Source organism: Triticum aestivum, chromosome 5A, assembly GCF_018294505.1.
Source record: "Triticum aestivum cultivar Chinese Spring chromosome 5A, IWGSC CS RefSeq v2.1, whole genome shotgun sequence".
Taxonomy (NCBI): Eukaryota; Viridiplantae; Streptophyta; class Magnoliopsida; order Poales; family Poaceae; genus Triticum; species Triticum aestivum.
Genome location: NC_057806.1, coordinates 694671244 through 694743332, shown reverse-complemented (window position 1 = coordinate 694743332; position 72089 = coordinate 694671244). Strand labels below are relative to the sequence as shown.

Sequence of the window (72089 nt, the reverse complement as noted above, 5' to 3'; positions counted from 1 at the left end):
CATACTAAATTCCCCCACCCCCACTTTATTTCTTGTTTGAACCAAGTACTCCCTCTGTCCGGAATTACTTGTCATCAAAATGGATGTGTCTAGAACTAAAATACATCTAGATATATCAAATTCAATGGCAAGTATTTTCGGACGGAGGGAGTACAAGATTCGACTCCATGAAGTAGCTTTACCCCTATCTATAGAAGAAGAAGAAATGTGGAGTTGGACCATCCGATCAAGAGGGGCTGAGAGGTAGAAAATGATGCACATGCAGCGACGTAGTGAGCTGGCGAAGTAGAGCTAAGGCGGTTTCAAACGAAGATATACCTGAAGGTCGTCGGGATGTGGATAGGTGGGCGGCGGGAGGCCAGATCCGCCCACAGGCAATGACGAAGGGATCGGAGGACCTCCCGCGCCGGCGCTCGGCCAGAGATAATGGTGCGGCCGGCAGTGGGTCTCCTCCCTCGCTATCGTCGATGGCCTAAACGCTACCCCTCCTCCCCTTCCCCGGCGGAGGGGGATACGTCCGGATCTGTAACCAGCGGTGAGGATAGAAAGCTAGTGTTTTTTGAAGGGAGAAAGACAGTGTTACTACCCCTATCTTGTTTAGATCTGGAGAGGATGAGAGTGTGTGAATAGAGCAACCCTAGCAAGCAAGCGCGGAGGCTCCAGCCTATATATACGTAATGGGGTAGTTTTCCTTTTTCACTCCATCAAAACAATCGTTTAAAATTGTGTACTACTACATGCCAGGTCACGGTTTTTTTAGTTGTTGATTGTTTATTGAGATAGATACCCTCTTGTTCCAAGTGGTGTTACGGTGTGCCAGGTCGCACTTTGTATCGTTCAAGACTGGTACTACAAGTCCCTCCATTAAATAAACAACCACCCCCTCGTAAAAATTGTGAACAAGCCCATGGCTAAAATTAGCGGAAACATGGGTTGCCCCAACATGCATTATTATTTATATTTTCTACTCCCTCCGTTCCTAAATATAAGTCTTTTTTATTAGCCACACCTAAGACGAGACTTTTTTATTAGCAGTGAACCCCACATGTCATAGACACAAAAATTATGGCAAGATTCCCTTAGGCAAGCCAAACCGTGTCTAACAATTTGAGCAACTCAGGTTAGGCAAGTGTGGCAAGTGTGGGAAAAATAATGTGGCAACATAAGACAAACATAGTCACAATCCAAATAGCCCCGTAATTTTTTGTGACATGCATGAAAATTTGGTTAGTTAAATTTATAGTCAAAATTTGGCAAGGTGAATCAAATCAACACATGCAAGTATCAAAAGGAAAGTCACGACATGCATGCATGCGTTGTACTCCCTCCATTTCCAAATATAAGTCTTTTTAGAGATTGCACAAGTGACTACATACGAAGCAGAATATGTCTACTCCTACATACGAAGTAGCCCATTTGAAATGTGTAAAAAGACTTATATTGAGTGCAGTGCTTTGATTGGTCGCGTCAACTCATACAAGACCGAGAAATTTGATTACTACAACGCCCTCTCCCTCGCGGACTGAGCTCCGATGCCTTAACTGCACCTGCCTTTGGCTGCATGACAGGAGGGCCAACCACCTGTTGGGCCCACCTGTCATAGACGCAAAGGCAGGAGCAGTAAGTAGAAGCTTTCGCTACACGCTATCCCTCCCGCATGAGGTGGACGGACATGCAGCAGTGGATTCGATACTGTAGAAGTAGGAGTAACATCATTGTTCGTCTTCTCGAAGAGGCAAAGAGCCAAGCGCAACCCGAACGTGGCAGTTGCGAACGCTCGCGTGTTGCGGTTCCTTGGAGTACTAGTCAGGCTCTTGCATGAGACAAAATTGCTATTGTTTAACAATTAAACTCCATTATCCATTGGTTGATACTCATTCTGCATTGGTCCATGCGCTTAGCACTGTTTCCTCCTGGGGTCACCAATGTTTATTTGCTAATTAATAGCATTGCATGCAATGAACTAGCCATTGCAAGTCATTAAAAGCATGCACACCTCTCATCTCTTATTGGTTGATATGTCAAGAAACAAGAAACAAGGTAGAAGTTAATGCACCCTGCCTAAGTGTTTTGGGACTATTTGGTTTTCGTAAGATGACTTACACACCTAGACGGAGGGAGTAGTATAGCCCTGTAAACGGAAAGGAGTATTTGCCTTTCTAGAGATTTGAACAAGTGACTAGACTTCCCTCCCTTCCGGTTTATAGGGCTCAAATCTCAAATCTCATGAACCAAGGCATTTTGTGATTGGAGGAATGTATCTCGTACTTTACAAAACTACCCTAATTAAACTCATGCATGAATTACGTAGTTCTCTCGTTTTCCTCTCCGCCTTGGTCGCGGTGCACAATATTGAGCACTCCTATATGACTAGCCGCTCTATCTACATGCGCGTCATTTCAAAGCATCCTGGCACGCATGCCATCCACCAAATCATAGCGAGGTGCTACAATCGAGACTCACCTATCACCCTGGTGTGGCCGTCATGACCTGTCGTATCACAAAACCCACACCTTTACCGCAGTGGTAAGGTGGCCTCCAAGTTGGACTGGACGAAGCAACCATCATTTCACTGGAATGCTCGTTCAAGACCTTTCTTCCCTTTCTTGAAGAAAACCTCACTCCAGGCTACTCACTTCTGCCATTTTTCTTCTGTATCGACGAAGGAAAGGTGGGCGAATCAGTTATGCTGCTATATTTTCATTCCAAGAATCTTCTTTTTGCGAAGCACTGACCGATTCTCACATCCTATTCTTTTCCCGTTTTCATTGCGATTGTGGTTTCCTTTCGATTGCTTTTTGTTTGTCAGTTCATTGATGGATCCTGGAGCACTAGGCAAAGAGTTGCCGGTGGACAACCCACTGGAGACAGCGATCTCCAGGAAGCGAGCACCGACCAACGAGTTGACCATGTTGGTGGGCCAACCCATGGAGACGAAGAACTCCAAGAAACAAGCACTGGCCAAAGAGTTGAGGACGTTGGCGGACAAACTCCTCAAAGAAAGTTGGAAGAACAGGAAGGGCCCCACCGTGCCTACCCCAGGAACTCTAATTGCCACCTATGTGAGGCTCAAGACCGAGTTTGAGGAGATAGTCACCGTTGAGAAGCAGAATTCCCCTGGCAAGGTGATGGCCCCCATCGAGGACGAGGAGATGGCCCTCGGAGGGATGAGATCCCCTGGTGAACTGCACAAGGTAAAAAATAATGGCTTATTATTGTGGTTTTTGATTATTTGCAATGTGCTTGCTAATATGTTAGGGTTGTGCAGGTGCCGGTGGACGTCCTTGATGATTCCGATGTCATGGCCCGTCCTGTTGGCATCGCCCCAGAGATCGATTCCGATGCCGCTGTCCATCCTGTGGACATCGCCCCAAAGATCGATTCTGATGTCGTGGTCAGTCTTGTGGACATCGCCCCAGAAATCGATTCCCATGCCGCTGTCCGTGCTGTGGTCATTACCCGAGAGATTGATGATAAGAAATAGTTGGTCGCGCTAATACTTCAGGGTAGTTTAATTGCCCTGTGTTTAATTACCAGAACGATGCATGTTATCAAACCATCTTAGTGCTAGTGCACTGTCTTGTGTGGGCGGATCTTGCTACTTTTGTTTGATAGTGAATCATGCGATGAATCATGCAAACCCTCTCCGAGTTATGGAAAGAGATGTATCCTCACCAGCTTTTGATGTAATATATGGCATGCTTAGATGTAAGTTTGAACTATTTATCATATCAGCACGGCTTGTTTGATGATTCTTGGTGTTAGTAGGCTAGCTATTGTGCGAGCTATAGTACTTGCAGAACACTCACCGAAGAGAAACGTTGGGGCTGATGAGCTCGTGGTACGCTTATACTTATCCCTCGTCGATCGACCAATAGCCCTAGCTCCTAAAATTGTAGGCTTAGCGATCGATCAGACAATAGTCGACATACATTCAGGCCTCATTTGGTTCATAGGGTAGGAAAATCATAGCAAAAGTACAGAGAACGTGCAACACAAAATCATTGCAGTGCAGAGACGTACTCCCTCCGTTCCAAAATAGATGACCTAGGCGGGCTAGTTTGGCCTAGTGGGTTTCAGTGATATGACGTGGTACAGTGCCGTCCAGTATTCGCGTGTGGTAGCAGTATTGCGGGTACAGTAAGTTTTCTTGAAGAAGCGGAATTCAACGAAGTCATGATGGTTCCTTCGTCCGAACAACTTACAGTGGGAAAGGTTGGGCATGTGATACGACCGGGGTAGACCAGGATAATTTTGTGCATGGCAAGTGGACCAGGATGGTCGACGTCCCACATGTCGGTGAATGAAAGTATTCTTTCCGATATAGAGGATGAGCAACGCGTATTCACTGTTTATTTTTTTATGAAAGCTATTGTCTCCACTGTTATGACGGAGGAGTGTGAAACACGGCAGCCCAGTGAACTTGGCATGTGCACCACTCCCTCCTTCCTCATGTAATGCCCAGTTACAGCTTTTTCTCACTTTCTCTCTATCTATTTCCTCTCAAATGTTTTTTACCTTTCTTTTTTAAGACACAATTGTTTTTATGCCTTTTTTAGAATTGTTTTTTTATACCTAGGAGCACGTGTAGAGACGGGCTCTTGCAGAGTCCACTCCTTGACTTTGTCAATGCCTCTCTCTCCTCCACATAAGGAATACTACTTGCTATGCATGCATGCGGTGGGTTGCTTGCGTCTTGAGGGGCCAAGGCGGTTAGAGCGGGCTCCGAAAGTGGTCCGGACTCCAGCATGGCCCACCTCACATTATCACCATATATTTCTTGGAGTCCGTGCGCGGCGGGCGGGCGATCTCTTCTCCCTCCCCTGTTTCTCTCTTCTCAGCCGACGCCTGCCGAGCGATTAGAATTCGTCTATTGACGGTTTATTCAATTACGGTCCCACATGTTAGTGAAATTGCAAGACAACGTGTGTCCCCTCTGGTGAGCGGCGTGCGAGCCGGACGGTCGGGGTTGCGACGCGTACGAGTCGTAAGTGTGTCGCCTTTTCCTTTAGAACTTGCGAAGCGTAACATTTTCGCGCGATCAATCGATAGAAATCCAGAACAAAATGACGAGGGTGGTGCTTTCCCGCTTGTTAGGCGGGCTAGTTCGAGTGATATGACATGCTACAGTGACGTCCACTTGCTCCATTTTTATGTAAGCAAGAGTTTACACTCTTACGTGGGAGGAGTGCGAAACACCGCGGATCTGATTTAGATCGAGGGATAACTGTTCCCTGCCAAATAATGGAGGAATTTTAGCGATTATAGCGTGATAGTTAGGCATCTCCAGTGCTGGCCCACAAATTTACACCGGCATCTGTCCGAGGACACTGATGGATGCCATCCAATGCTGCCCGCATACCTTTCGACAACTATATGAACTAACCGGACGAAATTCGTGCAAACAAAGCAAATTTCAAATTAACTGGATGAAATTCATTACATTCGAAAACTTTTCCTACAAACTGGACGAAATTCATTACATATTTCGCACAAACCGTACTAAAACCTACTGTAAACCTAATCTATACGATCAACGACGCCCGACCACCATGTCCGGCCATGAACTCGAGAAAGCCGACCATTGCCTTTGCCTCCTCCTCATCAGCCTCGATAACCTCCTCCTCCGGAGCACAAGGTTCTGAAGAGTTCCGCCTCCATGCCACCGTCAAGCGGCTAATCGGCCGCGGATGTTTACCCCACCAAGCTTGTCCTCGACTGAGTGGAGTAGCGGTGGCCTTCCCGGGACCAGAGCGGCGGCGACCTACCGTGTACTACTCTTCCTCACTGCCGGCTTTGGCCGCGCACGCGCGCCGGCTTCGTGGTCGTGGCAGCGGAGGGCGGCTGGGGAGGTGCCGGCGATCTCCTTCGTTTGCTCCTGCGACAGTACGTCGAAGAGAGCTCTGGAGCGCGCCCAGAGTGGAAGAACATAGATTCCCGACGACCGAGAAGGATCAAGGAACCTCGTGGTGGAGCGTCTGCACTCATAATATTTAATATTATTCAACGATATAAAATTAACCAATCATCTCCATAGTGGACTGGAAGAGTACGAAACACGGCAGCCCAGTGTAGTTACATCATACTAGCACATGGCTAACCCATGCTACTTGGCTTCCGTGCGACACATATCTCTAGTAATCCAGCAGCCTGTATCGCTTCTCCCTCCTCGTCTCTATCAAAGTGTGGCGGGCTGGCGTTTCTGCCATCTATTGAGGTCGATTAACTATCACATGTTAGCGACATGCCAAGAGCATTCTAAAAAAAATTCCTTTCACGTTCCATTTTCAAAAAGAAAAAAGTCCTTTCACTTACGAATTTGCATGTATGCTTTGAGTAACTTGCATGTCCTATACTGCTCATGTTTGATACTCTAACTTAGCTAGAGGTTAGACTAACTCATGACTAACCCTGAACTAACTGTAGCCAAAGAGGTGTTTGGGTGACAGGGTTAGATTGACAATAAATGCACTTCATGGAGAGAGACACTAGTAGAAAACGGAGCTTTAAAACCGGTTCGTAAGGGCCTTTAGTGCTGGTTCCATAACCGGCACTAATTGGTGGGCACTAAAGCCCCCCCCCCCCTTTAGTACCGGTTCGGCACGAACCGACGCTAAAGTGCCACCACGTGGCGTGAGCTCACGCCCTGGTATGGGGGACCTTTAGTACCGGTTGGTGTTACCAACCGATACTAACGGTTTTTTTTTTGAATTTTTTTTTGAAATTTTTGGAAATTTTTTTTCGATTTTTAATTTTTCTAATTTATTTGGTGATTTAGTATCTAATCACCTCTCTTAACTGCTTAAGTGTGGATCACTCATTCCAAATCATCTAACTTCCTGACCGGTCACCCATCCCTCTCACTACTCCAGCCCGAACACGCTTAACTTTCGGGTTCTATTCTCCTTCGTTTTCAAGTCTGCACTTGTTGTTTTCCTGACAATAGTAAGATGCCAATCCTATTAACCCTCAGGAGTTTAGCTTGAGCATGAAGTCACACATTTCACTGTTTGAGTTTGAAACTATTATTCTAAAAAAACAGTAATTATTTAGTAACACTAATATTTCTTGAATAAGTTTGACCATAGTTTGACCACAATTTGACCATAGTTTGACCAGATTTGACCAAAATTCAAAAAATTGAAATAATTATTTAGTAACACTAATATTCTTGAATAATTATGTAGTAACATTAATACTTTTTGAATAAGTAGTTTGACCAGATTTAACAATTTATTTTTAAAAAAACTGAAATTTGACCATATCTTTTTTTCCTTTTGGAATTTGAGGATTCTAAAAATTTCAAAAAAGCCATAGGCGGTCTCCATCGGATGCGGATTTTCGTGCTGAATTTTTTGATATATTATACGTTTTTTTTCCGACATCGTATGCAAAAGTTATAGCCGTTTTACATTTTCCCTACACTTTTTGCAAAACATGTCCAAATTTAAGTTTTCAAATTTTCCTAACTAGTAGATGTAGTAATATAACTACCTCTCGAAGGATTTTATTTTTTGAAGTTTTTATCATTTTCTTTTGATTTTTTCAGAACTGAAATGGCGACATATGGGGGGGTAGAGTTTGAAAATCGCCCTATAGTGTCGGCTTGTGTCACAAACCGGTACTATAGGTCAGACCCCTTTAGTACCGGTTCGTGGCACAAACCGGTACTAAATGGTCCCTTTAGTACCGGTTTGTGCCACGAACCGGTACTAAAGGTGATCGTGGGGCCCCAGCCTGAACCGGTTCGTGGCACGAACCGGTACTAAAGGTTCAACACGAACCGGCATTAATGCATAGTCGTTCGAACCGGCACTAATGGTACCATTAGTGCCGGCTCAAATTCAAACCAGCACTAATGTGCTTCACGTTTGACCCTTTTTCTACTAGTGAGAAAAGTGATTTTTCAGTGGTCCCAATAAGAACTATCTCCAGTTAGCACCTCTTCGGTGGGATAGTTTTTTTTGGTGGGTTCGGTGCAACTTGCTCCAATTTAAACCCTCATGCTTGGATACTTTAGGGCAATTTGAGCCCCAACTAGCTCAAACTAACTCTAACCCATGGATCCAAATAGGGCCTATGGCCAGTCTCGACGCGGAGCAGTCGCGTGCACCGGGAAGCGGCGCTCTCTCGGCCGTCGCGCCACTTCAAAGCCGGCGCCAGTGAGAGGTCGCCTCCGCTCTGGCCGGGCATTAATGCGCCACTGACGCTCCAGGGCGACGCTGACCGTCTCACGCGGGAAGCGCGCGCTGGCAAGGGAGTATAGGTTTTGAACCGTTTCAGGTGTAGTACTGGTAGTTTGCAAAACTACTCAATTATTGCACTCAGTTTCCTAAGAAATTGTGGTAAAAACGTTACTCCACAGCTCGCTTCCCTTCTCCTTCCTCTTCCACCGCCCGCGCACGTCCGCGGGAAGCGACCGGTCAACCCTTATATAGGAGTGCTAGCACAAAAAGATGCATGCATGACCACTAAAATTTCCATATTAAAGCGTCGCTCCGGCAGGAGTATGGCGTATGTTGTTACCTTTGGCCAGCCCATGGCTACCGGGCGACGACGACCAGAGAAGAGGCGGCGGGAGGGGAATGAATGCAGCTACTATTTGGGTTCGCCTTCCGGCTTAAATAAATGCGCAGCATTACGTGTACCCGCGGGTGCACAAATTGTAACATACATGTCTGCTTAAGTGGGCGTCACGTAACTGGTGTGTGTGTGAGAGAGATTCTGAGAGATAGAGTGCGTGTGTGCGACTCTACTCTTCGGACATGTACTCAACCTTTTGCATCGGGATATAAGTATAATGGTATTTACCAAGCTTCAAAATATCGGATATCGGGTTCATATCGGTTTGGCTTTGACATATCGGGTGATATATCGGACGATATGTAGATATATCGAAGAAAACATGTCTAGTTTTTTTCATTCTTCTTGTTCAAAACATGTATTTTTTAGTAAAACAAAATGTATAATGTCAATGCTTCAACATAACACATTTAGGTTCCTAGTTTATTAACTCATTGATTAAGAAACTATAAAGGAAAGATTCACAAAATTCTTAACCTATGATTAAAAAAATACGATATGGATGCATTTGTACGAAACATTGCGCATGACTTTGATAATATATGCTGAAGTTGTAAGTGCATAATATTATTTCACTATTATTTAATAAAGAATTATTGTTATCTACGTATCGTGCTATATCGGTGGACATATCGGGCTAGATATCGGCCATATCGGTTGACATTTCGGTCCATATCGGGTGATATGTTTGAAAATGATATTTACAAAATGATATGTTATGTATATATCGGTAGAGCCCCAAAAGTGATATATCGGCCTTTATATCGGTCATATCGGCCTTGATTTAAAAGCTTGGTATTTACTTTAGCTAGTGATTTACGTGGCCATGTTCGTGGTTGTGTCAAAAAAATGTCATTTCCTGCTCGTGATTTGCGTTATATAATTACAAGCAAGATCCTCCTGCATTGCACGGAACATCAATAAGCATTTTTTTTACAAAACACCTGCTGTGGTTGACCCATGCAGGAGTAATCCCATGTGTAAAAACTAATGATATCTCGAGAATTTTATCGGAAAACTGGTATCTCGAGAATGTCATCGAAAAAATGAAAGATGAGAGATAAGGCGAGGAGGAGTGGAGCGTGGTGGTGACTGGTGGTCGGAATGGGCGGAGGCATGGGGATGGACGACGCCGGCAGGCGGCAGCGGCCAGAATGCATGCTAGATTGTTCCAGAGACTTATTCCTTTTTTAATTGATGAGCAATGTGGTTGTGGGAGATAATGATGTGGAGAGAGGTGCGGGTATCTTTTGTAAAATTATCATAGTTTGCTTTCTATCCTCAGATATAGATCATATGGTCTGTATTACAAGATGGCTGGCACACCATCACCGCCAACTCGTTTTTTTATAAGGGTACAGATGATAAGTTTGCTGACTACTAAAGTAAAGTGGAATTTGTCCATGTTATGCCAGTAAATAAAGGTGATTGTTTATCATATTGGTAAGGTTGGATGAAGGGTGGTAGGAAGAAATGCTCCGTCTAGAGCATGTGTCACTAGTAGAAAAAGGGTCAAACGTGAAGCACATTAGTGCCGGTTTGAATTTGAGCCGGCATTAATGTGTGCATTAGTGCCGGTTCCAACGGCTAGCTGGCCGCTCTCATTAGTACCGGTTCATGGCGAACCTTTAGCACCGGTTCGTGCCACGAACCGGTACTAAAGTGAGTGGTGGCAGGATGTTGTCAGTCTGGGGCCCCTCCAGCACCTTTAGTACCGGGTCGTATCACGAACCGGTACTATAGGTCATCCTACATAGACCCTTCATCCACCCGAGCTCGCTCTGTTCTTCCCCTTTCTCCTCTCCTCTCTGTTCTTTTCCCTCTTCCTCTCAAGCTCATCACACATTTTGCCCAAAATTTGTCAAGATTTGAAGGCCCACATCCATTCAAATGATCACAAAGGTTAGCAACTTTGTCCTTTCATCTCTCATTGCTAGATTAGCTCGTGCAATGCTTTATATAGTGATTGATTTTTGAGTTTAGTAATTTGGGAGGAATTATATACATGTGCTAGTATTTGATTTATATGCAATTTGAGGTCAAAAATAACACTTAGTTTGCATATGTAGGTGTGGTTTACTTAGTACCTTCTAAATCTCCATCGTAACCACCGTCGATCGCTCACAACGTCCCGTCGCCGGCACCACCTTGTGGTCAGCCTCTTGTTCATGAAGTTTTATATAAAAAATTGATGTTTGTGTGATTTGGATATATAGTTACTCATATAGTTATCTTACCCATATGTTGTTTGTTATACATAGTGCCATGGTTTTGATATCCGTCCCCGTCGTCCCTCGTCCGGGTTATGATTCGGATGTGGTATATTCTCTTTTAAAACTATTCATTGCATTTCGTGTTTATGACAAATTATGCCCATCAAGTTGACATAGATATTTGTATGTAGGAGGTAGTTGAACCGGAAATTCCAACCGACCCTATTGTCGAGAGGTTAAATTTAGTTGAAAGAGAAAACGAGGATTTAAAGGAAAAATTGAAAAGAATTGAGGGGGAGAAGATGGAATTGGAGTTGCATGTTGCCGATGTCGTCGATGATCACAAGATTAAGATGGAGAAAATGCGCTTGAAGATTAGAAAGATTAGAAAATATGCCATTCATAGTGAGGCTTGGTATCATTATGCTGTTGGATCAATTGTTACCTTAGTTGCGATCTTGATCGCATTTGTTGTTGCATTTAAATTCTTAGCTAGAGAGTTATTTTTTTGTTGCATTTAAGTGTTGTATGATCTTTATGTATGAACTTTATGTATTGTATTAATTTGGTGTTTTCGGTGCTGTGTATTGAAGATAAGCTGGCAATGGATGTACGATGACTGATGCTCTCCCGAGTTCATTAATGGTGTGCGTACTTTTCTGCTTGCGGCTGAGGCAAACAAGCGGGCGGATGGTTTTATGCCTTGTCCATGTGCTGGCTGTAAGAATGGTCACAATTACTCTACGTCAAGAACCATTCACGTCCACCTGTTTGAGTCCGGTTTCATGCCCCACTATAATGTTGGGACCAAGCATGGAGAAAGAGGGGTTATGATGGAAGACAATGAAGAAGAAGAGGACGACGACAGCTATCCTGGCCATGGTTTCCCTGAATATGATGATACAACAATGAGGGAAGAAGCTGAGCCGGTAATGCGGGAAGAAGCTGAGCCGGCAATGCGGGAAGAAGCTGAAGAAGAGGCATCGGATGAGCCTGTTGATGATCTAGGTCGGGCCATTGCAGATGCAAAGAGAAACTGCACAAGTGATTTGGAGAAGAAGAAGTTGCGGCGCATGTTAGAGGATCACAAAAAATTGTTGTACCCGAATTGCATAGGTGACAAGAAAAAGCTGGGCACCACACTGGAATTGCTACAATGGAAGGCAGAGAATGGTGTATCTGAAAAGGGATTTGGAAAGTTGCTGGTAATGATAAAGAATATGCTTCCAAAGGACAACGAATTGCCCAAGAGTACGTATGAAGCAAAGAAGGTTGTCTGCCCTCTAGGGTTAGAGGTGCAGAAGATACATGCATGCCCTAATGATTGCATCCTCTACCACGGTGAGTAGGAGGATTTGAACGCTTGCCCAGTATGCGGTGCATTGCGCTATAAGATCAGCCGCGATGACCCTGGTGATGTCGAGGGAGAGCGCCCCAGGAAGAAGATTCCTGCCAAGGTGATGTGGTATGCTCCTATAATACCACGGTTGAAACGTTTATTCGAAAACAAAGAGCATGCCAAGGCGATGCAATGGCACAGAGAAGACCGTAAGAAAGGAAAGTTGAGAGTACCCGCTGACGGGTCGCAGTGGAGAAAAATCGAAAGAAAGTACGGGAAGGAGTTTGCAGATGACGCAAGGAACGTATGGTTTGGTCTAAGCGCAGATGGCATTAATCCTTTTGGGGAGCAGAGCAGCAACCATAGCACCTGGCCTGTGACTCTATGTTTGTATAACCTTCCTCCTTGGTTGTGCATGAAGTGGAAGTTCATTATGATGCCAGTGCTCATCCATGGCCCTAAGCAACCCGGCAACGACATTGATGTGTACCTAAGGCCATTAGTTGAAGAACTCTTACAACTGTGGAATGGAACAGGTGTATGTGCATGGGATGAGCACATGGAGGAAGAATTTGACCTAAAGGCATTGCTGTTCGTGACCATCAATGATTGGCCTGCTCTGAGTAACCATTCAGGACAGACAAACAAGGTATACCGCGCATGCACGCACTGTTTGGACGATACCGATAGTATATATTTGGCTAATTGTAAGAAGAATGTGTACCTGGGACATTGTCGATTTCTTCCGAGCAGGCATCCCGTAAGAAAGAAAGGCAAGCATTTCAAAGGTGACGCGGATCACCGGGCGAAGCCTCGCCACCGTACTGGTGCTGATGTACATGATATGGTCAAGGATTTGAAGGTGGTCTCTGGAAAGGGTCCTGGTGGACAATCTGTTCCGAATGACACCGACAGACGCGCACCCATGTGGAAGAAGAAATCTATATTTTGGGACCTGCCCTATTGGAAAGACCTAGAGGCCCGCTCCGCAATCGACGTGATGCACGTGACGAAGAATCTTTGTGTGACCCTGCTTGGCTTCTTGGGCGTGTATGGGAAGACAAAAGATACACCTGAGGCACGGGAGGACCAGCAACGTATGCACGGAAAAGACGACATACATCAGGGTCATGCAAGCTACGCTCTTACCAAAGAAGAGAAGGAAATATTCTTTGAATGCCTGCTCAGTATTAAGGTACCGTCTGGCTTCTCGTCGAATATAAATGGAATAATAAACATGGCAGAGAAAAAGTTCCAGAACCTAAAGTCTCATGACTGCCACGTGATTATGACGCAACTACTTCCGGTTGCATTGAGGGGGCTTCTACCAAAAACATTCGATTAGCCATTGTGAAGCTATGTGCATTCCTCAATGCAATCTCTCAGAAGGTAATCGATCCAGAAATCATACCAAGGTTAGAGAATGATTTGGTGCAATGTCTTGTCAGTTTTGAGTTGGTGTTCCCACCATCCTTCTTCAACATCATGACGCACGTCCTAGTTCACCTATGTGAAGAGATTAACATTTTGGGTCCTGTATTTCTACACAATATGTTCCCCTTTGAGAGGTTCATGGGAGTCTTAAAGAAATATGTTCATAACCGTGCTAGGCCAGAAGGAAGCATCTCCAAGGGCCATGAAAATGAGGAGGTCATTGAGTTTTGTATTGACTTTATTCCTGACCTTAAGCCGATTGGTGTTCCTGAATCACGGCATAAGGGCAGACTGGATGGAAAAGGCACGCTAGGAGGGGAACAAATAATATGTATGGACGGACATTCTCTCATTGAAGCACACTACACAGTTCTATAGAATTCCGCCTTGGTGGCTCCGTATATGGATGAACACAAGAATTTGCTACGCTCCAAACACCTGGAGCGGTCTGATGACTGGATTACACGTGAACAAACCAGGAGTTTCGCCAGCTGGTTGCAAACACGTACCATGCATGACGCCTCTATTGAAGATGACCTGTACTTGCTGTCCCAGTTACCATCTTCGAATATAATGACTTTCAAAGGGTACGAGATAAATGGTAATACATTTTACACGACCGCCCAAGATAAGAAGAGCACCAACCAAAACAGTGGTGTCCGCTTTGATGCAGAAACCAAGACGGTAAAGGAAACATATTATGGTTATATACAGTACATATGGGAACTTGACTATCGACGTGGTTTGAAGGTCCCTTTGTTTCGGTGTAAATGGGTCAATATGACACGAGGCGGGGTAACGGAAGACCCGCAATACGGAATGACAATAGCGGATCTCAACAATCTTGCGTATGCAGACAAACCATTCGTCCTAGCCAATGATGTGGCATAGGTTTTCTATGTGAAGGACATGTCTACCAAGCTGAGAAAAAGAAAAGATAAGGAAGCGAATGCATCGTATGATGAGCCAAAGCGGCACATAGTTCTTTCTGGGAAGAGAAACATCGTGGGAGTGGATGACAAGACAGACATGTCAGGAGATTATGAAAAGTTTGATGAAATTGCTCCATTGACAGTGAATATTGACCCGAGCATCCAGTTAAATGATGAAGATTTTCCATGGCTACGGCGCAAAGGGACACACGCGAAGAAAAAGTTTCACACCCAAAGATCTGGGATGTGATCGGCTTCACTATCATCACTTTCTTCTGTGTTTCACACCCAGGAGGGAATCTCTGTAATAGTTAGGGTAGCTAGTTATGTGTTTTGGCATTTGAAACGCGAAGAAATTTTATGTGCAAGCAAATTCTTTCATGCATTTATTGATTTTTTCAGCTAGATAACCTAAGCATTACCAAATTTAATATAATGATAAAACACACTAATATTAAACATAAGAAAAAAGAATCACTAAAAAATCTATTTTCAAAGTTAAGTTATTCACAAACTAGTGATTCACACAAATTTCAAATAATTCAAAATTTAAACTATTCAAATTTGTAAACTACCGGTACTAACAGAAAGTTTGTAATTTTTTGTACCTAAAGCAAAAATATTCACAAACAAACTCTAAATACAGCAAAAAACAACTCTAAAATAAATAAAGCAAAAATAAATAAAGCAAAAAAATAAGAAAAAAAGCCCAACTCAGCTACATCAGCCGTCTTCGCCGCCTCAGCAATCATAGAAGAGAGCCGCCTCAGCTATGGTGTGTAGCGGTACAAGTCGAGGTAGTACTGGAGGTACAGGCGGAGGCAAGCGATTTCAATATGGTCCAAGCCTCGTGCCTCTTCCACAAAGGCCTTACGACAAGTCCGAGGAGGAAAACGTAGCCATATCGAAGGCCGAGGTGGAAGCCCATTTTGCACCGAAACCGCCATCGCCGCCAAGGGAGAAACTGCCTGTGGAAAAGATTGACCACTTCATTCATATGGCTAGAGCACCAGCTCCCAAGCCTGTTGACACAGACTATGAGCGCCACATCAAGAAGTTAAATCGAGCACGTCTACAGAAAGAGGCGAGCTCGAGCTCGAGCAAATCAGCTGGCAAAAGGAGCGGTAAAACCGTTCCCCAGCTGGGAGAACAGGTGGCGCAATCAATCCCCCCGCTTGTTGTGCCAACAACACATGAGAGTAGGCGCGCCCAATATTATTGTGGGAAATGCGTTAACGTTACCGGGGTGGGCGATGTGGTAATAACCAAGGAGCATATTGCGCAGGCTGAAGCGATCGGGATCACTGTTGGAAAAGTCCTCGATATCGAGCCCATGTCTCCGACTAGAGAGGAGGAAATAAAACGGAAATATGTCTGGGGACAACCGTTGGTCGAGCCAGACGAGGTCAAGAACCTCCCAACGAGAATGTATGAATTGCATCGATGGTACATGGACATTACCAAGATTTCCAATCGATAGTCCCTCATGGTGAATGTCAAGGAGGAGCATTACTACCATGAGAAAGCTCTGGCCGTTGAGTATTTAGAACTATTTCAGCTATACAATCAAGATGCACTCGACAAATCTATCGTCAATTGCTATTGTCTATAAGTGATTTCTTTCTGTAATTTAAGTCTCAAGCTAGCTGTAGTGATCATTTTGATCAATCATTACCTGTAATTATCCTCACTATATTCTTTTTTGTGGTATTATGCAGGATGAAGATTTATGAAATGAAAAAAGGTGGACGCTATGGCATTGGGTTCATTGACCCAAATACCATTAATGAATACACATGGAAATTAGATCCATATCACGAAAAAAGTGTAGACGAAAGCATGCTACTGTTCTTCAAGCGCCTCAAATACAATGAAGATATACTACTTCCTTACAACTTCGAGTGAGTCGCACTGTCTTGTACTACAAATTTTGTTTTTGCCTACTAGCTAGCTACATGTTTTTGCTTACATATGTCCGCTCAATTAAGACATACAAACGTGTGTGCATGCAGATTTCATTGGATCTTGTTAATCATTAAAGTTGATGAAGGAACAGTTGAAGTACTAGACTCACTACTTAAGAAAGCAAGTGACTACACCATCGTGAAGGGGATAGTCAACAAGTAATTTCAATCATTATTAACTATATCTCGGCCTATTTAATTAGTTCGTCATTTCCTGATAACAACTATTTGATAACCCATTTATTCATTTTCTTTGTCGGTGGGCAGGGCTTGGGCGAAGTTCATCAGGGCCACTCCAGGCCCATGGAAACAAGATCTGAAATGGTATCGACCCCAGGTAAGTAATTAAGTAGTACTAGCTAGCTGCCATCTCTTTAATTATCATGCTTGATTAATTATTATCTGATCAAATTCCATTCTCGTAAAGGCCCTGAAGCAGGCACCGGGGAATAATCTGTGTGTATACTACGTTTGCGAGAACATTCGCATGATGGCATCCGAAAGGAGCAAATCTCAAAGACAGGAGTGCGTACGTTTGTCGGAACACTATTCACAATTTTTACACCATTATCGATATCTAGTCACACAACTAATACACATGCATATTGATCTCATTCTTAACAGTTCAAAGAGGTGCGGGAGAAGCTCCTAACAGAGGAGCGCATACAAGCAATTCAAGAGGAAATAGCGGGATTTTTGCTCGACCAGGTCATAGATCCCAAAGGAGAATACTATTACCCGCTACCGCCCCCATGAACCACTTCCAATTGTTATCTTGTGCTCCGAAGGCACCAATTAGGCTAATGCCACTGGCTCCGAAGGCACCATATAGGAGAAATTGTATATATATATATATATTATGATTGGTTCTACTAGAAATTCTATTTATATATATGCATAACGTGTACAATATGTAGTATCGTAAAATACCAGCAAACGAAAAAGAATTAAATGGAAAACACAAAATTAAATGAAAAAGAAATCATAAACCCAACCCCCCCCCAACCTTTTAATACCGGTTGGTGACACCAACCGGTACTAAAGGGCTCCCTGCCCCCGAAGTTGGCTCGTGCCACGTGGTTGCCCTTTAGCACCGGTTCATGCTGAACCAGTACTAAAGGGGGGAGCCTTTAGTGCCTACACTTTAGCGCCGGTTACGAAACCGGCACTAAAGGGCCTTACGAACCGGTGCTATTGCCCGGTTCTGCACTAGTGTGTGTGTGAGATGGAGTCTTAGTGTGTGTGTGGGGTGTGTGTGTGTGTGAGAGAGAGAGAGAGAGAGGGGAGAGAGAGAGATGGAGTCTTAGTTTGTGTGTGTGTGAGAGAGAGAGAGAGAGATGGAGTCTTAGTGTGTGTGGGGGGGTGTGTGTGCGTGCGTGTGTGTGTGAGAGAGAGAGAGAGAGATGGAGTCTTAGTGTGTGTGTGCGTGTGTGTGTGTGTGTCGCGGGGTCCTTTGTGGCGGATGTAATTTAAGTGTGCATGGCTTCATCATAGAGAGGTGATGTGTATGGCAGAGGCCACCAACGATGGGGTGCGAGAGAGAAAATGCCCGTAGAGAGGGAAGAGAAGGTGTGTGCGCGTGAGAGGAGTCGACATGGAGAGAACGTGTTTGTTCGAGAGACACCGAGGAAGACTACTATATATCGATGGTGCATGTAGGCGGGAATTAAACAAAGGGATGGTCTTATTGGTTTCGGGGATATAGGGGAAGAGTGAGAGGCAGGGGGTAGCTAGAAGGAGATTGTTAAGTGTGAGTGTGTGTTTTACCCATCCAGGCGGAAGTTATGTGCACAAAAGAGGAGAACGATTCGATGTGGCGTTAGGATTGAGGGTAATTAACTACGTATGGAGACATAGAGACCTTCAACGTGCATGTGTGAGAGGTATACATGTATACGTGGGATGTGTGTGTGTGTGCGCGCGCATGATCGAGATAAAAGAAAGAAGACATAAGTCATAAGATCAACGACATGGGAGAGACGGATCGGTATGACAATATGCATGCATGTGAGAATGCAGGGAAGAAGGCCTGAAATTTGAGCATGTGTTTTTGTCTTTAAGAGATAGTGGCATGGGCTGGAGCATGCATCTATGGCGAGCAGAGGGAGTGAGGCGCAACGATTGTGCAAAAGAGACCAACCTATAAATGCATATGTATGGAGAGACATATATAGTGTGGGTGATAGGAAGCAAGACTCCGTGCGAGAAAGAAATGTTGACGAAGAAACTACAGATAGATACAGAGATGGAGATGCTAGCTAGAGGGACATCTGCTAGTTTGGGTATTGGAGATGACCGTCAGGTGGTTCAAAGGGTGAAGTTATATATGTGTGTGAGAGGGCACTTGATTGCATGTAGAGAGAAACATATGTAGTGTGCGTGATAGGAATCAAGAATGAGGGCAAGAAAGAAGGTTGATGGAGAAACAGATAAATAGAAAGATAAAGATGCTAACTAGTGTGCGTTAGAGATAGGAGTCGCGTGGATCAGGAGCCTGGGTTATGTGTGTGGGTGTGAGAGAGATAGATAGAGGGTGCATGTGAGTCACATACAAACAGATATCACAGAAAAATGAGATCCAGAGAGACGGAGTTTTGTGTCTGCGAGAGAGAAAGATATTTCACAATGAGAGTGATAGCTAGAGAGACATATGAGGGAACGCAAGATATCTCTAGGGAGAGAGGGTGTGTGTGAGCGACATACAAGAGAACAACGGAGAAATATGAGACCCTGGGAGACAGAGTTTGTGTTCGTGTGTGAGAAAGAGATATTGAAGTGGAAGAGTCGTAGGTTCTCATATCTAAGGAGCGAAAGACATCTCTGTATGAGGGGTGTGCGAGTGGCACACATGGGAATAGTAGAGAGAAATGAGACCCTGGAAAACAAAGTTTTGTGTTTGTGTGAGAGAAAGAGATACCACATGGAGAATCATAGTTAGAGACACATAGCAGGGAGCGAGATATACTTAGAGAGAGATAGAGTGATGAAGGTCGAGGGAGAGAGTACTGTCAGTGTGTTACGAAGATAAAATATCATTGTCGACATACAGGTAGCACGAGAGATACCTGAGAGACGATGAACGCGTATAGATCCAGAGAGATAGTCCTATATAAGCATGAGTGATAGCTATATGAGATGAATATCTGGATTAAAGGGGATTCAAATATTTAAACTGGAGATCACGACATCAATAATATCATAACGCAAATTGGTGTATCAAACATGCATATTCATTTGAATTTGGGCACACGTGTAATGTTATATAGTTTATCAATACTGGTGATCCATAGATTCTTCAATTACAAACAATCCATGGTTTATATGAAATTAATGTCTAAACGGGATTACACTATATGTTGCGTGTGCGAAACACATTATACATGTTTAAGAAGTAAAAAAACCCGCATGAAACACACATTAATTGGAGATAGTTAGCGAGGAATGCATACATTGGATTTCAACATAAAGTGGTTTCAAATATTTGAAAATCCAAATTGATGGATACAACCTTATGAATCTAAGATCATGTCATTTGTAAACCATATTTATGTATAAATGGTGTTGTGGTTTTGAAAGTATATATAAAAAAATGATGTATATAGAATGTAATTCCAATTGAAAATGGACCCCGCCCAAAAAATAGAATACAAACGGGATTCAAATTGAGTTGGCAGGGTAAACATGCACTCTGCAAAATTTGGACGAAGCGGGGAAAGTCGCAGTAACCGCCCGAAACCAAAATCTGTGAGATGGAAATCACTACTGCCTATCCCTGCCACGCAAAGCCTATCTGCTGAATTTCTATAGGTTTCGATAGGGGTAGGTTTGTAAGTTCACCCAAACGTGACGTAACCGCCTCTCACCCGGATTCATACATGGTGGGCGCCAAAACACAGTGTGTCCTCGGCCGAAATCGACTCCCTCCCCGATTCATATTCATACACGGTGGGCGCCAAAAACAAACTCTCGTCGGCAAATATTCGGTGTATGCGAGATTACCGTCCTATCCCCAACCGACTAATGTTGCTGTGATGTAGTAGAAATTTGAAACGGGGGCTAAGTTTGTAAATTTCCTTGCATTTGAGACAAGCGTGCCCTGAATACATGGTTCCCCCTTCCTCTCTACCTCCCTTTTCCCCATTCGTACTCCGTAGGCGCCAAAACACCCTCTCCACCCCACCCTCCTCCGTCCGCCGCCGTCCGCCACCCCATCCACCGCCGTCCTCCTCCACCATGCCGGAGCTGATACCCCAACGCCACCGTCCATTACAAGAGTTCGACCTCTCTCATCCACGGCTTCGGAACGGGATCCTTGCATCCCGTCCTCTCGCTACATCCCCGTCGTCGTCCACCTTGTCGGCGCTGCTCCTACGACCGTCTCGTCCATCGTGCCCCACCGCCACCGTCTACCCTCCTAGATCTGCTTCCACGCCACCGACAGACATCGCTACCACAGCACCGTCAAATTCTCAGTAGATGCGTACAGGGCGCTGCACTAGAGGCGGTACTCTTTCGTGTCTGCTCAACTTATTTATCGCAGCAAGAAAATAGATCGCCACTACTTTACTCTAATTTCTTGTCTTGGTTGCGAAGTTGCCTTTGTCCGGTTTGCACCTTTAGATCCGCCATGGCACGCTCAACACTATACTCCCAATGCTTATGGTTTTCCCCTTTTATATTCTACACTAGTTAAATCACAGTAGACTAAATTTCAAAATTGGGTCAGTCGATTTTTTAGAGCTCGCCGGAGTTCGCCGGTGCGATCGAAGGGGCTCGGGTGGTTGTGGGGCCTCGCCGAATGAATAAAACTCGATGCGGATGGGGGTTGGGGCGGGGGTGGGGTGGGGGTGGAGGAGGAACACAGGCGGTGGGGGCCGGTGGTCCGGTCGGCGGCCCGTGCGGTGTTCTGTATGGGAAGAATCAAACGACCAACCGGGTCCCAACAATTATAGCCCTTGTGCTCATCACTGTAGCCAAGGAAAAGACACTCAACCGACTAAGCAGTCAGTTTGGTGCATTCTCGCGGGGCAAGAAGGACATATCACACACATCCAAACATATGAAGGGTGGGGTATACAGAAGAACGACCAGTGAGACACTCCAAATGAATACCACCCTGCATGGCAGTTGATGGCTAAATGTTGATGAGGTAGGTAGATGTAGAGACAGCCTCAGCCCAAAAGTGGGGTGGAAGGGAAGCGGCAATCATCAGCGCACGAGCCGTCTCAAGCAAATGACGATTCTTATGTTCAGCAACACCATTCTGAGCATGAGCACCAGGGCAAGAGAACTAGGCAAGAGTACCCTATTCCGCAAGAAAACCACCCAATAGCTGGGAGATATACTCTCCAGCGGAGTCAGGACAAAAAGTATGAATAGGTTTGGAAAACTTGGTGTGAACCATGGCAACAAATCCTTTGTATATAGAGAGAACCTCTCTACGAGATTTCATGATGTAGAGCCAAGTGTAGCGAGAGAAATCATCAATAAACAAAACATAGTAGCGATGACCACCTTTCGAATCAAAGGGAGCAGGACCCCAGACATCCGAATGAACGAGGTCAAAGGGACGCTGAGATACCGACTCACTGATAGGATAAGGTAACTGGGTATGTTTGCCAAGTCTACAACCATTATAATGTAAAGAAACATCTCCAAATATAGACCCTAAGAGGCCCTAACGCACTAATGATGACAGGCGAGAGCCACAATTATGACCAAGGCGATGATGCCACTGCTGGAAGGACGCAGACGAGGATACAGAAAGAGCATGAGAACTGGCAGAAGTGGTGGCAGCGGAAGGAACACAAAGCCAGTCAACCTCCCAAAGGCCCTCTGACTCATGACGCCGGGGGCCAACACCAACCAAAACCTTGGTGCAACGATCCTGAATGGAGCAAGATTCGGTATCAAGAATGACACGACAACCAGAATCAATAAGTTGGGCAGCGGAAAAAAGATTCAAGGTAAGAAGAGGAACATAGGAAACACTAGGAACTGAAAAGGACAGAGTGGAAAGAATACCACGACTAGCAATAGGAAGAGATGTGCCATCGGCAGTAAAAAACATTAATAGGAGAAACAAGAGGGTGATATGTCTCCATCGTATCTACTTTTCCAAACACTTTTTCCCTTCTTTTGGACTCTAACTTGCATGATTTGAATGGAACTAACCCGGACTGACGCTGTTTTTAGCAAAATTGCCATGGTGTTATTGTTGTGCAGAAATGAAAGTTCTCAGAATGACCTGAAAATCAACGGAGAATACTTTTGGAATATATAAAAAATATTGGCGAAAGAATCAAGGCCAGGGGGCACACCCTGTCCACGAGGGTGGGGGCGCGCCTACCCCCCTGGGCGCGCCCCCTACCTCGTGGGCCCCCTGGTGCTCCACCGACCTCAACTCCAACTCTATATATTCATGTTCGGAGAGAAAAAAACCAAAGAGAAGGATTCATCGCGTTTTATGATACAGATCCGCCGCCAAGCCCTAATCTCTCTCGGGAGGGCTGGTCTGGAGTCCGTTCGGGGCTCCGGAGAGGGGAATCCATCGCCATCGTCATCATCAACCTTCCTCCATCACCAATTTAATGATGCTCACTGCCATGCATGAGTAATTCCATCGTAGGCTTGTCGGACGGTGATGGGTTGGGTGAGATTTACCATGTAATCGAGCTAGTTTTGTTAGGGTTTGATCCCTAATATCCATTATGTTCTGAGATTGATGTTGCTATGACTTTGTTATGCTTAATGCTTGTCACTAGGGCCCGAGTGCCATGATTTCAGATCTGAACCTATTATGTTTTCATGAATATATGTGATTTCTTGATCCTATCTTGCAAGTCTATAGTTACCTATTATGTGTTATGATCTGTTAACCCCGAAGTGACAAGAATCGGGATACTTACCGGTGATGACCGTAGTTTGAGGAGTTCATGTATTCACTAAGTGTTAATGCTTTGGTCCGGTACTCTATTAAAAGGAGGCCTTAATATCCCTTAGTTTCCGATAGGACTCTGCTGCCATGGGAGGGTAGGACAAAAGATGGCATGCAAGTTCTTTTCCATAAGCACGTATGACTATATTCGGAATACATGCCTACATTACATTAATGAACTGGAGCTAGTTCTGTTTCACCCTATGTTATAACCATTGCATGAAGAATCGCATCCGACATAATTATCTATCATTGATCCATTGCCTATGAGCTTTACACATATTGATCTTTGGTTATTTACTTTTCCGCTGCCACTGTTACAATCACTACAAAACTGCTACCATTACTTTTGCCACCGTTACCACTACTATCATATTACTTTGCTACTAAATACTTTGTTGCAGATATTAAGTCTTCTAGGTGCGTTTCAATTGACAACTCAATTGTTAATACTTGAGAATATTCTTTGGCTCCTCTTGTGTCGAATCAATAAATTTGGGTTGAATACTCTACCCTCAAAAACTGTTGCAATCCCCTATACTTGTGGGTTATCAAGACTATTTTCTGGTGCCGTTGCCGGGGAGCATAGCTCTATTCTTTGAGTCACTTGGGATTTATATCTGCTGATCACTATGAAGAACTTGAAAGATAAAAGAACCAAGATTTTTCCCTCAACTATGAGGGGAGGTAAGGAACTGCCATCTAGCTCTACACTTGATTCACCTTCTGTTTTGAGTAAACTTGCAACACCTACACCTGCTATTCATTCTGATATGTCGCATGCTATTGATGAATCTACTTCTATGCTTGATAATACTGTGCTACTAGGTGAATTTCTTGATGAACAACTTGCTAGGGCTAGAGAGAATGAAATTATTGAAACTGACAATATTGATGAAAGTGATGATGAAGATACTCCCCCTAGATATGAATTGCATGTTGTGCCTGAGGGTTATGTTATGGATGAAGAAACTGCTAGAGACTTTTTAGCTTGCAATGATAGATATGATCTTAAGAAATTATTAGCTAAGCTTAAAGAAAAATCTATGGATGCTAGAATGAAATATGACCCTGCTTTTGCTAATTCACCTATCTTTATTTCCGATAAGGATTATGATTTCTATGTCGACCCTAAATTAATTACTTTGGTTTAATCTAATCCTTTTTATGGATATGAATCTGATACTGTTGTGGCACATCTTACTAAATTAAATGGTATAGCCACCCTCTTCACTAATGGTGAGAAAACTCGGTATTACTTTATCCTTAAGTTGTTTCCATTCTCATTAAAGGGTGATTCTAAAACATGGTTTAATTCTCTTGATCCTGGTTGTGTGCGTAGTCCCCAGGATAGGAATTAGTACTTCTCTGCTAAGTATTTCCCCGGCTCATAAGAAACAAGCTGCCTTAAGTGAAATATATAATTTTGTGAAAATTGAAGAAGAGAGTCTCCCACAAGCTTGGGGGAGGCTTCTCCAATTACTTAATGCTTTGCCGGATCATCCTCTCAAGAAAAATGAAATACTTGATATCTTTTATAATGGACTAACTGATGCTTCCAGAGACCACCTGGATAGTTGTGCTGGTTGTGTTTTCAGGGAAAGAATTGTTGATCAAGCTGAATTGCTATTGAATAATATGTTGAGTAATGAAAATGATTGGACACTTCCAGAACCAACTCCTAAGCCAACTCCAAAGAAAAGGGGTATTCTATTTCTCAGTCCTAAAGATATGCAAGAGGCAAAGAAATCTATGAAAGAAAAAGGTATTAAAGCTGAAGATGTTAAGAATTTACCACCTATTGAAGAAATACATGGTATTGATAACCCGACATAGGTAGTAAAGGTAAATTCTCTCTATAGATTTGATGAAGGTGATATCCCTCGTTATAAGTCTGCTAGCCAATGCTTAGATGAGTTTGATAATTTTATTGTTAAACAAGAAAACTTCAATGCTTATGTTGGTAGACAATTGAAACGCAATGCTGATATGCTTGAACACTTGAGTGATTATATGCCAAGAGTTAAAGGTGAACTTAAACTTATTAGTAAAGATGCTTCTATGGTTACCACTAAAGTAGAACAAGTGCTTAAAGCTCACAGTGATTTGCTCCATGAATTAACTAATAATAAAAATGATAATAATGTTAGAGTTATGACTAGAGGGGGTAAAATGACTCAAGAACCTTTGTATCATGAGGGCCACCCCAAGAGAATTGAGCAAGATTCTCAGAGAACTAATGTTGATGCACCTAGTTCTTCTAAGAAGAAGAAAAAGAAAATTGATAGGACTTTGAATGCTTCTAGTGAACCTGTTGTTGACATACCTGAGAATCACAATGATATTTCTATTTATAATGCCGAAACACAATCTGGTAATGAACATGAACCGAGTGATAATGTTAATGATGATGTTCATGTTGATGCTCAACCTAGCAATAACAATGATGTAGAGTTTGAACCTGTTGTTGATCTTGATAACCCACAATCAAAGAATCAACGTTATGATAAGAAAGACTTCGTTGCTAGGAAGCATGGTAAAGAAAGAGAACCATGGGTTCAGAAACCCATGCCTTTTCCTTCTAAACCATCCAAGAAAAAGGATGATGAAGATTTTGAGCGCTTTGCTGAAATGATTAGACCTATATTTTTGTGTATGCGTTTGAATGATATGCTTAAAATGAATCCTTATGCTAAGTATATGAAAGATATTATTAGAAACAAAAGAAAGATATCGGAAGCTGAAATTTCCACCATGCTTGCTAATTACTCTTTTAGAGGTGGAATACCAAAGAAACTAGGAGATCCTGGAGTACCAACTATACCATGCTCCATTAAGAGAAATTGTGTTAAAACTGCTTTATGTGATCCTGGAGCCGGTGTTAGTGTTATGCCTCTCTCTTTATATCGTAGACTTGATTTGAATAAGTTGACACCTACTGAAATATCTTTACAAATGGCCGATAAATCAACTGCTACCTGTCAGTATATGTGAGGATGTGCCTGTTGTGGTTGCAAACATTACTATTTTAACGGACTTTGTTATTCTTGATATTCCCGAAGACGATAGTATGTCTATTATTCTTGGTAGACCCTTTTTGAATACTCTAGGGGCTGTTATTGATTGCAACAAAGGCAATGTCACTTTTCAAGTTAATGGTAATGAGCATATCGTACACTTTCTGAGGAAACAACCTCAAGTCCACAATATTTATTCTATTGGAAAAATTTCAACTATTATTATTGGAGGTTTTGAATTTCCTCTTCCTAGTGTCAAGAAGAAATATGATATTCTTATTGTTGGGGATGTGCATATCCCCGTTGAGGTAACCTAGTGTTATTTGAAATTTCTCCGGTTTCATGCGATTCGGAATGAGTTTGTTAACAAGACTTGATCAACCTTGTTAGTGGATTCCTTTTGATGAGCATGAGATGGATGAAGTTAGAAAGCACAACTCTCTGTACACTCTCTTTACTTTCTGTTATTTAGATTAAATAAAGTAAAAATAGTATTTTCTGTCTGTTTTCTGAATTATCCTTGCAATAAAAAATACCTCGAAAATAAAAGTTCTCCAAATGTCTTGAAAATTTAATATGATTTTTTCTAGAATATTTAAGAATTATTGGCACTGAGAACACACCAGGGGGACCCACCATGTGCCCACGACGGTGGAGGGCGCGCCCTACCCCCTGGGCGCCCCCTGCCTCGTGGACCCCACATGGGCCCCCTCCACTTATTCTTGCACCCACACACTTCGTCTTCCTCCAGAAAAAATCATCCACCAGCTCAAACCCGAGTTCTAGATCATCTTGCTGCCATTTTCGATCTCCTTGCTCTAAGCTCCATTCACAAAACTGCTTTGGGGGATTGTTCTTCGGTATGTGACTCCTCCAATGTTCCAATTAGTTTTTGTTCTAGTGCTTTATTTATTGCAAATTTTTGCTGCTTAGGTGACCATGTTCTTGATCTTGCATGTCAAATTTATGTGGTCAAAAGTAGTTTTAATGCATGATATAGCCTCTAGGCACTTGTGGGAGTAGTTTCTATCAATCTTATTGAGTTTGGTTCACTTTTATTTTGAGTTACTAAAAGTTTCAGAAATTTTTCAGAGGAAAAAATATGTTTCGGAAAATGTACCAAGGTGGTTCCTCAAGGAAGCAAGCACCCAGGCCCGCGATACGTGAGTCGGACTATGAACTACCAAGAGAAGCTCAAAAGTGTGGCCTTGTGAATGGCCGTCAGAAGATTTTATGGTTCAAGCAGGAATTAAGGAGGAATTTGACGCGTATGTGTGTAATGTTGAACTTGAGGGCTTCGTGTGAGATAAGTGCCCCCAATATTATCACTTAACTGATTCCTTTGTGAGAAGGTTTAAATTTACATAATCACGCAATTCTCACATTGTCCTATTTGATCTCTATGATAAGTCTTATACCATGGACTTAGAAGATTTTAATACTGCTTGTAAACTCCCGCAGTGGGGTAGTGTTAGTGAACTTCGCAAATCTGAATTTAAAGAATTTCTTGCTAGTATCAATATGGGGGAATCTAGATAAATAACACAAGCTACCATAGGGAGCATTCATTTTCCTGACATACATTATTTTGCTCTCTTCGTGGGTAGATGCATTAACGGTAAATATGAGGCTTGCCACATGTGTGTTCCAGATCTTAGTGTCCTCAAGAGTGCGGTATCGGCTGATAAACAATACAACTTGGGGGCTATTGTTGCACGTAGGTTGCATCTTAATAGTTTAACTGGAGACTTGTTTGGTGGAATTTATGCAACTCGTGTAGCTAATTTTCTTGAGATACCCATACATGAGAATGATATTGAATTGCCTCCTGTTTATCTAGATTATAATGCTATGGTTCATCATGAGTTTGTTGAGAGGAACGATCAGTTCCTCTAGTACCGACTAATCTTTGACAGACGACGCACCGTCCATGTTGCTCTCCCTGCTCCTACTTTCTTTGACTTTCAGACAAAAGGGATATATGTTATAACCAGGGAGGAGGCGAACGAGTATGAGAGGAGGATGGAGGCAGCTCGCCTCCAGGCTGCAGCTCTTCAGGCAGTAGCTGTTGCATCTCAGTACGACCCCAGCTTCAACTTCAGATATCCACCGGGCCAGCCATAGACCAACTTAGGCCAAAAGCCTAAGCTTGGGGGAGTACGTATGTCTCACTGGCATTACATTCATGTTCACACACTCATGCCAGTTGTCGGTGCTCATACTTTTTCATTGTATTATCCATGGTAGTTTATTTTCTTTTTAAGCTTTCTTCTTGTGTGTTTGAAAAACCTTAATAAAAACCAAAAAAAATTAGTTTTAGCTTTTAGCTAGTTTACTTTCCATGCTTGTAGTAGTAATAATTAAAAGAAAACCCAAAAATATTTCTCATTTTTCTTTTGTTTGTTGGGAGCTTTCTCGTGTAAATAGTTTTATTTCTTTCCTTTGGGGGTCGAGAGGAGAAGACCATAATGAAAATGTTGAGTGGCTCTCATATGCATTATTGTTGATCTAACAAAGATCCCGTATTACCTTGTCTTTTCCCTTGAATAGAATTCTTGTAGATTTCAGCTTAGTCCAATGCACGTGCACTATTTTTATTACCCACACTATTAGGTTGTCCAAGTGAAAGGCAATAATGACGATATATGATGGACTGATTGAGATGAGAGAAGCTGGTACGAAGTGGACCTCTCTTGTTTTTGTAAATATGATTAGTTCATCGTTCCTGATTCATCCTATTATGAATGAAACATGTTTGCAATGACAATTAAAGGCTATAGTTGCTCATGCCATGCTTAAGTAGCTAGGAGTTTATAATGGTTTACCTTGCGTGCCAACATGCTATTAAAATGGTTGCAATGTGGTATGATAGGGTGGTATCCTCCTTTGAACGATTCGAGTGGCTTGACTTGGCACATGTTCACGCATGTAGTTGAAATAAATCAACATAGCCTCCACGATATTTATGTTCATGGTGAATTATATCCTACTCATTCTTGCATTCAGTGTTTATTAATTTTAATGCATGTTCATGACTGTTGTCGCTCTCTAGATGGTCGCTTCCCAGTCTCTTTCTAGCCTTCACTTGTACTAAGCGAGAATACTGCTTGTGCATCCAATTTCATAAACCCCAAAATTATCCCATATGAGTCCACCATACCTTCCTATATGTGGTATCTACCTGCCGTTCCAAGTAAATTTGTATGTGCCAAACTCTAAACCTTCAAATGAAATTCTGTTTTGTATGCTCGAATAGCTCATGCATTAACTAGGGTTGTCTATATCTTCCATGTTAGGCGAGTTATTCTCAAGAGGAGTGGACTCCGCTCCTCACTCACAAGAAAATGGCTGGTAACCGGGATGCCCAGTCCCATGCTCAAATCGAATAAAAATAATTGCAAACAAAAGTCCCCCAGGATTGTTGTTAGCTGGAGGCACCCATTGTTTCAGACAAGCCATGGATTGATGTTTGTTGGTGGTAGGGGGAGTATAATCTTTACTATTCTGCTTGGGAACTGCCTATAGTGTGTGTAGCATGGAAGATATCGAGATCGTTTGGTTGTTATGTTGACAATGAAAGTATACTTCTCAAAATATTATTCATCTCTATTTCAAAAGCGAGCTCTGGCACCTCTACGAATCCTTGCTTCCCTCTGCGAAGGGCCTATCTATTTACCTTTATGTTGAGTCATCATCCTCTTATTAAAAAGCACCAGTTGGAGAGCACCGCTGTCATTTGCATGCATTATTATTAGTTTACATTGAGTATGACTGTGACTGGATCTCTTTTACCATGAATTACAATTTCCAGACAGCCCTTGATCTTCAGAGGTGCTCTCTATTTATGTTTTGCGGTCTCAGAAAGGGCTAGCGAGATACCATCTTGTTATATCATATTATGATTGTTTTGAGGAAGTGTTGTCATCCGAGATTTATTATTATTGCTCGCTAGTTTATTATGCCATTGATATGAGTAAACATGAGACCTAAATGTTATTGTGAATATGGTTAGTTCATAATCTTTGCTGAAAACTTGAATGCTAGCTCTACATATTTACAACAACAAGAGCAAACAGAGTTTGTAAAATTTGTCTTTATCACTTTCAGTTTATCAACTGAATTGCTTGAGGACAACCAAAGGTTTAAGCTTGGGGGAGTTGATACGTCTCCATCGTATCTACTTTTCCAAACACTTTTTCCCTTGTTTTGGACTCTAACTTGCATGACTTGAATGGAACTAACCCGGACTGACGCTGTTTAGCAAAATTGCCATGGTGTTATTTTTGTGAAAAAATTAAAGTTCTCGGAATGACCTGAAAATCAATGGAGAATATTTTTGGAATATATAAAAAATATTGGCGAAAGAATCAAGGCCAGCGGTCCCACAACATGTCCACGAGGGTGGGGCGCGCCTACCCCACCTGGGCGCACCCCCATTCCTCGTGGGCCCCCTGGTGCTCCACCGACCTCAACTCCAACTCTATATATTCATGTTCGGGGAGAAAAAAAACCAGAGAGAAGGATTCATCACGTTTTACGATACAGAGCCACCTCCAAGCCCTAATCTCTCTCGGGAGGGCTGGTCTGGAGTTCGTTCGGGGCTCCGGAGAGGGGAATCTGTCGCCATCGTCATCATCAACCTTCCTCCATCACCAATTTCGTGATGCTCACCACCGTGCGTGAGTAATTCCATCGTAGGCTTGCTGGACGGTGATGGGTTGGATGAGATTTACCATGTAATCGAGTTAGTTTTGTTAGGGTTTGATCCCTAGTATCCACTATGTTCTGAGATTGATGTTGCTATGACTTTCTTATGCTTAATGCTTGTCACTAGGGCCCGAGTGCCATGATTTCAGATCTGAACCTATTATGTTTTCATGAATATATGTGAGTTCTTGATCCTATCTTGCAAGTCTATAGTCACCTATTATATGTTATGATCCGTTAACCCCGAAGTGACAATAATCGGGATACTTACCGGTGATGACCGTAGTTTGAGGAGTTCATGTATTCACAAAGTGTTAATGCTTTGTTATGGTACTCTATTAAAAGGAGGCCTTAATATCTCTTAGTTTTCGGTAGGACCCCGCTGCCATGGGATGGTAGGACAAAAGATGTCATGCAAGTTCTTTTCCATAAGCACGTATGACTATATTCGGAATACATTCCTACATTACATTGATGAACTGGAGCTAGTTCTATGTCACCCTATGTTATAACCATTGCATGAGGAATCGCATCCGACATAATTATACATCACTGATCCATTGCCTACGAGCTTTACACATATTGATCTTTACTTAGTTACTTTTTCGCTGCCACTGTTACAACCACTACAAAACTGCTACCGTTACTTTTGCCACCGTTACCACTACTATCATATTAGTTTGCTACTAAATACTTCGCTACAGATATTAAGTCTTTCAGGTGCGTTTGAATTGACAACTCAACTGTTAATACTAGAGAGTATTCTTTGGCTAGCTCCCCTTGTGTCAAATCAATTAATTTGTGTTGAATACTCTACCCTCGAAAACTGTTGCGATCCCCTATACTGGTGGGTTATCAAAGGGCGAAGAGAAGACAACGCTGAAGAGTCAGAGGACATATGAAAGGAAGCTCCAGAGTCCAGAACCCATGAAGATGTACCTGACAGTGTAGATGCTGGCGGTGATGAGGTGGTGAAAGCAGTCACAGCAGCAGCAGAACCCGTCGATGAAGAACCATAGGAAGCCAGAAGGCGCTTGAGCCACGCGCACGATGTCCTAGTCAGTGAGTGACTGAGTCGAGGAAGATCTAGGAGTCCCACTAGAAGAGGAGCACTGCTAGTCATGCTTCCTCTCATGGCAATCAGACTCTGGGTGACCTGACCGAGAGCAGTAACCACAGAAGGTGTCACGACGCGATAGACCCTTCTCAACATAGAGAGGGTGACCAGCCCCCCTGAAGGTGTGGGTAGGAGCGGTGGAGCAGCCAACACTGATGGAATCGCAAGCAACCCAGCAGTGTGAAGGCGGGTCTCCTCAGCACGAAGCTCGGCAAGCACCTCCGAGACAGGCACACGACCACGAGCGAGCAAGTGAGCACGTCGAGGCTCGAACTCAGAGCGTAGACGAGATAAGAACTCATGGACCCTCTGAAACTCCAAATCAGGCCGTGTAGTCTGACAACAATGGCAAGTTCCACAAACAATTGTCCGAAGAGAGTCAAGCTGGCACCAGATGGCAGAGCACTATGAATAGAACTCATCAATAGAGGAATCACCTTGCTGGAGTGCGTGCTCCCGGCGCAACACAGATACGTAGAGAGCATCACCAGAGGGACCGCATCATTGCAACGGTGCTGAGTCCCATGAATTCCAAAGCAAAGTGAGGGAGGACACTCGCAGTGAGAATGGCAGCAGCTCGAGCATCATCATTGCACCACTGAGTGTAAGCAGACAGATCATCTCGGTATACAGAAAGAGCATCTGAATAAGCTGATACCTGCTGATCATAAGCATCAACCGCAGCATCATCGAGAGCCTTGGCTGCATGCCGATGAGCCTGGGAAGCCTCAGCAGGAAGAATCGGCGGCACCGACGGGGTAGGAGCCACGGGAGCAACAGGGCACGGCGGATAGGGGACGTCGCTAGAGAGAACACCCCACATAAGAAGACCGCGCATATGGATACGCATGAAACCCACAAACTCAGCATAGTTGGTGCCATCGAAGATCACAGAGCATCGGGGAACAGCGACATAGCCCGAAGAAGACATGAGAAGCTCTTTTTTGAGGAAGTCAACGGACGCAGAACTCTCAATCTGGATCGAGCAACGGCTCGGTTGAGGCCAGGAATCAAGCGGGAACCAGCATGGGCGACCGCTGCCGGAACCAGCCGGCCGGGCAGGCAGCAGGTAGCGGCCGGATGGGAAAGAGGTGGCGACAGCTAGACAGAGATGGAGTGGTAGCAGCCAAACGAGAAAGGAGCGGGAGAAGTTGGCGCGAGAGGAGATCGGCAGCTGGAGCAGCGGATCCAGTCGGGGATGGAGCGGGAACGGCCAGGATGAGAGGAGGCCGGTGGCAGTGCCCTTGGGGAGGCGGATCCCAGCCACGACAGGCTGGGAGAGCGCGGGCACGGGGGCGTAGACCGCGGGGAGGCGGATCCAGTCGAGGGCGAGCACGACTAGCAACGAGTAGAGACGGGCAGGGACAACCGGAATGGAATCGGGGACGGCCGGAGATGAGGGAAATCAGGAATGGAGCACACACGGAGTTGAATCATGCGGGAGAGAGGCTAACCTAACATCTGATACCATGTTGGATAATGAGCAACTTGTATTCACTGAGGGCCAAAGGCCATTACATGTACATGTGTGGTAAAGTGCAATAAACCCCTTATACAATGGGGATAAACCAAAAAGGGGCTATACACATCTAACAGTAATCAGGTCTAGATTTGACTACCCTTTCCTAGATAACACAATTTGAGTAAGGCATACTAAAATTAGAGTCAGTATAAGTACAATAACGGGAGCTGCATCAGGTGGTAGTCTGAAATGAATCATCTAGTGGGATTCATCCACAGCAAACATCCATCCTACCCATTCTGCAAAAGGAGTCTATGAGAGTCCAATGACAGTTTGTATGATGACATAAAGAATAATTCAATTGAATGACTGGGACAAGGGACACCTTGCTTCAAACAGATTGTCGGCTAAACGAGACATATTCTTTCAATGGGGTATATGCACAACCATGGGGTGGAATTTATCCATAGCATCAACCATCATGCACAAGGGTGGCAGCTACCGCAGTTGAACCGCGGGATGGCTGATGCTATGGACAAGTTCAACCAGAGGACTGGGTCCCTGCTTCTGTGTGCCTTACTCCGCGGTTGACCAAGGAAACGGTACGCGGCCGTCCAAAGTGCGCTCTGACATCGGAGCATGTTGGCTCGACCGTCGGTCGAACAGGTGTTGCGCGGGCACTGGGAAGGGCGTCCCGGAGGGCGAGCACGCGCTCCATGGCGGAGGGGCCATTGCGGAGTGGGAGGGCGAACCAAATTCGTCCTGCTGCGCCACTTCTTTGCAGCCGCCGGTAGCCTTAGTAGATGAGCGCAAGGCAGCCGCCGCTAGCCTTAGTAGATGAGCGCAAGGCAGCCGCCGCCCTCCTCCATTGTGCCGTGGAACTCCCTCGCGTCAGATTGTTTAGGGTCTGTCAAAGGGATGTCTTGTCGTTCATTGGTCCAAGTGATGAAAGGGAAATAAGAATGGGCCGGGCCGGGCTGGTAGCAAGAGTCGTTTATATTGTAAGTCGCGCCCTAATCAACAAGGCAGCCTCTGTGCTATGTTTCCTCTTGGTCTTCTTGCTCCGGTTCGGCACCGTCTTGCCTATTGCTCCTAGCTTCTCCATGGCTATACTCTTGAAACCTGATAACACATAGCACATCCGTTTGAAGTACTAGCTATGTCTCATAAGTGGAAAATTGTGAATCATTAAGGAGCGAGTTCACCTCATGTTCAATGCTACATGCACTGACTTTAGTCATATGTCAAAGGACAAAGGACGGGCGTGGCGCCTGGAGACGTTGCCACTGGCTTGGTCGTCGAGGAAGACCAATGGATTTCTCCTGGTCGAGATCTCACACCACCAAGGCCAGCCAATGACTAGAGATTCGATCCGATGGGGAAAGTACTAAAGGAGGAGGGTTGGTACCTAGATTTAAATCTAGGCACCAGAGGCCGGCGACGCGATACCCCAAGGAGTGAAATCCTTCCATCGACGCCTCGACTCCCTAGCGTCTGAGCAACTATACCAGCACAGCGACAGCGGCTACCTTAGTTGAATGACAGGATGGATGATGCTATGGACAAGTTCAACCACAGGATTGGCTCTGCTACCTCTTGAGCATGTGTTGGTTTTCCCTTGAAGAGGAAAGGGTGATGCAGCAAAGTAGTGTAAGTATTTCCCTCAGTTTTTGAGAACCAAGGTATCAATCCAGTAGGAGACTACACGCAAGTCGCCTAGTACCTACACAAACAAATAAGAACCTTGCAACCAATGCAATAAAGGGGTTGTCAATCCCTTCACGGCCACTTGCAGAAGTGAGATCTGATAAAGATAATAAGATAAATATTTTTGGTATTTTTTGTTTTATAGATTGGAAAGTAAAGATTGCAAAATAAACGGCGACAGAAATGGCTAGTTGATGGGAATTTAATATGATGTAAAGTAGACTCGGGGGCCATAGGTTTCACTAGTGGCTTCTCTCAAGATAGCAAGTATTACGATGGGTAAACAAATTACTGTCGAGCAATTGATAAAAAAGCGCATAGTTATGATGATATCTAAGGCAATGATCATGAATCTGGCATCATGTCCGTGACAAGTAGACCGAAACGATTCTGCATCTATTACTAATACTCCACACATCGACCGCTATCCAGCATGCATCTAGAGTATTAAGTTCATAAGAACGGAGTAACGCTTTAGGCAAGATGACATGATGTAGAGGGATAAACTCAAGCAATATGATATAAACCCCATCTTTTTATCCTCGATGGCAACAATACAATACGTGCCTCGCTGCCCCTGCTGTCACTGGGAAAGGACACCACAAGATTGAACCCAAAGCTAAGCACTTATCCCATTGCAAGAAAGATCAATCTAGTAGGCCAAACTAAACCGGTAATACGAAGATACTTGCAAAGATGTCAAATCATGCATATAAGAATTCAGAGAAGAATCAAATAATATTCATAGATAATCAAGTCAAAAACCCACAATTCATCGGATCTCGGCAAACACACCGCAAAAAGAGTTACATCGAATAGATCTCCAAGAAGATCGAGGAGAACTTTGTATTGAGATCCAGAGAGAGAGAGAAGAAGCCATCTAGCTAATAACTATGGACCCAAAGGTCTGTGGTAAACTACTCACACATCATCAGAGAGGCTATGGTGTTGATGTAGAAGCCCTCCGTGATCGAATCCCCGTCCGACAGATCGACGGAAAAGGCCCCAAGATGGGATCTCATGGGTACAGAAGGTTGCGGCGGTGGAAAAGGTGTTTTGTTGCTCTCCCTGAAGGTTTTAGGGTATAAGAGTATATATAGGCGAAAGAAATAGGTCGGTGGAGCTGCGAGGGGCCCACGAGGGTGGGGGCGCGCCCACCCCCTGGGGCGCACCCTCCTGCCTCGTGGCTCCCTCGATGCTTCCTTGACATCCACTCCAAGTCTCCTGGATCACGTTTGTTCCAAAAAAGATCCTCACGAAGGTTTCATTCCGTTTGATATTCCTTTTCTGCGAAACACTGAAATAGGCAAAAAAACAGCAATTTGCACTAGGCTTTCGGTTAATAGGTTAGTCCCAAAAATAATATAAAAAGGTATATTAAATACCATTAAACATCCAAAACAGATAATATAATAGCATGGAACAATAAAAAATTATAGATACATTGGAGACATATCAAGCATCCCCAAGCTTAATTCATGCTCGTCCTTGAGTAGGTAAATGATAAAAACAGAATTTTTGATGTGGAATGCTCCATAACATAATTTTCAATGTAATTATCTTTATTGTGGCATGAATATTCAGATTCAAAAGATTCAAGATAAAAGTTCAATATTGACATAAAAATAATAATACTTCAAGCATACTAACTAAGAAATTATGTCTTCTCAAAATAACATGGCCAAAGAAAGTTATCCCTACAAAATCATATAGTCTGGCTATGCTCTATCTTCATCACACAAAATATTTAAATCATGCACAATCCCGATGACAAGTCAAGCAATTGTTTCATATTTTGATGTTCTCAAACCTTTTCAATCTTCACGCAATACATGAGCGTGAGCCATGGATATAGCACTATATGTGGACTATAATGGTGGTTGTGGAGAAGACAAAATGGAGAAGATAGGCTCACATCAACTAGGCGTATCAACGGGCTATGGAGATGTCCATCAATAGATATTAATGTGAGTGAGTAGGGATTGTCATGCAATGGATGCACTAGAGCTATAAATGTATGAAATCTCAACAAAAGAAACTAAGTGGGTGTGCATCCAACTTGCTTGCTCACGAAGACCTAGGGCATTTTGAGGAAGCCCATCATTGGAATATACAAGCCAAGTTCTATAATCAAAATTCCCACCAGTATATGAAAGTGACAACATAAGAGACTCTCTATCATGAAGATCAAGGTCCTACTTTGAAGCACAAGTGTGGAAAAGGGATAGTAGCATTGCCCCTTCTCTCTTTTTCTCTCATCATGTTTTTTTATTTGGGCCTTTTCTCTTTTTTTATGGCCTCTTTTTCTTTTTTTTCGTCTGGAGTCTCATCCCGACTTGTGGGGGAATCATAGTCTCCATCATTTTTTCCTCACTAGGACAATGCTCTAATAGATGATCATCACACTTTTATTTACTTACAACTCAAGAATTACAACTCGATACTTAGAACAAAATATGACTCTACGTGAATGCCTCCGGCGGTGTACCGGGATGTGCAATGAATCAAGAGTGACATGTATGGAAAATTATGAATGGTGGCTTTGCCACAAATACGATGTCAACTACATGATCATGCAAAGCAATATTACGGTGATGAATCATGTCATAATAAACGAAACGGTGGAAAGTTGCATGACAATATATCTCGAAATGGCTATGGAAATGCCATAATAGGTAGGTATGGTGGCTGTTTTGAGTAAGGTAAATGGTGGGTTTATGGTACCGGCGAAAGTTGCGCGGTACTAGAGAGACTAGCAATGGTGGAAGGGTGAGAGTGCGTATAATCCATGGACTCAACATTAGTCATAAAGAACTCACATACTTATTGCAAAAATCTATCATTTATCGAAACGAAGTATTACGCACATGCTTAGGGGGATATATTGGTAGGAAAAAACCATCGCTCGTCCCCGACCGCCACTCATAAGGAAGACAATCAAGAACATAAATCATGCTCCAACGTCATCACATAACGGTTCACCATACGTGCATGCTACGGAAATCACAAATTTTAACACAAGTATCTCTCAGATTCACAACTACTCAACTAGTATGACTCTAATATCACCATCTTCATATCTCAAAACAATCATAAAGAATCAAACTTCTCAGTATTCAATGCACTTTTATGAAAGTTTTTTATCATACCCATCTTGAATGCCTATCATATTATGACTAATTTCATAACCAAAGCAAATTACCATGATGTTCTAAAATACTCTCAAAATGATATAAGTGAAGCATGAGAGATCAATAATTTCTACAAAATAAAACCACCACCGTGCATAAAAAAATATAAGTGAAGAACTAGAGCAAAATTATCTAGCTCAAAAGATATAAGTGAAGCACATAGAGTATTCTAATAAATTCCGATTCATGTGTGTCTCTCCCAAAAGGTGTGTACAGAAAGGATGATTGTGGTAAACTAAAAAGCAAAGACTCAAATCATACAAGACGCTCCAAGCAAAACACATATCATGTGGTGAATAAAAATATAGCCTCAAGTAAAGTTACCGATAGACGAAGATGAAAGAGGGGATGCCTTTCGGGGCATCCGCAAGCTTGGGCTTTTGGTTGTCCTTGGATTTTACCTTGGGGTTCCTTGGGAATCCCCAAGCTTAGGCTCTTGCCACTCCTTGTTCCAAAATCCATCAAATCTTTACCCAGAAACTTGAAAACTTCACAACACAAAACTCAACAGAAAATCTCATGAGCTCCGTTAGTATAAGAAAACAAATCACCAGTTAAGGTACTGTAATGAACCCATTCTTTATTTATATTGGTGTTAAACCTAATGTATTCCAAATTTATCTATGGTTCATATCCCCTGATACTAGCCACAGATTCATCAAAATAAGCAAACAACACACGGAAAACAGAATCTGTCAAAAACAGAACAGTCTGTAGTAAGCTGTAGGTTTCGATACTTCTGTAACTCAAAAAAACCTAAAACATTAGGACGACCTAAATAATTTGTATACTGATCTACTGCAGTTGGAATTGGTATTTTATCGCTCTCTGGGTAAAAATGAAAATTATTCTCGTGAGCATATACTTTCTGTTTTTTTCAGCAAGATCAAACAACAATCATCCAAGATGATCCTAAAGGCTTTACTTGGCACAAACACTAATTAAAACATAAAAACACAATCATAACATAGGATAGATGATTTATTTATTACTAAACAGGAACAAAAAGTAAGGAACAAAAATAAAATTGGGTTGCCTCCCAACAAGCGCTATCGTTTAACGCCCCTAGCTAGGCATAAAAACAAGAATAGATCTTGGTATTTTCATCTTTGGTAGGCAATTCTTCAATTGAACACTTATAAACCTTAGGAATTTCCTTCTTTTTATTAATGATCAAACTCCTAGACAAGAAATTAAGAAATTCATTTGTAGTAAAAGGTTCCTTAATGATAGTGAAAAAGTTGGGATGAACACTTATTGATTTGAGATCCGTATTTTCCTTACTAGAAGATTCACCCTTATTTTTAGGAACATACATAAACTTGGCAACTTTCGTAGTATGAGGGTTTGAAGTGTTTCTTACGGCTGAATAGGCAGACCCTAAGTTGGTAATAATATCCTCAAGTTTATCAATTCTAGTAGAATCTTGATCTATCTTTTCATTAACTATGGGTTCTTTCCCTCGAAATTTTTTCAGAGTAACTCCTACCTTAGATCTGTATTGAGTAATTTGATAGTGGATTTTTTTAATCCAAATTCTCGATCAACTCTACTGTGGCAACTTTATTTTCGATAATTTCAAGCCTTTGCATCACGTGTTCCAAAGTTAAAATAGTTCCATTAACCAAAAGAGGTGGTGGGCCAAACATATCTAACATAGCATTATAAGAATCAAAGGTGTGGCTACCCAAGAAATTTCCTCCGGTAATGGTATCAAGAATATATCTGTTCCAAGGAGTGATGCCTATATAAAAATTGCGAAGAAGAATGGAAGTAGATTGCTTTTTAGTGGATCTATTCTAAGCATTGCAAATTCTATGCCAAGCATCTTTTAGATTTTCTCCCTCCCTTTGTTTAAAATTAAGAACTTCATGATTGGGAGTTTTGATGTTTCATGCCATCTGCCAATGATAGGTGTTGTTGATTGCTACAGCCATTTTCATGACGAGTTTTGATGTTTCATGCCTATGGGAATAAGAGTTGGAGGATGTGACTACTACCGGTGCTGGAAACCATCTGCCAAAGCTGCATCTATGACACAAAATGCTACATCCGGCATTGTTTTTTGCTGGAACCATAGAGATTCTCCGTCGACGCACAAACAGGCGGCGAAAACGGTGATCTTTTTTTGTTGGAACCAGCATGATTTTTTGCTACGCCAGCAGACATTTTTTCTGCCACCGACAACTGAGACGAGGTGGGCGGGTGCGGCGGCCGGCGACCATCGGCATTCCCAGCTTTCACCGTTTGCAATGCCATCGTCTCCATCATCGTTGCAGCATCTATTGTCTGCCCTTGTAGCATCCACAACCTGTCGTTGAACCATCGTCTGGGGCGCAGCTCACAACACCCGTCAAGCAGCTTGCGTTGCGCTGCCGCCGGGAATCAGCAGAGCTCCCGCGCGCGGCCCTTACAACAGTGCCTGCTACAGGCCTACACCAAGGTGAGAAGAAAAGGTCGTGGGCAATATAATCGAGGTGGGGTGAAAGATGTAGTGTAGCAATGGAGGAAGACCCAGCGTCGCGAGATTCACGTGTGGTAGAAGACCTGGACTCTAGCGATATGAGAAGTGGATTAAAGAATAGTTAACAGATCTAATGGTTCGTGGGCAAAGCATCCGACGGCTCAGGTCCGACCGGCCGAAAGTAGCGCCAGTCCACCGGCGCCTAGCAGCCGTCTTTGGCAAATGTCAAATATTAGCTAGTGTTTGGTTGATTATCAATTTTACTTGCCAACCTCAGAAAAAGTTGTGAAATCTTGGTAACTTTTGATATTGCCAATTGTTGGCTTGCCAAGTATTGGCAATGACAAATGTTGGCATCAAACCAATCATGCTCTTTACACTACCAGAAACCGTAATATTTCTGTGAGTCGACTAATTTTTCTGTCGGGCCCGCGACTAGCCCACAGGAAAAACAATTAGGCTGTCGGTCGACTCCTGGACGCCAGGGATATGTCTAATATTCCTGTGGGCTGAGTAAGTACCGACAGGAATATAATTTTCGGCCCACCCGCGAAACACTAGGCCGCGAAGAATTCAGCCGCGCGCATCTGGAAACTACGCCCCGCCATGGAGCCCTCTTTTCGCGCCTGTCATCGCGCACGCCCAAATCCAATCCCCCCAGATCTCCTTATCCTTTCCTTCTGCGCCGCCCAATCCCTCTGCTTTTGAGGCCTCCGACCACCATCCCTCCATGGCTCCCCGCCTTCCAAGGTCACACGAGCGCCTCAACCTGCACTCTATGATGTGGATCTGTACCCGCCGGCCACCACCATCCATGGCTCCTCCGCTACTGGGACACGGCGTCGTCCCATCTCCGTTCTGGATATCACCATGCGACACCAACGCTTGTCCTCCTCCTCCACCATGGCCCTGCTCAGACCACGCCGCCATCGATGCCACCGTTGAGAATCTACCCCAACTCGAGCAGTTCACCGGCGTCATGGAGGTACGTGACCTAAATCTCAAAACTCTGTTGTTTCCTGTTTCTGGCATCTCCGGATCCCCAAATCTGGTGCAGCTCTAGGAATCCCCAAATCCGGCCTCAGATCCGATCTATAGAGCTGTAGTTTAGATGCATAATAATCACCAAAACTGGTGCAGCTCCTTGGATCCCAAATCTCGATCTGAATTTCAGTTATTTCTTTGAGAAATTTGCAACCATTTATTTCTGCCTTATTTCTTAAATTAGTTTGGAGGCAACAACACGTAGCCACATGATTTAAAAATTTACTAAGACTAGGTGGGATACTTGGGGTGTACTCGGGGAGTTTCAATTAGTACTTTGGATACAACTGTACCTATCCAAAATGCATGTAATATTGTTTCAGACTAAATGATAATTTTCTTTCTATTTCAGTGAGTTTTTTTCATTAACTTACTGCACAATAGCATAATAATTCAATCTCTATTTTTTCTGTCCATACATTTTGATTTTACTTGCTTTAAATATGTTGACATTCAGGAAGCGCTAAGCAGCTGCATTGCAAATATGAGGAACATCATCCGTGCAAGAAGTTCAGATTCACTCGACGGCAAGAAATAGTGTCATATTTTTCTTCCAAATAGTATGTACCATTCCCCACATTGATACTTATGATCACCCATTTGATATCTCCTTTTCCTAGTTACAGTTCATCCAGGTCAGGAGTAGGATTTAAGGTTCATGATCCAACTATAAGAGACGTGTAAAATCCTTTGCCCTTGACATGGTATGGTACATTCTGCTATTTCCCTACCTGTCTCCAAATTCATGTATTGATTAATTTTGATTCAAGTTTTCTATCTTGCAAGATCATGCTATCTTCAATATGCTCAAGAACATCTGAAATGCACCTAGACATTATATTTCAGAGTATTGACAATGAAACTGTACCAGGAAAGGATTATTACCAGCAGCTTTGCTCAAGATATGAATGCTCTGTTATAACAATGAACAAGCCAGGGATACGTTCAGGGGCTCCTATCATGGGCCATACTATATGTCATCTTAATTTAGTTACTCCTTTTACTACTTGCTTCTTGGAATTTCCTATTCTCTTGTTATCCTCCCTCCGTTCCGAATTACTTGTCGTAGAAATGGATGTATCTAGACATTTTTTCCATTTCTATGACAAGTAATTCTGAACGGAGGAAGTAGTACTTAACAGTTCTAGTGTATTCCTCATATTTAAGCTCACCGTGTTCTTCCTTCTCCCTTAAGTTGTATTTGGTTTTTCTTTCTTATATTAAAGATTGAACAATTGCAGTGCAAGCACACAATTGGATGTTCCTGCTGGAGAAGGTGCGCAATCTTGCTGAGTGTAATTTTACATTGCTGGAACTAGATGATTGTAGCTCTTAGTTGTAGAAGGTGGATGCAAGTGTCTGGGTGCGATGACCCATAGATATTGCATTGCTCTGAAAATTATCAGTACATTGCATAGATGAATGGATGTCACTCCTTACATTATTGTTCTGAACTTCTGTACTAACTTACTGACGCATCAAGTAACAACTATCCTCTGTTTGTGGTCACCCCTTTGCCTAGTAACTTATTTCCTTATGATTTTTTGATTGTCTTACTATCCAGTACTGTAACAGTTTGCTCCCTAACTTGTTTGTCCATACCTTATCATTTTAGTCTCTTTCATTATGTTAGGTTTTTGGGAAGAATTAAACGAACATCATCAGTGCAACATAGAGGTTGAAGCAGGTGGTTGAGGTATCACTCAATTTCAAGAAATTGAATAAGATTCTTCCAAGTGAAATGGCACTATTCCCTTTCATATTTTGTTCTATGCACATGAACCTAGAAATTAAATATTGATCAACACCTGATGGAGGACTTGTTTTTCTAGTTCGCAATTCATTCTTATTAGGAACAAAATTCAAGATCACGTATCTGTGAGATATGCAAGAGCCTCTAATCAAGGTATTTTTACTTTTGCCTTCACCATCATCCCCAAAGTTTTATCAGGAATAATTGTTAGTCAAGTTTTCTCTTGTATATTTGAAATATATCATGCTATATCCAGTGTGCCCAAGAGCATGAGATCAACATTATTGAGCCAGTAGTTGCTATGTTGGTTTAGTCTAAACACAACCTCTTTGTATTTCTTTGGGGTCTTTTATTGTCTCACCATGATGTGCAGTTCTCATGCTGTTACATTATGGAATAATTGCATAACGTCGGCTTTTTTAGTCTTATGGAGATGATGATGTCTCTACCCATTTTTCTTGAACATTTGAAATGGATAGACTTAAGAGTATTGACATTGGTAGTGTGATTTCTTGCAAGAAGTCTCTAATGTGCTCAGGAAGTTAGCTGATAATTATGTCAAACTAATCCAGAAGCATGTTCTCAAGTTGTCATTTAAATGGATTTTGTCAGCTGCATGATTTGTATCAAATCTGCGATATGATGCTAGAACAAATTACTTCATTATTAGTCTATGAGCTGTAAAAGTGGGTAACTTTGCTGAGACAAAAACAAGTTGGGTATATATGCCAATGTTATTGCGAGAAACCGAGATACCAAATAGATTATGCTCATTATATCTGATACATATTGTTCCTGTTTCTTGTTTCCTTTTTGTAGCAAACTGTTGACACTTGCACATTTTTACAAGTTCTATTAAATGTCCACTGCAGGGTAACCTTGAAGGGAAGATTGCAACTTAAGCTGCAACTAAAGATTATAGAAAATGAGGTCTCTCTTGTGTATATTTAGTTGATGCACTTGTGTGTTTTTAGATGTTGCACCTCTGTTTCCATTGACCTTCGATTCATGTACGTAAATTCTATGGAACTGTATCCGAAGACATGTGAATTTGTATCTCTGGTTGATGGAAACAATTGATAGTGATGTTTCTATGTTATAAATATTCTGAGTTATGGAATAGTTATGTATAAAACCATTGATATTTTTTTTGTTTTTTTGGTTTCTTCTTTTTCTGACGGTTATGTATGACAGGGATATACTATTTCCCTGGTTTGCCAAATCTGACGCCTATATAACCCTGTAGGGCCAAACCCGTCAGGGAAATGAGAAAACCCGACAGGAATATAGTTCCTGTCGGTTGGCCGACAGGCATAGTTTATTTTCCCTGTCAAGCTATCCCTGACGGCTAACCCTGACGGGGGGGCGCGACAGGAAATACTTTTCCTGTCGGTACATCCTATTTTCCTGTCGGTTCGGGGCTCACAGAAAAATATCAGTTTCTGGTAGTGTTATGTTCTTCATGAGAACTCTACCCTTCAATACAACTTCTTCACTCCGGCAGTCATAGCACATGAGATGGTCGGATCCGGCTTCGAACACTATCTCATCATCAAGCACACCGATCAGACGAAAATATCGTTGCTCGTAGAACGTGGCAGCAGAGTCAATGAAATAACGCCGGTCCCATCGTGGTGGTTCATCGCTGTGGCCGAGATCGCTGCACATCCACATCTCCAACGATGTGTAGCGGATTCCTTGGTGAGGCACACATAGGCACAATTCTCCGTGCAGCTCGGCCAAGCTGGATGCTACGTAGTCTAGCCTTGGGCCACAAGGAGGTGGTGACGCCGTGACGTGAAGGACTCATACTCAAAGTTACAGCGAATGAAACTGGAGCGTTGTTGGCAAGAACCGACTCTTTGACTGTCCAGAGCAAGGAGCCCTTGTAGAAGGTCGTTGTTCGTCCTGCCATGATAGGTTATGGCGGTGGCACCACCGTCTCACGCCACTGTTTGTCCTTTTCGATAGTGAGCACCTCCATCCAGAGAGCATAGTAGAAATCATCCCCGTCGGACGCGGACTCCAAGAATCGGTAGAAGAATCAAGCAACCTTATAGGCGTTGGAGCAAGGGGCATGGCAGAGGCCGAACACCTGATAGCCTTGGAAGCAGAGTGGGAGTCGATGTGGCTCGACAACGTGCAGGCTTGGAGGAAGTGAGACGGCGCGCCGTGTCACCGGGTTGCGCACGCGGACCAAGGCATCAGATGGCACCAGCACCAGGCCGTCACAGTGCGCGAGATCGTGTGCCTCTCTCTTGCCGGGGAAGAACTAGGACGAGTGGCTGGCCGGCTCTCGTGATTCCATCAGTACAGGCCGGCGATGATCACATCTTTGGACCCAGACCGCCGCTGTTTTTTCTGATCATAGGCGCAATGAGCACGGACATGGTTTAGAGACGGAGGTATGCGTGGTGGACGGAATCATCATTGCTGATGGTGTCACGCCATGCCTTGCAAACACACATGAAACGTAGCAGGGACCTCAAGGGGATACGGGGCAGGATGTGCAACACGATGACCTCGTGTGGCATGTACGGTGCCATCATCACGTTGGTGTCTAGGTGAGCGTGGTGGTGATCTCTTGTGACGGTGATGAGCACACACGTACGGCTGCTTGAATCCTTGTGGTAGACGTGTAATTAGTAAATCGGATTTGCTATTTCACATCTAGATATGAAATAGCTACCTCACATCTAAATCCAGAGCCATTGGATGTTGTCATGCCTTTGAGATTCACTAGCACAAATGTCCGTGCGTTGCAACGGGAGAAGGCATGGTTCATATGAATCTATTGGATCAAGGACCATGTCGTTGGATGACGGTCACTGGTGTTAAAAAAACATGGATCATTTGATGATGATATGAGTTATGATTTCAAGTAAATTGATCTATCTGAACAACTAACTTTTGATTGTTAATTCATTCTTTAGATTAATTGTTCATTTTTAAAATTGAAAAATAAAGCATGAAAAAGCAGCAATATGAATAAATATGAATAATAATTGCAGCAAGCAAACTAACCACAAAACAATCGAGAGGAGTAATAGTTGCAGCAAGCATGATCTGTTCATTTTATCAAATTTTTTGTAGCTCGCCTAAGAACAATAGAGATGTAGTATATATCCATATGTACATCCGTATTTTTGCATATATTTTGTAAACTTACTTAAAGGTTTGTTTTCAACTTGTGCAAGAAATTTACCTCTAGTGTTATTTGTACTGCCTTGATGGTTGATAAATAGATCAGAAATTTTCTCGCAAAAAAAATTATGTATAATTTTGGCTCCATGTTGAGAGCCAAAAGTCCTTACACAACATGAAAGATGAACCATGTATAAATTGCCTCCACACTATTTGTAGAAACATATGCCAACAAACTTACAACGGGTGATTCTAGCTCTTTGTAGTGAAACACAACCATAAATTCATAAATATAGTATTCTTTAGACTTTTACCGAAATGAATATTCCAACATAGCAGCTCAATGGTATATTCGCACATGTGCACCCGCAGGGGGTGAAGTTGTCATACATTGATGATATTAAACTAAATTGTAAGAGCATCTCCAGCCGTTGCCCCCCCCCCCCCCCCCCAAGGAGGCATAAAATTCGCCCCCCTGGGGGCGAGCCGGCAATACAATCGACGCTGGGGGCGGTTGGGCGTCCAGTCGTCGTCCCCAGGCGCCGAGATTGGCCCAGTTTTCGGCCCACTTTCGGCGAATAAAGGCCCCATATGGGCGAGAATCGGCCCATATTCGGCGTGGTTCGTCGTGGCTCGGCGTTCAATTATGAACATAAATATTTTTTATCACATAGTTCATCACAAAAAATCAAATAGTTCAACAAAATAGTTCAACAAATAAAAACTCATGCATATTTCATCACACGTCGAGCCCGGCGTCGCCCTTGAGCCTCCATAGGTGCTCCACCAGATCCTGCTGCAGTTGATGATGCACCTGTGGGTCTCGGATCTCCTGACGCATACTGAGGTAGGCAGTCCAGGTTGTTGGTAGCTAGTGATCAGCTTCGGCTAGAGGACCCTGCCTATAGTATGGTTCAGTGTCAAACACTGAACCTTCCTGCTCGCTCTCGATGATCATGTTGTGCAAGATGACACAGCAAGTCATGATCTCCCACATTTGATCTTTCGACCAGGTCTGAGCAGGATAGCGGACAACAGCAAATCGAGATTGGAGCACACCAAAAGCCCGCTCGGCATCCTTCCTAGAAGCCTCCTGCACCTTGGCAAAGTAGGACTTCTTGCCTCCTGGCACAGCGTTTGAGATAGTCTTTACAAATGTACACCATCTCGGATAGATGCCATCAGCTAGGTAGTACCCCTTGTTGTAGTGCCGCCCATTGACCTCGAAGTTCATCGGAGGAGAATTACCTTCAACAAGCTTGGCAAAGATAGGGAAGCATTGCAACACGTTGGTGTCATTGTGAGTTCCTGGCATACCAAAGAAGGAGTGCCAAATCCAGAGGTCATGTGTGGCCACCGCCTCAAGTACCACACTGCAACCACCTTTGGCGCCTTTGTACATCCCCTGCCAAACAAATGGGTTGTTCTTCCATTTCCAATGCATGCAGTTGATACTTCCAAGCATCCCAGGAAATCCTCTTGCTGCATTCTGTGCTAGGATCCGAGCAGTGTCTTCCGCATTGGGTGTTTGCAAGTATTGCGGTCCAAACACTGCCACGACTGCCCGACAAAACTTGTAGAAACACTCAATAATGATGGACTCGGCCATGCGCCCATAGTCGTCGAGCAAATCACCGGGAGCTCTGTATACAAGCATCCTCATCGCTGTCGTGCACTTCTGGATCGAGGTGAATCCAAGTTTGCCGTTGCAATCCTTCTTGCACTTGAAGTAGCTGTCGAACTCCCGGATGGAATTCACAATCCTGAGGAAAAGCTTTCGGCTCATCCAATAACGACGCCGAAATGTTTTGTTGTCATGCAGTGGAGCGTCGGCGAAGTAGTCGGAGTAGAGCATGTAGTAGCCTTCGAGACGATGCCGGTTCTTTGCTTTCATCCGTCCCGGCGCCGGGCCACCTCGCCACGGCTTTTCATTGCTCGCCAGCAGGGCGGCAAGGACCATGAAATGTTTCTCTTCCTGGATGTCGGCCTCAGCTTCCTCCTCCAGCAGCGTGGTGAGCGCTTCCTCGTCGTCCGAGTCCATCGCCGAGGTAGGCAAATCGCCGAACACCTTGCGCCCGGTGGGCGTGTACCCGCCGCTAAACTGCCCCTCCGCGGCCGGAAATGGCATGAAAAATGCCCAGCTGCCGGTGGAGGGGCTGCCTCGGCGAACCTCTGCTCTTTTCCCGGCGGGGATTGGCTACCTAGCGGTGAAGGGCGATGGGCGGCGCCGGGATACAGCTGGTGGCGGCCGAGCGCGCGGGGGGTGGGAGGCGAGTTGGGAAAGAAAAACTTGACTTTTCGTCTGACGGTGTGGGCCAGCCGTACTTTTCCCTTGCGCCGGAGCCCCCGAGCGTCCTCGGTGCGCCGGGTTCGGCCTGCGATCGCCGGACCCAAAAACGGGCCGAACCGGCGAATTTCGGCGTCCTGGGGGCGCGACTGGGACATTTTTTCGACGGCGGCGTCGAAAAAATACTCTGGAGGAGCCTGTTGGGGACGCGGCTGAAGATGCTCTAATCCAACCTATCAGTCCTGCTGATCTTTATATCATTAGCACTCAAGGGCCGCGTCTTAATCGGCTGGGTCTTGGGACTTATTTCCTAGGACATTGTGTCTCTCGTGGACTCCACCATGGCAATCTGCCAACATCCAGGCCGTTATCTCTTTTTTTTGGTACTAGTAAAAATGCCCGTGCGTTGCACCGGGAGAAAAAAAATCATCACACCCCGAAGCATAGCCTACTACATGAGTAATTGTTTGATTTATGACCCACATCAACTATTGTGGCCAGCTTGCTTAGAAAATAAAAAAAAAACTACTGTGACCAGCTTGTTAACCAAGAACCGAAAATATGAATAGTTAATTCCTAAATTTGGGACATTTTTCTCATGGATCTGTAACAATCTTCTCAAAATCTAGAACAATTTTATCCTAAACCTAAAAATTTCTCCATTTCATATGTTGTTGCCAAAAGAAACATAATTTAAGCAATGCCATATACTTCTAAAAGGCTAAAACATCAGCTACATGTGAACAGAAACACAGAGGCAAACTCTTTAGGAATACTATAATCATAGTAATCAGCGACCACTCTTGGCATATATTCTTTTGAAGTGTCCATGTTAAAATGATATGGCACACCATTTATATACAAACTGCTTGTGCGATTCCGAAGTCTGAATGCTTGTATGGCATCTTGGTGCCAAGAAAAAGAGATGACCACTTTTTCTTCTGTTGCTTGATGTATTGTTCGTTTAGATGTAAATTCCAACTTCTGACTAATGGCGCTGAGAATTGCTTGAACTGATTGCTGACCAAAATGTGATAGTGGCTCGATGACAAAAGGGTAGTGCCATACGGTGCACATTCTTGTGGATCCCTGTATATCTCCCATGAATATTTCTTTGCTTGACTGATTGTTGATATCCATGGCTGTGCCAAAAAAGGAAAATTTTAAATTAAGAAATGTGAAAATCATATACTCTACTGTGATATATATGTGCCAAAGAAGCACAAATCTTTTGCTGATCAGGCATGACAACTTTGTACTCCGTAAGTTTGACAGAGAAAGGGAGTTTATTACTGTTTTATCTGTGACCATGAATACTGTGAGCGAAATGCGACACTAAAATAAGCAGATAATATTTGTTTTCCGTTCTAGTGAGCATAGAGCAGGAGTGGATCTTACTAAAATAGCATGAGCGATTTATGCTATGGCAGAAAGTAGCTAAAAGAAATACTACTAACGGAAGAATAAAAAATCCAGGAAATGGAGAGATTATACCTGCAAGTGCAGGAAAAAGTGGCAAATTCAAAGAATGTACTTTCATTTAGCCAACAGATAAAATGTTTCTGTTCTCGTGAGCAAACGGCTAGAATGAACCTCATTAAAATAGCATGAGTGATTTATCCAAGGGCAAATAGTAGCTAAAAGAAATACTACTGACGGAAGAACAAAAAATAAGGAAATGGAGAGATTATACTTGTGAGTGCATGAAATATTATTCCAAAGGAAGTAATTTCTTTTAGCCAATCACTCAAAGCAAAAGATTAGTGCAATGGGTAGAAAGTACACACCTTGACAGAATATCTTGTTCTTGTAAATCATGTGCTCTACAAATTTCTGAAATCTGCTACTGTAATTGTACAAAAATCTTGCCACTGAAATCTGCCAGACTGTCCACATAAGTTCTTCACTTCGGTCATAATCCAATTGATAAAAATAAGAAACTCTGCTAGTTGCATATCTTTTAAAGCAAGAAATTAATTAATAATTACACCTCTCTATAGTCCGTAATTTCATCCGATTGAGTTTCTACACCAGTGTCTACTCATTCACAATATACAGACAAATTTAGATGGCAGAACATTGTAGATCAGAAGAAAATTTTCAGGGTAAAATCCATGTCAACAAAAAGAACAGACATAGAGCCATCATGAGATTTGGAGCCACAAAAGTAGTAAGGAAAAGGAAGAAATATGAAAAAGAGAAGGACATTTTTACTCGTTTAGTACTCACTGATCCCTGCTAAAGAGAAAGACATGAGACTGGACGGAGAAGTCAACTGAAAAAATTGACGTCAAAAAGAGAGGAGTATATCTTCTAAACTCAAATTATAGCTACAGTAAAACAATGCTCTACTTTCTCTAGCAATGGCAAAATTCAGAGATGTACATATTGAGGAGGTGTTCATGTTGGGCAGACGCGAGGCACTGGATGTCGAGGGGTACAGGGGTGTACAGCACCAGCGGTGCTGGGGGTTTGGCCACTGCTGATGAAAGTATGCCGTCTCTACTCTCAAGCACCACCAGATGGTGGTAAAACTTCAGTAGCAGAAGATACCCGACCGACAACATCTAAAGAAAAACAAATCGTTAATTCCCTCTAGTTTATTTTCCACAGGAAAACAAAAGCAATAGCATTGTAAAATAAAAGGAATTGTCAAAATTAGTAGCTTCATATGAGAAATCAAATGGGAAGACAAACGGCAGTACTCGGTAATCAAGTGGCCAGGATACACACACAGATCAGATATATTTCAGTATTCTGATCGCGGTTCATGATTTCCTCTCCGAGCAATTGATACTCACGCTCACTCCAATACTACTGGCAATTCCGTGAATCAAATATATGCCTTCTTTCATATCAATGATCTCTGGAACCTTGACCATCTAAGGGAAGATAATTTTCTTTCATCAAAGTTATAAACAGACCCAATTTGAATGTACCTCATCAAATGAGAGGTGCATAGATGTTTAACAGCCTCAAGGTATGAAGAATCATAGAATTAAGAAGACTGCTATGTATACTATGTATTAATGTCTCATGTCTTCAGAAATCTGTATCTACTTTTCAGTAGGAAAATTAGCTACTTCCAGACTTATGTGCTCGACTTGATAACTTATAAACACTCTCGGCCATTAACCTATTTCACGGACTTCAGCACAATACTTGTATAAAATTTATAGAAATTCTGTTCAAAAAATGTTAAGCTAAGTCGGCAATGCATATATTACCCACATCTTATTCTTCGACCAAAAGAAGGTAACAAACTCCTATAATTATAGATGAAAAATATGTTATGAGCACCATAAAGATAAAAATTATCAAATGACAAGGGAAGCGTAGTTTTGCACAAGTTATCATTCATGCACCTGAAAGATCCACACAAAATAGAGCTAATAAAGGATTGAGTCAGTAATATCACCATCATCTCAAGCTTCTTCCACTATCTTCGTCCTTCCCACCTCCTCGCGTGCAAACCCACTGCCCCGCCCAAATCCATCTCATGTCTTCATCGACCTCACAACCAAAGTACCAATCATCAAAAATCGAATCACCACTCTAGCTGGATGCTATAAATCCCGTTTTCCATTTCAATTGAGCTCTACAATGCTGAAATTTCTAAATCCACATGCTTTCCTTTTTCTGCATTTCCACTGTCTTCGTGAAAGTGAAACTGACTTTGTGAAACCAGACATGTCCTCCACAAACCCAAGGAAGCTCTAAGTATGTTGGTGACCTGTTTATCATTCAGCTTCTTAGAGTACCTTTGCCCTTCAACAATGTTGCATGCCTGCAGTCAGTTTGTAGAATACACTAAACATCCGATGACTAATTAAAATATGAGCATCCGATGTCTAATTTTTAGTAAACAGCGAGCATGGATACAGTGCCTCCGTAGGCAAATATACATGCTGTGAATCACTTCTAGACTGCAGGCGCCAAGTAGTACTGCAGATTGTAGTAGTATCTTTGTATGAAGTACTGAACAACCGACATTATGTTCCTCTCTCATCAACACGAAATCTAACAACCAACAAAATAACAGACGAAAAACGAAATTAGAAAGAGAATAATAATCATGAATTGATACTAAAAGGACTCTGGTATGACATTCATAACAAAAATGTGAACAGGAGCAGACATAGATCTTTGCAATGTTACAGAAATGAAATGCATGAGACCCAGAAGAATGTTCTACACAAATTATTCATCTAACAGATTCCTGTCACACAAACATCAATGAGACAATGAAGAAGAACAAGCCAAAAATCAATAGGAAAATCTTTCTAATATTCCACAACACTGATTAGTCACTCCAGAACATAGTGATAAATCTGAATAAACCAAACAACACCCAAATCAAAGCATGAGATGCAAGGGAGATAAATGTCACTCATCCTAGCAGGTCACCACATCGTGAAGCTTGATGAACTCAGAGGATATCTTATACTGGAAAAGATTAAAAATTGGTAGAATAATACAAGTCTATTATGCTGCCAACACAAGACCTGATACATGCTACTTCTACTCCATACTAAGCAGCTAAAATTCCAATAGATGATAGTGGTTGAATTGAACGAACACTGCTTATACAGCAGAGTAAATAGATGAGCTCACAGTCAGAGTGTCAGACTTCTCCTCCGTATAACAAAATCAGGCCATGAGCACACATATCCAACATAAGTTGTTTGTAGTACACGCTGAGATAACTATTCATGTGTATGCCACTGCAAAGCTAATTGATAACTGAAGAAATAGCAGAATCGCAGACGGAGCCGAGGGATAGAAACAATAACTGAAACAGGGGATTCCATCGGGTGTTTAGCATTCAAGGGGATAGAAACAATACCTCTCCTGTAGCCGCTGCAGACGACATTGGACCACTCGACGGATGTTTTTGTTCCTCCGGCGAACTCGGCGGCGATATTGGACGCTTCATGAAATTTTCAACATAATTTGATGGAGACTATGGTCCAAGGACGCACCTGATGGAGATTCAGGCCCAGGACGCTTCCATCTTATAGCAATCAAGTCAAATCCCGGTCGGGCATTACATTAATCTGTGTTGGACAAGGACATGTTCAGCACTCTTCAATCCTAATCAGACACGGGAGTATGACGCCGTCGGGGAAATTGGAGCCGTCAGCAGGCGGCGGCGGCGGCACCCCGGCGCTCGTGGAGACGCCGCGCAGCAGCCGCAGCACGTGCCACTCGTCGTTGGACAGGAGTGGTCGCCGCGCGCTGCGGGTGTCGCTCTCCAGCACCAGCTTCAAGGTCCCGTGGCCATCCCCCCTATGCAGCCCGGCCGCCAGCATGGGCAGCTCGATGAGGAACGCCGGTGGCGCCCGCATGTCCTCATAGATGGCCAGGCTCAGCCGGCCGCGGGGGTGCCCGAAGAGCGTCACCGCCGCCGCGTGGTCCGCATGGATGGCCCTGTTGCCGAGGAAATGCGGGTGAGCGGCCGGGGCGCTTACCATCTTGCGGAGGACGCGGTCGTGGTGCGAGTACGGGTGCGCGAGGGCGAGCACCACCGCGCCACCGCCAGCGCCCGAGGCGAGCGCGCGCTTTAGAAGGAGGTGGAGGATGAAGGCGGCGCTGTGCATAGCGTACTCACCCTGCCTCCTTGACTTCCGGTCCTCTCCTGCTCCACTTTGGCAGAAGCCGTCTCCGCCGTACACGCCCCGGCGAGCGTCGTCCATCCTCCCCGCGCGAGGCACGACAGCCGGACAACCACCGCCACTGCCTCGCCTCGCCGCGCTGTCTCCGCCGCACACGCCCCGTATAACGTCCTTCATCCTCCCGCGCGAGGCACGGCGGCCGCTGGCGCACGACGGAATGGGCGTAGCCGCCGACGCAGAGTGGATAAGAGGGAAGGGGAGGACTGCGGACTGAATTGAAATGCCTATAGGGATTGTTTTGTAAAGGTAAAACGTTTTCTCTGGGTGCCACTAAAACAGGGACTGCGGGTTGATTTCTTATAAACCGAGGGGCTTTTTTGGAAAACAGCCACGACGGACGACGCTGGTTTATTAGTACGTAAAGATATACATCCGTTATCTCACCTCCTAGGTGGTAGTCATCCAGCAACTAGCTTCTGTATATGTGCAAATTTTACACGTATATTAACTGGTATTGTTGGATGTAAGCTACCACTTAACAATTATATTTATGTGCTTTACATGCAAGAATCACAATGCAATTGCTAATTAGGCTTAGAACTTGATGTTTGAGCCTACCCTTCATTTTCATGCTAGATTCGCCACTGGATGTAAGGGGTCGAGGCGGGACTATTTCTTAAAATGGCGAGACACTTTTCAAACATAAACTTGTTGTAGCTCAATTGGCCGCATCCTTATAGACTGAATAGGACGATGGGAGTTCCATCCCTCGTACTTGCAATTATGTTTGCGTTGGGCCGGGACGATGGGAGCTGTGTATGTGCAAATTTTACACGTATATTAACTGGTATTGTTGGATGTAAGGGGTCGAGGCGGGACTATTTCTTAAAATGGCGCCGGGATACAGCTGGTGACGGCCGAGCGCGCGGGGGGTGGGAGGCGAGTTGGGAAAGAAAAACTTAACTTTTCGTCTGACGGTGTGGGCCAGCCGTACTTTTCCCTTGCGCCGGAGCCCCCGAGCGTCCCCGGTGCGCCGGGTTCGGCCTGTGATCGCCGGACCCAAAAATGGGCCGAACAGGCGAATTTCGGCATCCTAGGGACGCGACTGGGACATTTTTTCGACGGCGGCGTCGAAAAAATAGTCTGAAGGAGCCTGTTGGGGACGCGGCTGAAGATGCTCTAATCCAACCTATCAGTCCTGCTGATCTTTATATCATTAGCACTCAAGGGCCGCGTCTTAATCGGCTGGGTCTTGGGACTTATTTCCTAGGACATTGTGTCTCTCGTGGACTCCACCATGGCAATCTGCCAACATCCAGGCCGTTATCTCTTTTTTTTGGTACTAGTAAAAATGCCCGTGCGTTGCACCGGGAGAAAAAAATCATCACACCCCGAAGCATAGCCTACTACATGAGTAATTATTTGATTTATGACCCACATCAACTATTGTGGCCAGCTTGCTTAGAAAATAAAAAAAAACTACTGTGACCAGCTTGTTAACCAAGAACCGAAAATATGAATAGTTAATTCCTAAATTTGGGACATTTTTCTCATGGATCTGTAACAATCTTCTCAAAATCTAGAACAATTTTATCCTAAACCTAAAAATTTCTCCATTTCATATGTTGTTGCCAAAAGAAACATAATTTAAGCAATGCCATATACTTCTAAAAGGCTAAAACATCAGCTACATGTGAACAGAAACACAGAGGCAAACTCTTTAGGATTACTATAATCATAGTAATCAGCGACCACTCTTTGGCATATATTCTTTTGAAGTGTCCATGTTAAAACGATATGGCACACCATTTATATACAAACTGCTTGTGCGATTCCGAAGTCTGAATGCTTGTATGGCATCTTGGTGCCAAGAAAAAGAGATGACCACTTTTTCTTCTGTTGCTTGATGTATTGTTCGTTTAGATGTAAATTCCAACTTCTAACTAATGGCGCTGAGAATTGCTTGAACTGATTGCTGACCAAAATGTGATAGTGGCTCGATGACAAAAGGGTAGTGCCATACGGTGCACATTCTTGTGGATCCCTGTATATCTCCCATGAATATTTCTTTGCTTGATTGATTGTTGATATCCATGGCTGTGCCAAAAAAGGAAAATTTTAAATTAAGAAATGTGAAAATCATATACTCTACTGTGATATATATGTGCCAAAGAAGCACAAATCTTTTGCTGATCAGGCATGACAACTTTGTACTCCGTAAGTTTGACAGAGAAAGGAGTTTATTACTGTTTTATCTGTGACCATGAATACTGTGAGCGAAATGCGACACTAAAATAAGCAGATAATATTTGTTTTCCATTCTAGTGAGCATAGAGCAGGAGTGGATCTTACTAAAATAGCATGAGCGATTTATGCTATGGCAGAAAGTAGCTAAAAGAAATACTACTAACGGAAGAATAAAAAATCCAGGAAATGGAGAGATTATACCTGCAAGTGCAGGAAAAAGTGGCAAATTCAAAGAATGTACTTTCATTTAGCCAACAGACAAAATGTTTCTGTTCTCGTGAGCAAACGGCTAGAATGAACCTCATTGAAATAGCATGAGTGATTTATCCAAGGGCAAATAGTAGCTAAAAGAAATACTACTGACGGAAAATCAAAAAATAACGAAATGGAGATATTATACTTGTGAGTGCACGAAAGATTATTCCAAAGGAAATACTTTCTTTTAGCCAATCGCTCAATGCAAAAGATTAGTGCAATGGGTAAAAAGTACACACCTTGACAGAATATCTTGTTCTTGTAAATCATGTGCTCTACAAATTTCTGAAATCTGCTACTGTAATTGTACAAAAATCTTGCCACTGAAATCTGCCAGACTGTCCACATAAGTTCTTCACTTCGGTCGTAATCCAATTGATAAAAATAAGAAACTCTGCTAGTTGCATATCTTTTAAAGCAAGAAATTAATTAATAATTACACCTCTCTGTAGTCGGTAATTTCATCCGATTGGGTTTCTACACCAGTGTCTACTCATTCACAATATACAGACAAATTTAGATGGCAGAACATTGTAGATCAGAAGAAAATTTTCAGGGTAAAATCCATGTCAACAAAAAGAACAGACATAGAGCCATCATGAGATTTGGAGCCACAAAAGTAGTAAGGAAAAGGAAGAAATATGAAAAAGAGAAGGACATTTTTACTCGTTTAGTACTCACCGATCCCTGCTAAAGAGAAAGACATGAGACTGGACGGAGAAGTCAAGTGAAAAATTTGACGTCAAAAAGAGAAGAGTATATCTTCTAAACTCAAATTATAGCTACAGTAAAACAATGCTCTACTTTCTCTAGCAATGGCAAAATTCAGAGATGTACATATTGAGGAGGTGTTCATGTTGGGCAGACGCGAGGCACTGGATGTCGATGGGTACAGGGGTGTACAGCACCAGCGGTGCTGGGGGTTTGGCCACTGCTGATGAAAGTATGCCGTCTCTACTCTCAAGCACCACCAGATGGTGGTAAAACTTCAGTAGCAGAAGACACCCGACCGACAACATCTAAAGAAAAACAAATCGTTAATTCCCTCTAGTTTATTTTCCACAGAAAAACAAAAGCAATAGCATTGTAAAATAAAAGGAATTGTCAAAATTAGTAGCTTCATATGAGAAATCAAATGGGAAGACAAACGGCAGTACTCGGTAATCAAGTGGCCAGGATACACACACAGATCAGATATATTTCAGTATTCTGATCGCGGTTCATGATTTCCTCTCCGAGCAATTGATACTCACGCTCACTCCAATACTACTGGCAATTCCGTGAATCAAATATATGCCTTCTTTCATATCAATGATCTCTGGAAGCTTGACCATCTAAGGGAAGATAATTTTCTTTCATCAAAGTTATAAACAGACCCAATTTGAATGTACCTCATCAAATGAAAGGTGCATAGATGTTTAACAGCCTCAAGGTATGAAGAATCATAGAATTAAGAAGACTGCTATGTATACTATGTATTAATGTCTCATGTCTTCAGAAATATGTATCTACTTGTCAGTAGGAAAATTAGCTACTTCCAGACTTATGTGCTCGACTTGATAACTTATAAACACTCTCGGCCATTAACCTATTTCACGGACTTCAGCACAATACTTGTATAAAATTTATAGAAATTCTGTTCAAAAAATGTTAAGCTAAGTCGGCAATGCATATATTACCCACATCTTATTCTTCGACCAAAAGAAGGTAACAAACTCCTATAATTATAGATGAAAAATATGTTATGAGCACCATAAAGATAAAAATTATCAAATGACAAGGGAAGCGTAGTTTTGCACAAGTTATCATTCATGCACCTGAAAGATCCACACAAAATAGAGCTAATAAAGGATTGAGTCAGTAATATCACCATCATCTCAAGCTTCTTCCACTATCTTCGTCCTTCCCACCTCCTCGCGAGCAAACCCACTGCCCCGCCCAAATCCATCTCATGTCTTCATCGACCTCACAACCAAAGTACCAATCATCAAAAATCGAATCACCACTCTAGCTGGATGCTATAAATCCCGCTTTCCATTTCAATTGAGCTCTACAATGCTGAAATTTCTAAATCCACATGCTTTCCTTTTTCTGCATTTCCACTGTCTTCGTGAAAGTGAAACTGACTTTGTGAAACCAGACATGTCCTCCACAAACCCAAGGAAGCTCTAAGTATGTTGGTGACCTGTTTATCATTCAGCTTCTTAGAGTACCTTTGCCCTTCAACAATGCTGCATGCCTGCAGTCAGTTTGTAGAATACACTAAACATCTGATGTCTAATTAAAATATGAGCATCCGATGTCTAATTTTTAGTAAACAGCGAGCATGGATACAGTGCCTCCGTAGGCAAATATACATGCTGTGAATCACTTCTAGACTGCTGGCGCCAAGTAGTACTGCAGATTGTAGTAGTATCTTTGTATGAAGTACTGAACAACCGACATTCTGTTCCTCTCTCATCAACACGAAATCTAACAACCAACAAAATAACAGACGAAAAACGAAATTAGAAAGAGAATAATAATCATGAATTGATACTAAAAGGACTCTGGTATGACATTCATAACAAAAATGTGAACAGGAGCAGACATAGATCTTTGCAATGTTACAGAAATCAAATGCATGAGACCCAGAAGAATGTTCTACACAAATTATTCATCTAACAGATTCCTGTCACACAAACATCAATGAGACAATGAAGAAGAACAAGCCAAAAATCAATAGGAAAATCTTTCTAATATTCCACAACACTGATTAGTCACTCCAGAACATAGTGATAAATCTGAACAAACCAAACAACACCCAAATCAAAGCATGAGATGCAAGGGAGATAAATGTCACCCATCCTAGCAGGTCACCACATCGTGAAGCTTGATGAACTCAGAGGATATCTTATACTGGAAAAGATTAAAAATTGGTAGAATAATACAAGTCTATTATGCTGCCAACACAAGACCTGATACATGCTACTTCTACTGCATACTAAGCAGCTAAAATTCCAATAGATGATAGTGGTTGAATTGAACGAACACTGCTTATACAGCAGAGTAAATAGGTGAGCTCACAGTCAGAGTGTCAGACTTCTCCTCCGTATAACAAAATCAGGCCATGAGCACACATATCCAACATAAGTTGTTTGTAGTACACGCTGAGATAACTATTCATGTGTATGCCACTGCAAAGCTAATTGATAACTGAAGAAATAGCAGAATCGCAGACGGAGCCGAGGGATAGAAACAATAACTGAAACAGGGGATTCCATCGGGTGTTTAGCATTCAAGGGGATAGAAACAATACCTCTCCTGTAGCCGCTGCAGACGACATTGGACCACTCGACGGATGTTCTTGTTCCTCCGGCGAACTCGGCGGCGACATTGGACGCTTCATGAAATTTTCAACATAATTTGATGGAGACTATGGTCCAAGGACGCACCTGATGGAGATTCAGGCCCAGGACGCTTCCATCTTATAGCAATCAAGTCAAATCCCGGTCGGGCATTACATTAATCTGTGTTGGACAAGGACATGTTCAGCACTCTTCAATCCTAATCAGACACGGGAGTATGACGCCGTCGGGGAAATTGGAGCCGTCAGCAGGCGGCGGCGGCGGCACCCCGGCGCTCATGGAGACGCCGCGCAGCAGCCGCAGCACGTGCCACTCGTCGTTGGACAGGAGTGGTCGCCGCGCGCTGCGGGTGTTGCTCTCCAGCACCAGCTTCAAGGTCCCGTGGCCATCCCCCCTATGCAGCCCGGCCGCGAGCATGGGCAGCTCGATGAGGAACGCCGGTGGCGCCCGCATGTCCTCATAGATGGCCAGGCTCAGCCGGCCGCGAGGGTGCCCGAAGAGCGTCACCGCCGCCGCGTGGTCCGCAAGGATGGCCCTGTTGCCGAGGAAATGCGGGTGAGCGGCCGGGGCGCTTACCATCTTGCGGAGGACGCGGTCGTCGTGCGAGTACGGGTGCGCGAGGGCGAGCACCGCCGCGCCACCGCCAGCGCCCGAGGCGAGCGCGCGCTTTAGGAGGAGGTGGAGGATGAAGGCGGCGCTGTGCATAGCGTACTCACCCTGCCTCCTTGACTTCCGGTCCTCTCCTGCTCCACTTCGGCAGAAGCCGTCTCCGCCGTACACGCCCCGGGAAACAGCCACGACGGACGACCAGAAGCAATAGCTGGTTTATTAGTACGTAAAGACGTAAAGATATACATCCGTTATCTCACCTCCTAGGTGGTAGTCATCCAGCAACTAGCTTCTGTGTATGTGCAAATTTTACACGTATATTAACTGGTATTGTTGGATGTAAGCTACCACTTAACAATTATATTTATGTGCTTTACATGCAAGAATCACAATGCAATTGCTAATTAGGCTTAGAACTTGATGTTTGAGCCTACCCTTCATTTTCATGCTAGATTCGCCACTGGATGTAAGGGGTCGAGGCGGGACTATTTCTTAAAATGGCGAGACACTTTTCAAACATAAACTTGTTGTAGCTCAATTGGCTGCAGCCTTATAGACTGAACAGGACGGTGGGAATTCCATCCCTCGTACTTGCAATTATGTTTGCGTTGGGCAGGGACGATGGGTGGTGGTACTTGGACCGGCCCAGCAACACTTCGTTCGCTCGCTCCCAGGCCAACCACCACGCGACTACAACGTTCGAGCACGGCTAACCACCACGCCAACTAGGTACCGGCGACTAAATACAGGACAAACATTTTAATAGCAGAGTTATATCATTTACTGGTTTCTAAAAAAAGGTATATCATTTACTGTAGCGCCTTGATTTTTGAATTATTTCAAAACATTTTTAGCAAATGTGTTTTTCAATGTAAACAAAAAATTTAAAGTTCACATATTCAAAAAAACGTTCGTGTATTAAAATACGAAAAAATACAAAAAGGTTAATGTATTCAAAAAAGTTCAAAAATACAAAAAGTCATTAAAAATTAAAAAGTACACTAATTTGGGAAACAATTCATGAATTTGAAAAGGAGTTCATTGTTTTTTAAAAATGTTCATGAAATTTTTCGGAAAAACAATATCAGTGGTCGAATTTGAAAAAAATCATGAAAAAAGTTCATCAAATTTGAAAAAAAAATTCAGTGAGTTACCAAAAAATTCATCGATTTTGAAAAAAGTTCATCAACTTGAAAAAAGTTCATTGAGTTACAAAAAAGTTCATCGACTTTGAAAAAAGTTCATCAAATATAAAAATAGTTCATCAACTTCGAAAAAAGTTCATCGAGTTACAAAAAAGTTCATCGACTTTAAAAAAAGTTCATCAAATATGAAAAATAGTTCATCAATTTCGAAAAAAGTGCATCAAGTTTGAGAAAAGTTCATCAAATTTGAAAAAAGTTCATCAAAAATGAAAAAGTTCGTCGAGTTAACAAAAAAATCATCAATTTTGAAAAAAGTTCATCAAATTTGGAAAACAGTTCATCAACTTCGAAAAAAGTTCATCAAGTTACAGAAAAGTTCATCGACTTTGAAAAAAGATCATCAAATATGAAAAACAGTTCATCAACTTCGAAAAAAGTTCGTCGAGTTACAAAAAAGTTCATCGCCTTGGAAAACAGTTCATCAAATATGAAAAATAGTTCATCAATTTCGAAAAAAAGTGCATCAAGTTTGAGAAAAGTTCATCAAATTTGAAAAAAGTTCACTAAATTTGAAAAAAGTTCATCAAATATTATAAAATACGTTCACCCATTTTTAAAAACAAAAAATTTAAAAATTACCCCTCTTTAGAAAAATAGTTCATGAATTTTAAAAAATATTCACGCATTTAGTTAAAAGAAAAAAGAACCAAACAAAAACTGTTCCGAGAAAAATAAATAATAAAAATAAGAAGAAGAAAATGAAGAGAACTGTTGCTAAAAAAAGGAAAAGGAAAGAACAAATGAAGGAAAAAGCAATTACAGAACACATTTTTTAGGGCAATTACGGAACACATATGGTAGTGGTGGCCAGTTGGTTCACCTTAGCGTAAGTTAAATCTGGCGACCATGGTTCGACTCACGCCAGAGCTCAATTTTTGCGTTTTAACAAAAAAAAGTAGAACGGGCCAGCCCACCGAGGTGGAGGGGTGTGCGCCTGTTTGCGAAACCTGAAGAAACGGGCGCAGCGGGCACTTCGATCCGGCAAATCCTAAACGGCGCCCGTAGCGCCCGTTATAGGCTTAACGGTACAGGGCGCACACCCCTCCTCCGCGATGGGCCAAGCCCATTTTCATCCTTTTTCCTTTTGTAAACCGGTGCAAAAAAAAAGAGCTGAGATGGATTCCAAACCACGCCGAGGGCTTGACCGAAACTCGAGCTAACCACCCTGCCAACTTGCCTTTTGCATGCACTTATAGCTTCTGCCCTCTTTTATTCTCTTATAATTTTATTTTTATTTTTCCTTTCTCTTTCTCTTTCTTTGCTTTTTATTTCTTCTTTCTTCTTTTTCTTTATTCTTTATTCTTTATTCGTTTTCTTTCTTCCTTTATTTTCCCTTTTTCTATTTATAATTCGATATAAAATGTTCACTAGATTTTATGAATGTTTTTTCAAATTCGATGAACTATTTTTGGAAATGTGAACTTTTTTTCAAATTCGATGAACTTTTTTTGTTGATGAATGTTTTTTCTAATTCAATGAACATTGTTTTTTTTTCAAATTTGATGATTTTTTTTTCAATTCGATGAAATTTCTTTGAAGTCGATGAACTATTTTCAAATTCGGTGGACTTTTTCCAATTCCGATGAACTTTTTTTCAAATTTGATGAACTTTGTTTAAATTTGTGAACCTTCTTCAAAACCGATGAACAGTTTTTCAAAACCGGTGAACTGTTTTTCAAACTTGATGAATTCTTTTTCAAAATTGATGAACTTTTTCAATTTAGATGAACTTTTTTTAAATAGATACTTTTAAAAAAACCGTGAACTAATTTTGAGGTCTGTGAAACTTTAATTCATGATTTTTTTCAAATTCGATGAATTTTTTAAACTTCGATGAACTTATTTTTCAGTTCTTTTGAACTATGTTGTATTTCGTGAACTTTTTCCAAATTTTCATGAACTTTTTGAAATCCGTGAACTTTTTAAATTTTCATGAACTTTCAAATCCGTGAACTTTTTTCATTTTTCGTGAATTTTTTTATTACATGGACTTTTTTTAAAACAAATTCGTGGGACTTCTTTTTATTGTTCGTCCGCTCTTGTTTTTTTTGGAACAGCGCGGTTTCAGTTGTTTCTTAATGCTTTCGCGGTATTTTCTGTCAGTAGAAATTTGTAGCTCAAGTGGTTAGCCCGACCGTGCGGCAGTTTAGCCTCGCGAGTTCGAATCCTCGCTATAGAAACTTTTTTCAGATTAGTTTTTTCTACGCTGGCGCTGCGTGATACTGGGCCGGCGCACGAGGGAGCTGCAGTGGGCACCGAGTGAGTTCAGCCGCGCTGAAGGCGCCCTATAGGGGCTCCCCTTCGATCCCTCGTGCTTGCACGTATTATTGCGTTGGGCCGGCTAAGATAAGATGGGCCACAATGCACGCAATCGCTGAAAAATTATAAAGACACGGATAGATATTAGTACCACCTCGGGTATGGATTTTTTTTTTGGCAAAATGAACGGACGACGACAGACGAAAACGGACGAAATTACGGTGGTAAGAAGCAATAGCCCTTTTATTAATAGGTATAAATATAAATATAGATATAGATATAGATATAGATATAGAAGCAATAGCCCTTTTATTAATAGGTATAAATATAGATATAGATATAGATATAGATATAGATGCGTACAACTTTTCCGTCCCGCTTCGTGCGCGCTTGCGTCACTGGTGCCGTTGCCTGTTTCGCGGCCCGTTCTTTGAAGTGGATTTTGCATAGCAGGCCGTTGTTTGTTGGGCTGTCGGGCCGTTTTTTGTCTCTGTGAGAGCAGTTTTGAGGATTAGAAGGCGGCGATTCAGCTTTCTCCTCTTCATATCCTTCTCTTTCCCGAGGCATTCATTTCACCCCGTTCCCCATTCTCCTCTTTCGTCAGTTGCTCCTGGGGGCGACGGTGACTTCTGGAGAGCGATAAGAAGAGGGAGACACATTGGAGTGAGTTGCATCTGTCGTTCTCCCTTTTCCTCTCTTCTTCTGCGTGTATGTGGTTTGCTCACAGATTTAGTATCTAGTTTATGGTTTGTTATTGTATATTAATCGATCTAGGGTTTGTGCTTCCAATGCCTCCAAATGTGTGCAAGGTTCCTCAGAGGTTTTTCAGCATCGAAGAGTTGTTTCTTTTTGTTTGTGTGTCCATCGATTTTAGGTTTTTGTCCGCATAGAATCCCCCTGATTGTTAGAAGCACGAGGCCCTTTTTTCTGTTTGTGTTTTTGATGTATCTAGTGGTGGGGGAGTGGTTCTGTTGGTGAGGTGGGCGATTTTGGAGTAGATAAAGATTGAGAAAGATTCAGTGTGTCACTGCTCATTTGTATAGAGAATAGCTTCTTTTTGGTAGGTGGGGGTGTTTTCTTCAGCGTTAGGGTTTGATCAATGGGGCAGATTGTACATCCTCTTATAGATTCATAGATGATTCAGAAAGATTTAGTGCCCTGTGGTGTGTGGTTTGATATATGGTGCATATTTCATATGCTCTGCTAGATTCACAGTAGATACAGATTCAGAAAGATAAAGATTCAGAAAGATTCAGTTTTGTGATTCAGATTTTATATGCTCTACTAGATTTACATGTTTTTATTGTCTTTTGTGAGCATGTGGACCACTTGTTGCAGGCTGAAATCAACTTTTCTAAGAGTTGTGAAGCAACTCTTTTTAAATGCAAACAACTGAATATATATAGAGAAACAACTCATAGATGAATCAATGTAGACCATGTGTTTTGTTCAGCTTGATTTTTCTGGATTAGTGTTTTTTGCTAGACTCAGTGGCAGATTGTACATTGTTTAGGTTTTTGTAGTATGCAGTTGATATTTGTATTAGTGTTCTTGGACAGAGCTAGTTCCAATTTATATCAATCAAGGTTTTCATTCTTTTTTCCAGTCGTCTATACACCATGTTTTTGTGACATCTATTTTTTTATGTCAGGTGGCGGCGATCGTTGGGAGGGAGGAGTGGAGCTATCAAGTATGTGTCCTTTTCCATGATTTATGTGTTTTTTCTCTTCTTCCCATGAGATTAGCAAAATGTGAGCTGTGTTTTGTTTGTGTGTTTTTTTCATGAGTTTAAGATTTTTTGTGTGTCCAATACACCGAAATGTGGTGGGTAGTTGATTTTTGTTTTTTGATTGAGCATTTGTTGCTAGATTAAGCAATGGTTGGTCAGTTTATTTGATTTATGTGTATAGATTAAAATAATGTGCAGCAGTGGTATTAAATTACTGTGTTAGGGTGCATCACTGAATGACAGTAAAGAATATGCCTGCACCATTCATTTTTCACGACAAAACACATGCAACTAGCATTTATCTTCAACTTCATGTACCATTCAACAACATGTATCAACAACTTAAAACATTGATATTACAATCATTGAATGTTTTTTTCATAATAGAATGTTCAATGTTTTTTTCTTGGCATCAAGCCGTGAGTGAGTAATACATTTGATGATGTTTAAACTATGTGTGTACAATTAGAATATGTAAGAGAGAAAGTGCATTTTTCTGCTAAAGGATGATCACTCGTATGATCTTTTTGAAGATGGGGAGTATGCAACATGGTGGTAGACAGACTCATTTTTGTGCATTTTGCTTTTTTATTTTTTCACAATGGTGCCCTGATTCAATTTTTTGTCGTTTCCTGAAAAGCAGTCCAACTTATCTAGCATTCTATCTAATGCGGTTATAAGTATCAGTGTGAGAACCATCAGTTACTGGTTTTGATGTAGTTTATATATATTGGTTGTATCAGGATGTCTTTTAACATCCCCAAACGCCAGGAGGAAGCATCTTCTTTCTATGTTGTTTTTTCTGTCTGAAATTTATTTATTGAAGGCCCTATCTAATTTATTTAATTTTTTAGTTTTTTGCTATGCACCAAGGATGGTGTGCCCAGTTTGCTTTGCTCATTGCGATCTGGACAACGGTCAGAGCTTTAGTATGTATTTTCGCGATGTGGACGAAATCTTTGCGGTAATTTTTTGCATGCCTCTTTTTTCTACATGATTTTTTTCTTTTTTCTTGTGCTCATGTTCATATGCACTTTCCTTTTTTTTCAGAGACTTCCATGCCATGACATGGAGCAGTTCCCAGAGAAGTTCACTGGTGGGTTCCTGAACTTCAGAGCTCATGGCCGCCGATACAAAGTCGATGTTTTAATCGGGCGCACAACACCACATGTATCAGCGGTAATGACTTGAGGAAGTTTATCAAGGACTTCAAGATTGGCCATGGGGAGCTCATTCTTTTCCCGATGACTAGACGAATTGTTAAGGCGTTTGTTTGCTATCTTGGTGGAGGTTTTTTGTCGAAGGTGAAGATGAAAGCGGAGAGGGTGTAGTGTTCAACCATCATGAGGAAGGAGAGCAAGGGGATGCTGCCCATGTAGATGAGGGGGCAACAATTCCCAGAATGTGAAGGAAGCCCCTCCGGGCATCATCTACAGCAGAGATGCCAATTTGGTTGAGCAGGAAGCAGATCGGCTTGGGATGTTCATCGCCATTGACTAGGGATATATTGGTTCCCGATTTGTTCATCGTTTGACAAACACAAACATCACCAACAAGTTGATGGTACGTTTTTCTAACGTCCTCTTTTTTGTACAGTAGTAGCAAAACTAAGTTGATGGTATGCATGTTGAATATGAATATGTTGATAGTAACATCTACTGGATTTTTGTATAAAGCGATATAGGTGTTTTTATGTCATTAATTGTACTATCACCAGCAACAGTTTCATTTTTCTTTTTTTATCTCTTTTCTTTTTAGTTTACATGTGTTGCTTTTTGTTATTATGTTTTGTCTAATAGTATGTTAATTTTTTTTCTTGTTTGTCATTTGTTCTATTTTGCACAGAAAATTCCAAATGAAGTCTATTGGTTGCTGAACATCAGAGAGGGAGGGTTCATTGGCATTTGCTTGGGAGAAAGACCGCTCTCAAGGGTTGGATACAAGGCATACCATGATGGACGGATGGTCAACAAGGATTGGGGTGTCTTTGCAGCAACAACCAACTTGCAAGCTAGAAGTGCTGCCTTGTTCACATTCCAGATGAGTAATGTCAGCGTGCTTGATGCCATCTGTGTTGTCGACATTGTATGCTTGGAAGTTTAGTTGGTGGCCACCCTGGGAGTTGGTAGAGTATTTGGCCGATTTCTATCACTAGCCTGCGTGCCATCTATGTTTTCAATCTAGTTATATGAAACTTTCATGGATATGTGTTTTATGTTCTCTGAACTATTTTTTGTTGTCTAGGATGTTTTCTTTATAACTTTTGTGTGTCTATGCTACCCAATGGCCGTTATTGGGGCTGTATTAATATTAAATCAGTCTTTCATCCCTTTTTAATATATATTTTTGTTATATGTTTGTTTTGTTAGCCACATTTTGTATGCAATGACAAGAAGATTAAGGAGTATATGTTTTTTGTTCAGTTTATATGTTCTGGTAGTGAGAAAGAAGGGCATATGCATTTAGCTGTTTTTTAAAGTTTTAAACCATTCAAATTTTTCAAAAAACAAATCATCTACAATAGTTTTAAAAACGCCGTAGTCGAAGAAACATGATCTAATCACTATTAGAAAAGGGGGCTTTTGTTCGGGCCTGGCCAGCCCATTAGTCCCGGTTCTTCCACGAACAGGGACCAATGGATGCATTCGTCCTGGTTCGTAAGCCCAGTGGTCCGGCCGGAGCCTCGTGGGCATTGGTCCCGGTTCGTATGGACCCATTTGTCTCGATTCTAGGCACGAACCGGGACCAATGAGCCTCGCTCCTGGCCCACAAACATTGGTCCCGGTTCTTGGCTCGAACCGGGACAGAAGGCTGGGCTTTAGTCCCGGTTCCAGCCAAGAACCGGGACAAATGAGTTTCCTATATATACCCCATCGCTGGCGAGCAGAGCACTCCACAGTGCTCTGTTTTTTGCTGGCCGGTGAGGAAGGGCATTTGGGTGCTCTAGCTCACCTCTTATGCATGTGAGGTGTTCGATGAAATGCCCGAGCCACACTAGTTAAGCTTTCTCCTCCCGAAGCTCGACCTCCGAGCTCCATTTTTCCGCGATTAGTCTAGGTTTAGCGGTCCATCACGCCCCGTCCTCGTCTTCACCGCCGTCGATTGCCCGCACCAATCTCGTCGCCGGCACCACCATAGTGAGCCTCTTGTTCTTATCTTCTTTTTGAAAAAAAATCTTACTTTAGATAGATACTTGTCTAATTTTCTTACTTTTGACACACATAATTATATATAATGCACGCAGATGAACCGGCAATGGATGTACGGTGACAGACACACCTCCGAGTACATTAAGGGCGTGCGTAAATTTCTCGAAGTGGCTGAGGCAAACAACAGAATGGTTTTATGTGTTGTCCATGCCCTGATTGTGGGAATATGAGGTCTTACTCTGACAATAAAATCCTTCACACCCACCTGCTTTATAAGGGTTTCATGCCACACTCTAATGTTTGGACGAAGCACGGAGAAATAGGGGTTATGATGGAAGACAACAAATAAGAAGAGGACGATGACAACTATGTGCCCCCTGAATACAGTGATGCTGCAGCGGGGGAAGCTAAAGATCAAGAGGAACTAGACGATGTGCCCGATGATGATCTCCGCCGGGTCATTGTTGATGCAAGGGAAAAATGCGAAAGTGAAAAGGAGAAGCTGAAGTTCGATCACATGTTAGAGGATCACAAAAAAGGGTTGTACCCCAATTGCAAAGATGGCAACACAAAGCTCGGTACAGTACTGGAATTGCTGCAGTTGAAGGCAGAGAATGCTGTGCCTGACAAAGGATTTGAGAAGCTACTGAAAATATTGAAGAAGAAGCTTCCAAAGGATAAGGAATTGCCCGACAGTACGTACGCAGCAAAGAAGGTTGTATGCCCTCTAGGATTGGTGGTGGAGAAGATACATGCATGCTCTAATGACTGCATCCTCTACCGCGGTGCATTGCGGTATAAGATCAGACGAGATGACCCTCGTGATGTTGAGGGTGAGCCCCGCGGGAAGAGGGTTCCTGCGAAGGTGATGTGGTATCCTCCTATAATACCACGGTTGAAACGACTTTTCAGAAACAAAGAGCATGCCAAGTTGATGCGATGGCATAGTGAGGACCGTAAGAAAGACGGGAAGTTGAGAGCACCCGTTGATGGGTCGCAGTGGAGAAAAGTCGAGAGAAAGTACTGGGCTTAGTTTGCAAGTGACCCAAGGAACGTATGGTTTGGTTTAAGCGCGAATGGCATTAATCCTTTCGGGGAGCGGAGCAACAATCACATCACCTGGCCCGTGACTCTATGTATGTATAACCTTCCTCCTTGGATGTGCATGAAGCGGAAGTTCATTATGATGCCAATTCTCATCCAAGGCCCTAAGCAACCCGGCAACGACATTGATGTGTACCTAAGGCCATTAGTTGAAGAACTTTTACAGCTGTGGAATGGAAACGGTGTACGTGCGTGGGATGAGCACAAACAGGTGGAATTTAACCTGCATGCGTTGTTGTTTGTAACCATCAACGATTGGCCTGCTCTCAGTAACCTTTCAGGACAGACAAACAAGGGATACCACGCATGCACGCACTGTTTAGCTAACACCGAAAGTATATACCTGGACAGATGCAGGAAGAATGTGTACCTGGGCCATCGTCAATTTCTCTCGACCAACCATCAATGTCGAAAGAAAGGCAAGCATTTCAAAGGCGAGGCAGATCACCAGAAGAAGCCCGCCATGCGTACCGGTGATCACGTACTTGATATGGTCTCTGATTTACACGTAATATTTGGAAAGGGTCTAGCTGTTCCGAATGACGCTGAGGGACGCGCACCCATGTGGAAGAAAAAATCTATATTTTGGGAGCTACCCTACTAGAAAGAGCTAGAGGTACACTCTTCAATCGACGTGATGCACGTGATGAAGAACCTTTGCGTGAACCTGTTAGGCTTCTTGGGCGTGTATGGGAAGACAAAATGTACACCTGAGGCACGGGAGGACCTGCAACGTTTGCACGAAAAAGACGGCATGCCTTCAAAGAAGTATGAAGGTCCCGCCAGCTACACTCTTACCAAAGAAGAGAAGGAAATCTTCTTTGAATGCCTGCTCAGTATGAAGTTCCCGACTGGCTTCTGGTCGAATATAAAGGGAATAATAAATATTCCAGAGAAAAAGTTCCAGAACCTAAAGTCTCATGACTATCACGTGATTATGACGCAACTGCTTTCGGTTGCATTGAGGGGGCTTCTACCGGAAAACGTCCAATTAGCCATTGTGAAGCTATGTGCATTCCTCAATGCAATCTCTCAGAAGGTGATCGATCCAGAAATCATACCAAGGCTAAGGAGTGATGTGGCACAATGTCTTGTCAGTTTCGAGCTGGTGTTCCCACCATCCTTCTTCAATATCATGACGCACGTCCTAGTTCATCTAGTCGACGAGATTGTCATTCTGGGCCCCGTATTTCTACACAATATGTTCCCCTTTGAGAGGTTCATGGGAGTCCTAAAGAAATATGTCCGTAACCGTGCTAGGCCAGAAGGAAGCAT

General features: G+C 42.8%; 2 protein-coding genes across 6 annotated transcripts; one reads left to right on the top strand and one right to left on the bottom strand.

Moving 5' to 3' along the window:
• The first annotated feature begins 41644 nt into the window (after positions 1-41644).
• Positions 41645-45001, top strand: LOC123106083 (uncharacterized). Of its 5 annotated transcripts, none has more exons than XR_006451198.1 (6): positions 41645-42052; positions 42569-42815; positions 43353-43387; positions 43745-43807; positions 43944-44017; positions 44737-45001. XR_006451198.1 is itself a non-coding variant. In XM_044528288.1 (3 exons), exons 1-3 carry the CDS (start codon positions 41798-41800, stop codon positions 42755-42757), a joined length of 345 nt encoding a protein of 114 aa, XP_044384223.1. In that variant the 5' UTR covers positions 41645-41797; the 3' UTR covers positions 42758-43734. The 5 variants fall into 5 exon arrangements, 1 of the variants encoding a protein (XP_044384223.1); XR_006451196.1 differs by having other exon boundaries at positions 42898-43387; XR_006451197.1 differs by having other exon boundaries at positions 43745-44017.
• A 4961-nt stretch (positions 45002-49962) lies between these two features.
• On the bottom strand, positions 49963-55199 carry LOC123106082 (uncharacterized). The gene is made up of 3 exons (XM_044528287.1): positions 54142-55199; positions 51083-53315; positions 49963-50437 (listed from the first exon to the last, which is right to left on the bottom strand). Exon 1 carries the CDS (start codon positions 55085-55087, stop codon positions 54374-54376), a length of 714 nt encoding a protein of 237 aa, XP_044384222.1. The 5' UTR covers positions 55088-55199; the 3' UTR covers positions 49963-50437; positions 51083-53315; positions 54142-54373.
• Between the last annotated feature and the right edge of the window lie 16890 nt (positions 55200-72089).

Bases quoted from the DNA above. Each gene is read 5' to 3' on its own strand.
- LOC123106083 (XM_044528288.1), top strand. From the start codon at position 41,798: ATGGCTCCCCGCCTTCCAAGGTCACACGAGCGCCTCAACCTGCACTCT. The intron at 42,053-42,568 runs GTACGTGACCTA...GTTGACATTCAG, and splicing joins AGTTCACCGGCGTCATGGAG to GAAGCGCTAAGCAGCTGCAT. The intron at 42,639-42,737 runs GCAAGAAATAGT...TCCTAGTTACAG, and splicing joins AAGTTCAGATTCACTCGACG to TTCATCCAGGTCAGGAGTAG.
- LOC123106082 (XM_044528287.1), bottom strand. From the start codon at position 55,087: ATGAAGGACGTTATACGGGGCGTGTGCGGCGGAGACAGCGCGGCGAGG.